The sequence below is a fragment of the Solanum verrucosum genome, unplaced genomic scaffold (assembly GCF_900185275.1).
Source record: "Solanum verrucosum unplaced genomic scaffold, falcon-dt-bn FXZP01000181.1, whole genome shotgun sequence".
Classification (NCBI taxonomy): Eukaryota; Viridiplantae; Streptophyta; class Magnoliopsida; order Solanales; family Solanaceae; genus Solanum; species Solanum verrucosum.
Window position 1 is genome coordinate 3131143 of NW_026020407.1, and position 71568 is coordinate 3202710.

The 71568-nt window shown below is 35.5% G+C and overlaps 3 pseudogenes; 2 read left to right on the top strand and 1 right to left on the bottom strand.

The window, feature by feature from the left end:
- Nucleotides 1–5997: 5997 nt before the first annotated feature.
- On the top strand, nucleotides 5998–8491 carry LOC125840504 (uncharacterized; annotated as a pseudogene).
- A 2784-nt stretch (nucleotides 8492–11275) lies between these two features.
- LOC125840505 (uncharacterized) lies at nucleotides 11276–40618 on the top strand (annotated as a pseudogene).
- Nucleotides 40619–50759: 10141 nt separating this feature from the next.
- LOC125840540 (probable arabinosyltransferase ARAD1) lies at nucleotides 50760–52325 on the bottom strand (annotated as a pseudogene).
- Between the last annotated feature and the right edge of the window lie 19243 nt (nucleotides 52326–71568).

The window sequence follows — 71568 nt, forward strand, 5'->3', positions numbered from 1 at the left end:
CACAATAATGAACTAGGCTACTTTCGAAGTATCTCACAAAATGTTTTAATATGATAAGCTTGCATTGACTATGATTATGACTTGTGTTTTCTAAACAACTTATCTTATTCTTTAGCTTGGTCATTGCATGTCATGAAAAGTACTTTTAATATGATTTCATATCTTTTGTGCATTGCTATCATATTTAGTACATTCCATATACTAATGCATACTTGTGCGTAAATTGTTTCACTAATGTAGGGTTTGACACTCCTAGCTCTCATACTTGTGGCTTGTTGATCTCCCTTGACGATACGAAGATTGATGAGTCCTCGTGTTTCGAGGACCAAGACACTTTTATAGCTTTTCTTCCTCTCAATTTTCAGACATTGTATGTGGTGTATGGGTTACTTTCCAACTCCTTCTTCCGATATATTAGATGGCTTGTTGAGAGTATGTTAGACTTCCGCTTTGTCAAACTCTTTTATGATATGAGAATGCTGCTTTTGAAATCTTTATTTCTATAATATTGTATGATGTATGTTAAATGACTTGTGTAGGCCCTTTCGGGGTTCTATATGCCATGTTACACCTAGGTATACTTTGAGTAGTGATACTGAAGAAAGGCAACGCTTGAGAAGACACTAGTAAGCAGGTCCCAGCTATGCGATAAATCTATCAGTGTGATATGGCCCTAAATGATAAGGGGAAAATGAAGCGAAGCATCCTAGAGGACCGCAAATCCACACCACCTGATTGTGTAACTTGCTCGATATTAAGGCATTATTTGACAAGTACTATCTAGATCGGATGGGCAAGCCACCTGGAAAAGTACACTATAAAGATAGTTAAAGAATTTTATGTCGCATATGCCACAACAATGCAAAGTAAAAGCCCGAAAGGGGAATGTAACACCCCTAAAATACTAGATCAACTCTTGCATGTCGATGCATCATTTCTTAATTACTACAATGTGTTTTACTCTTATTTTGGGAACTTGAAATTTTGTGATATATGCAACCTTGTTTAAAATAGATTGTGCTCGTAATTTAAGGTATTGTATGGGGGTATTTACGTAATTTTTTCTAATTAAAATTACATATAAATTGAAAGTGTTCATAACAATTATATACATATAGGTGTATATATATACATTTAGGGCATCACACAATAGAATTAGGCAGCACCCTTTAGGGACAGTTGTATATGTGACTAAGCATCACTCATTAGACTATATTATCACACCTCCTCTTGTGATTTTCGTTTGGAACTGAAGTCCAAGAACATAAGAACATTTTCTAACCAGATTTTCATCAAAATCACAAGAGAAAACCTTGGTCCTTCTAGCTGGAAGTTGAGACATCCTACCTTTTGGTGAGTAATCAAAACTTGTTTTTTTTAAAGCTGGGTAGTGTTTAGTAATTTTAGAATATCTCGTTCTGTATAGCTTCTTTTGAGGTGAATAAATATGTTTTGGAAAGCTGATTCCTATACCTACAACTCTTATGTTTATGGTAAACTCTAATTTAGCTATTAGGACTACGAAATAAGGGACGAATCCTATGACATGTTCTGTCCAGATTCTGGAATTTGAAATCATGTATGTTCAACTGTTAGTGTTTTGTTTATATCTTTTTGTACAAAGCGTATTTTGCGGTGATTCTTGATTATTTGCAAGCTTAAGAGATGTACCTACATCTTTTATGAAGGATATAAATTCCATTTTGGCCGTTTCCTGTTTCAAATCTAAGTTGCAACATGAAGTGCTTTTATTGGGCAGAATTTCTGTTTCGGGAATATAGTCGTATTTGTACAAGTTAGGCTTACTTGTGATGATAACCCTGTGTTACACCATCATTATTGAGCTACTAGAAAGTAAATAAGCAATTGAATTCATTTTTTAAAGGTTGTATTTCCTCGTGTACGAGTTGAAGACCTTGATACGCTGGTTGGTCTACGATTTGAACTCGTGAAGTTGTGTTGGACTGTTTTTTTGCTAAAGAACTAAGGTTTGTGTATAAACGTATACTTGTACTCTTTTTACCTACTGGTATATCTGAAAGTTATCTTGGTACCTTGGTTACCTCGTCACTTTGCATTGTCGTATTGGTATTCTTTAATACATTAAAGACGCTTATGTAACTCGCCCCCTTGTACGGACTGTTTGATCACTTGGCACTCTTGTTGGGACCTTGTCCTTCTTGTGGCTGTGACTTTGTCACTCTTGGCATGCCTCTTGGTTCGGATCATTTGTCATCTTAACTTTGGATTTTTAGTCCGTCTTAAGAATGGAAGTTGACCATTTTAAGTACGAACTAGAAAGCCATTTTTAATATGGTTCTTGGTTCTCTTGATTATTGGGTTTTGACCCTTCTTGACACCTGTTGGTGCCTGGTGTGACGACATGATGTATATATTAGGTGAGCCTTGTTATTGAATCTCTTGAAAAGTTGTGTTATGAGCTTTCTTAACATTTGGACCTTTAAATATTGAACTTGATACTCCTTGTATATTGGTTACTTGATTTACTGATTTTGTTCTGATCGTGCTGCCCTTGACTTGAGAATGATAACTTGGTGAATTTGAGGGCTCCAAATCTATAGTTTGCACACCACTAAGCTATATGCTTAGCGAAGGTTGTTTCTATCGTAGGCGCTGTTCGCGATGATGCTTGAAGCTGGCCATTGATGATGGAGATTTTGAAAGCCTTAAGGAAGATCACATTTGCATATAGGCATCTATATTTTGTATAAACATTGGGACTTGTACATGATCTTTGTACTGTATATTTACATGAGATTTTGGGGGCTGATTTGGTCATGTCACCATGGGTTGTAATATAAGTATGGTTATACATTTTTTATCTTTTTGGGGTGTGTAAACCCAAGTTTTGTAATATACTAATTTGCTATATGTCTTGAAAGTTGTGTGAAGCATGAGTTGGCTGATTTCGGTACTCGAAAGTGTAATATTCTTGTTATTTCACCTCGAGTGTTAGGTTAATATATGCATGAAGATCTGGTCGGTTAATTGCCTAGATTATTTTTTTCATTTATTTTATTTTATTTTTGAGTTCGTTATGAATCTAATCCCTCTACTAGATTAAAATCAGTATGCCTCATTAATTGGTTTTGAATGTCGCGAGTATTTTAATTAGATCTCTTGTTTAAGTAGGGGTACCGTTTTGAAAGGGTCGCTACAGGGAATGTACTAGAAATCAACTCGTACAGTCTAATGTACAAGTGCGGGGTCGCAATGTGGATATATCTAAGAGAACAATCCAACATTCTCTATATGGGGCTAATTTTGCTGCTCCTAAGTGTACCGACGAGTACAAATATAGAGCGGACACATGTAAGGATGTTAAGAGGTTGTCGTATCATGATAAGGTGTGACTATTCAAGTGGGTGCTTGCCTCTCATAGCCTTTAATTTATCGACTCTTTTTTCCTTTTCTACAACCAACTAGTTTGAGGTCATAGCTACCTTACCTTTCCTGGTAATTTTCTTTGGTGAATAAAGTAGGTTGGTGGGCTCAACAACACAATTCCACAATGACATATACGAGACACTCTTGCGTCAAGATAAGAAGCAGTAGAAGATTCAGACATTTGAATGGAGAGAAGATTTCCAAAACTAATACTCTAACTTGGATCTTTCAACTTCAATATAGTATTGCACTAGAAATTTGACCAGAAATAGATCTTGAAATCGTTGAAGAAGAAAAGAGACACTAGGGTCCAGGGAGAAAGAGAAACTGATCAATTATTTTTCATTTAAATAGGTCTTTAATTGGGTTTGGGCATGAGGTTATGGGTATGGGTCGGAGTGGACGAGGAAAAATCCAATGTGAATCGGAATTTAATTTTATCCAATAGAAAGATGTCATATAATATATAACAATAATAATAATTAAAAAAAGAAATGAATGTTAATTTTAAGGGTATAAATGAATCCAAAAGGTGGATTGAGCCAATAGGTGAATGATGGGTATATATAAATTTTTTCGAATAGTCCAAGATATTTTTGACCCTTTTCCAAAAAAAATTATAGGGGAAATGGCGTTTTTAGTCCCTGTGTTATTTCCTAATTCCACTTTTAGTCCCTGTGATATTTAATTGTGCACATTTAACCTTGAATTAACTAGACTAAGTGATTTTGATCTAATTACTGAGAAACGTTAACTTTGTTAACAAATCACTTATTAACGGAAAAGGCAATTCTAGTACTATTAGCTAAAATACTTCAAAAAACCTAATTGTACAAAAATTTAGAAGTATTTATGTCGCATCCTTTGCCTCATAACCATATGTTGTCTTCATCTCTTCTTCCACTTTGATGCAAATTAATGGTTTGATCATGAATAATTGAGAGACTTCGTATATCTTGATACTAACTTCTCTTTAGTTGTTTTTCTCTTGTGTGACAACAATTCTAGGGCATTCAAAGTTTGCTTTCTATACCTCCTGAAAAAGAAAAAGGATGACAATGAAATTGCATTGTAAAAATGGACTACAATTCACACCAACATGTAAGTACTCTATCAAGTAAATTAGACTATAACTTTGATATTGATTGATCAAAAAAAAGAGATTAAATATTGATGTGGCAAATCAAAGCATAAATACATACTAGATAAATATACATTATAACTTTTTAGAAAATGTTCCTGTGTTTATATTAATATATCTTGTACTGCTATTACTTAATCTATATAAATTAAAGCTATATTGGTCTTCAGTACTAGATTGATAACAAGCAATATCAAGAAACTAAAACGAAAAAACAAAATTACTAATCAACACACACGCAGTTGCATTATACTAGTAGTATCAGAAAGCATAAAAATAACATGTTTATAGTATATATTCTGAATTTGAATGATTACTCACATTTTTTATATTGATGCTATTTATTAGAGCTACACAATGAAATATTTTTATCTCACTATAGATAAAGTGAATACTATTATTGCTTATACTTTGGACAATGTCCAGTGATCAACTTGTAAAGGAAAAGGAGTCCTACAAACTCTTTCATTTTGATCTCAACTTTGCTACTTAGTTACAACATTCATTTCACCCCTCATATTGGACGCTAAAATATATGTCAATATTCAAGTCTTATTTTTTTATGAAATACACAAGTAAGGGTCAAGGCCTAATTCACTCCTAAGATTGTCCTACTTTCATGTTTTCTGAAAAAGTATATAAAAAGAAGCTTTCAAAAGTTGAATAGTAATAAAAAAAATGACAAGTTGACAGTTCCTTCTTTAAGGACATCAGTTGCACAATTACTTAATAATTCAAATTCAACAAATATTTGAACTTGCAAGGACTGGTTACATTTTGTTGTTGGATTTATATGTTTCTTTTTGTATTTTCTGTATTGGTGATGTTTGTTATACTGGCACTAAATATCATATTTTTTCTGATAATAGATGAAGATCCAAGAATGTACACTCTTAAATTGCACTATAATTGTCAGTGGGTGTTCGAACAGGAGATTAACTACGTTGGTGGACAAATAGCCTACTACGACTACTGTAAGGGAGGTGAAAATTCTATCATTCAAATGAGACAATGTATGAAAAAGTTGGAAGTCGATGATAGAAAAGTGAAATTTTGGTTTAAGTTTGAGCCTTATTTTGACATAAACTTACGACTTTTGTCAACTGATATAGATATATATAATCTTATCCACAAAATTCCTGACAGTAGAGAAGTGGAGATATTTGTGGAGCACACAGATGAAGATCAATGGACCTACGATGTGGTTAATATTTAAGGGGCTCGACTTCAAGGTGAAGAGAGCTTGGTAGATATTGATGTAATAGTGGAAAGTGACGCCACAAGTGAAAAATGTGAGTCATTTCATGACTCTGATTATTCCTTGGAATAAGATGACATGATTTTTGATAAAATTATCGACTCTACTGCTGAGTGGATTGGTGTTAATGAAAAAATAAGATATAACCAATTTAAAGAAAAAAACTATTGAGTTTGGCGTTGCCTCCGACATGGCTAAGATTCCCAGTAATAGTCAAGAAGAAGTTTGTGATGCATCAGATGATGAACTAATGAGTTTGCAACGAGGTTCAGATGATGATAATTCAAAAAGATACATTGTTTTTAATGCAAAAAGGGATCTGAAAGATCCAAAATTTGAGTTTACACTTAATATGATTTTCAGTAGTAGTAAAGAGTTCAAATAGGCAGTGGAAGTGCACGCTGTGATGATGAAAAAAGACATCAATTTTAAGAAAAATGAAAGTAGGAGGGCAAGGGCAATTTGTAACGTATCTAACTGCAAATGGTTCATATACGCATCAAAGGCTAATGAAGATGAACCTTTCATGATCAAAACAATAGGCCCTGATCATTCATGTGGAAATCAAAGAGAAAATATAACTATTGACTTTGGATTTTTGGCTAAGAAATATGTAGATGAGTTCAAAATTAATCCAAGTTGGGTGTGAAAGAATTTCAAGCTCATGTGATAAGAAAGCATAGTTGCACACTCAGTAGGCATTAATCTTATAGGGCAAAAAAGAAGGCCTTAGATCTGATTACAGGGACTAAAGAAGAACAATTTGATATGTTGTGGGACTATGGTGCAGAGTTAAAGAGGAGTAACCCAGGGACTACATGTATTTTGAAGTTGGATGATAATCCAAAAACAATGGTCAAAGATAGAAAGAGATTTTTAAGACTCTATGTGTGTTTTGCAGCTTGCAAACAAGGATTCTTAGCTGGATGTCTACCTATAATAGGGGTTGATGGATGTCATTTGAAAGGCTACCAAAAGGGAGGGCAACTATTAACTGCAGTAGGCATTGATGCCAACAACAACATGTATCATGTTCCATTCGCAATAGTGGAAGGTGAATTGAAGGAAACATGGAGTTGGTTTTTTACGATTCTTGATGAGGATCTAGGAATCTCCCAAAATTCTTTTTCTTGGACTTTCATTTCTGATAAACAAAAAGGTTTAATTCCAGCATTTGATGAGATAATTTCAGATGTCGCACACAGATTTTGTGTGAGGCATCTGCACAATAATTTTAAAACTGAAGGTTTTGGAGGATAAGCATTGAAAGAAGTCCTATGGAAAGCTGACAGGGCAACTACAAAACCTGAATTTTCCAAGCATATGGAAGAAATGTCAAAGATAGATATAGATGCCCCTAAGCGTGGTTCATGAATAAACCTCCCATTCACTGGTCAAGAGCTTTTTTCTCTTCATTCACAAAGTGTGATATGTTATTGAATAATATGTGTGAGTCATTTAATAGCGTACTTCTACCAGCAAGAGACCAACATATTTTGACGATGCTTGAATCAATAAGGATCTATATGATGCCAAGACTTCAGAAGAACAGAGATAAAATGAGTAACCATTGCCACATAATCTGTCCACGAATCTTATTGAAGCTAGCTAGAGAAAAATAAGGATAAGGCTGCTGAGTGTATTGCTATTAAATCTGATGAATTTCATTACCAAATTGAGGGCATTCATCTAAGATAATTCTTTGTTGATCTTAAGGAGAGGACATGTTCTTGTAAGAGATGGGACTTAACATGGATACCTTGTAATCATGCTATTGCAGCTATATGGGTTAAGAAGGATGAACTTGAAAAGTATGTTCATGAATGTTACACGGTTGAGCAATATATGAAGAGTTATTATCCATCTATTTTGCCAATTAATAGCTCTAAGCAATGGTCTAAGACTGGAGTAGAACCACCATTGCCACCCATATATAAAGCTCAGTCAGGTAGACCAAGAAAACTAAGAAAGAGAGGAAATGAAGAGACAACTAAAAAAGAATCAGATTCTGGAAATAATACCCTTTTAAAAGCGTCAAGAAAGGGCAAAAAAAATGCAAATTGTGTGGAAAAACAGGACATAATAGTAGAAAATGTCCTATTCTTATAAGAACCAATCAATTTGAGGTTCAACAACAACAAGTTAACCAGGAAGTCATCAAAGAAGGTTCATCTACACTTAATAATGAAATAGAAGTAAGTTTTCAAAATAAGTTGAGTCCCTTGAATATTTATTAAGAGTAGCACTACTAAAAATGTTATTTCAATGTAGGTTTCAAGCACTCTTACTGAGAGTGTGGCATCAGTACAATCCAACTCCTCATTTGTGACTAAACAAATCGTAATTACCATTCGTATTGTCTATTTATGTTGTCTGTATTGAACTTTACTAACTTAGTTTATTTTATTATGTATTGTAGGCCAGTCAACTTAACCAACCAAGGGCACAACCTCAAATCCAACTGAGGAGTTCTGCATTCATTTTAGAAGAAATTAATGAGCATTCTAGAGAAGGTACAAGGTCACATTTCATCCAGAGAATGGGAAAACAATATGACCCATTGTCTAGCTTACAGGAGGCGCTTTCTCAAACTAGCAAAAGAGTCGGAAATAGAGCATATGCTAAGAAGAAAAATGTTCCTTAAATACAAAGCCAAAAATTTTCTCATGACAATGGGTGCATGAGTTTAGATTGTTCTCTTTCCTATTGACTTTGAAGTTGTTTATGCTTTGGTGACATGTTTTTGTTTCCTCTTAAAACTAGATGTAACTTAAACAGTTTGATTTTATTCTTGATTTGAACTTTTTGCAGATGACTATAGTAAGATCACATGCATCAATCCACTGTTTTAACAATAAAGAGATTGTTATGTTTCTACATATCCAAAAATTGTATTGAAAGAGCACCGGAGGGAAATTCACAGCCTAAAACTCGACCCTTCTATCTCTGAATTTAATTTCCCGCATCTACACACCATTCAAGATAATGCAAAACCTATATAACAATCTTACATCAAACAATCCAATAAGTTAATATCTAGAATCAGTTCTTTCACTATCACACTTTACAAGTAAAATACATAATATCAACACTTTGAAATGCATATTGTCTCTTCACAATCAAGATAAATAATTTCACTCGAGCACTACAAAAACAGTGCAAACTTCACAATTAACCACATTTTACTGATTTTTAGTGAGAAAGGACATTTGAATGTTGATAACTATTAGTTTTACTATTAATCAATCTGCAATATTACAAAGTGAAAGATACCTTCGCAAACGACAAGGATCTCGTCGAAATCCGAGAGGTAAAGCAATTATTGGACCTGCAGGCTCAGACCTTCAAAACGGGTTACTACAATTTTAAAAGGGATACAAATAGATTTAGGCACCTTCAAAATGTTGATAACTATTACTCTATTAGTTTCACTATTAACCAATCTGCAATACTACAAAGTGAAAGATACCTCCGCAAACGACAAGGATCTCGTCGAAATCCGAGAGGTAAAGCAATTATTGAACCTGCAGGCTCAGACCTTTCATTTCCAGCACCTTCAAAAGGGGTTACTACAATTTTAAAAGGGATACAAATAGATTTAGGCAAAAGAAAAAGTGATTTCCCAAAAAGTAATTCATCACACCCATACTCATCAGACCAACTAAACTAGAGTTGTCATGCACACACCATTTATACTTTAGAAGAGAATAAAACCTTCAAGTATGTAAGTATATTACCTAAATTTGAAAGCTTAAGCAAATATCAGTGAAAATGTAGAGTTGAAGAACCAAAATCGCTTGGCCGAATCGGTAAGGCGAAATCGAAAAGACTTAGCTCATATCTCGAGTTGAAGAAGAACTGAGAAGAAATCTTAAAAATTGATTCAATTGAAACAAAATCACTTCAATATGAGCTCCATCGTATATTTTCCTTTAGTATTAAATTAATTTTTAGGGAGCTATACATTTGATTTTTAAGAGAGAGAAAGAGATAAGATAGGAGAGATGAAACACTGATGTATTTTCATGTGATTCTAAGAGAGAGAAAGAGATAAATAATTAAAAATGAAGGAGAAAATAAAAGTAAATGCAATGTATGCCATGGTAATTCTGACAGTATGCTAGCACATGAATCTGGAGTAAATTTAAATGATAAAAGAATTATTTTATTATACAATAAATAAAGTATGATAGCTAATACTGGATACGGCTCCCCTCCATTTCGTCAAGTGCACATCTAGATTGGACACATGTGTCATATTTAAAGTTTAAAGGTCAAGATTATATCATATGAACAAATATCATAACCATAGTTAAGTCAACTAATTTTAGAAAACTACTCTCCAAATTTGGTAAGAAGTACAATATATTCCATACAAAATTTGATATTTATTAATATCTTTAATTTCATCTTATATTTTTAATTTGCAATTTAATATTTAAATACACAAATATAATATGAAATTAATGATTATAACTCAAAAGTCACTCAACTATTGATATTTCACTTAAAAAGTCACCCAATTAATTTAAATGTTTTTTTTTTCATGAAATTTTGTTGAAATCTAATTTTATTTTAAACTATTTTTATAAGAAATAAGAAGATATCTATTTTATTTATCTTACTAATCCACTCCAATTATTTGATTATATTTATTTTTTTTTGAAAAACAATAGACAAAAAAAATCATTTTCCGTTCTGCAAATTGTTTAGTAGAAATAAATAAGCTGAAAAATAATTCAAAAAAAGGAGGATATTGAAATTGATCAGAAGTAATAAAGAAGTAATCAAAAGAACGCACAATAGCAATCTTTTATCATTTAAAAAAATGGTTTAAAACTAAAAATTTACAATTTAATATTTAAATACAAAAATATAATATAGAAATTAATGATATTAATAAATATCAAATTTTTTATAGAATATATTATAATCCTTACCAAATTTGGAGAGTAGTTTTCAAAAATTAGTTGACTTAATTATAGTTATGATATTTGTTAATATAATATAATATTGACATTTAAACTTTAAATATGACACATGTCTCTAATCTAGACGTGCACTTGACGAAATGGAGGGGAGCCGGATTCGGTAATACTTAATAGTACCAGAATTGCCCTTTCCGTTAATAAGTGATTTGTAACAAAGTTAACATTTCTTAGTAATTAGATCAAAATCGCTCAGTCTAGTTAATTCAAGGTTAAATGTGCACAGTCAAATATCACAAGAATTAAAAGTGGAATTAGGCAATAACACAGGGACTAAAAACGTCATTTTCCCTTTTATTATATAAAATATATACAGGCCAAAGTTTTTAATTAATCTCACGTCACCATCTCACTACTCTAGTTAGTAGTTACTATACTAGTTATATACTTTGGGTAGAGAGAAGCATTTTTGGGGTCGGTTATCTATAGACCTCAATTAACTTAATCGAAGGGAATCTTGTTCATAGTAGTTCTTTGTAATCCAATATATCTGGCAAAATAGTTGTTACAACTTCTCTTCAGTCTTGTTTGTGGAACGGTTGTACAAATTGAATCGCTTCTCGACTAGGCTTCAGAAAGCAAAACCCATTAACAACACCATATTCAGGTACCTCACCGATCGACATCATTTTGTTCTCTCATTTTTTGTTTTTGTTCTTCGTTCAAGATTATCTTTTTGGGTGATCAATTTGTTGGGATTTCTGAATTATTGCTTCTGTTTCATCGGACTAGGGAGATTGATGGTAGAAAATGTTTTCTTTCTTTTTCTGTTGTTAACATTGACTAAAATATATAGAAAGACAAATATGGAGAAGTTAGGAAATCAGTCTTTGTGGTATAAAGTTTACAACTTGCCGCTAATGCTTTAACCTGTAACCTATATGTTCTGTTCATCATAATGACTCAGTGTGAACTCTTGGACATTAGTTGGTTATGTTACCTATCCTAAAAATTAATTTTCAAGAGTTAGGTGGCCCTATTTGTAAAACCTGCAATTCTTGATTATCATTTATTCTTTTGTTGTTGTTTAGATGTGACATTTCTGTTTTTGGAAATCAAACTAGAACATTTTTGCCTACAATTGTGGCATTATAGTGTCATTAATAAAAAGAAAAAGTGCCCGAGAGGTCTTTAATGAAATCGTCACATGTCTAAATGTTTCCAGACAAAGGGGACGGCAGCAGCATGCAATACCATACAAAGGTAAAATAGATTACCCAACCGTAAATTCTCCCAAATATATTAGCTTTTCAATAGGCCTACTAGCCTTGAATTTGACGTTTGTCGTAATATGTTGTGACTGGTGCGTTTTTCATTCTATTTTTCCTTTTGTTATGTGTGTGAGATGGTTTTTGGTGATTTTAGGATACATCAGTGAACTTCTAATGGGAGGACACTCGGTTCTATGTGCTGATGGTCTCATCACACCTGAATCTTCACATTTGATGCAAGGTGCTGAGGATGCAGGATCCTCAGGGGGAAGTTCTTACTCTCACAGAGTTGTTCCGTCAATCTCTGGTGAGGAAGAAGAAGAACCAGAAGCTGGATTTGAAGAAGAGCCATTAGTTCAAACTGTGGAATGCCGAATTTGCCAGGAAGAAGATAGCATGGAAAATTTGGAGATTCCTTGTAGTTGTAGTGGTAGCTTGAAGGTATCATTGTAAAGTTGAGTACTTTTTGTTCTTATTGTTGAATTAGCCACTGAATATTGATATCAGTGGTGCTTGTGCATGTAAATGTCAATCATGTTGATCCTACTTTTGTCTAGTTAATTTTTCTAGTAACTCAATAATATTTTTTTAAAGAACTTGAGGTTGTCAGGTATTGACATTAACAGAAGCTTATAATATGTACTTTCCACCCAGCTAAGTCTTCTCTTTCTTACCTGCTAACCCCTAGGATGGGAAGTAGGTCCCTTGTTTTTCATCAGTATCTCTAGTTGTATTTATTTGTTGGTAAGGGTAATCTGCTTACATATTTTGTACCCCCGAAGCGACACTTTGTTCCACTCATTTCATTTATACTTTAAGCACGATTGCTATAGTATATACTTCCTCGACCACTTTATGTTGCTCCCTTTTGGTAATAGGCATAAATATCCCCACTCTACTTTTGTATTCCTGCTATGGACACTAAGCTCCTTTTTGTTGTTGTCCACCTAGGTTCTTTTACTTGGTTATTGAAGAACATTGTTATCCTTGAGCTAGTTGCTTTCTTTTTCTTTTTAATTTCTTTTGTTTGCATTCATTCTTGTTCTTTGGTTTGATTCAAAAACATCAAGCAAATATTAGTTAGGTTTGGTAATTGTTGCAATTGATACTTTGTTACCTCACTCTAAGACCTGTTAGTTATTCTGAAATAAAGTGACCACTTGTTTAGGAGTTAGCAAGCGGCTTCTATATAGGTCTCGCAGTGCAAAGAACATATTTAGGGGGTGTTTGGATTGGCTTTTTTTAAGTAGCTTATAAGCTAAAAGCTGAAAGCCATAAGTTGGTTGTATCCAACTTTTGGGTTTTAGCTTCTTTTTGTACTTTCTTAGCATAAAAAAATTGCTTATAAGTATTTTTTGTGTTTCCCAAACACCTCCAATAATAAAAAAGAGCTTAAAAGCCAAAATCTACCTAAAATAAGTCCATCCAAACACCCTCTTACTAACATTTCTACACCAAAACACATTCAACGCCATTGCTTTTGTGCAGGTTGCCATGTTCATGTTCCTGTTTGTCAACTGTTTTGAAGTCCCATGGGAGATTAACGGTCCTGTATAGATATAGTTGGGTGTTTGTGTGCTAAGCATAAGATAGAAGGCTTATTTACTCAAATGACCTACTAAAGCCGAAGAATGCTTTGCTTTGTCAAGTTGCAAAATGATTTTGTATACTAATTCATTAATTTATAATTAATAATATGGAGGATTCTCACATAGTTGACCTCGTATGATGTGGGGTCAAGGTGTATTTATTGATTAATTGGTTTTACTTCCCTTGAATTAGCCTTATTTCAAAGTTCTAAGAATTATAGATGAACATGTTTTATCTGCCATTTGTGTACTAATGGGCTTTCACCGAACGGCTGACTGTTTCTTTTCTTTCTCTTGTATACTGTCTGCAATTTTCCACATATCCAGTATGCTCATAGGAAATGTGTTCAGAGATGGTGCAATGAGAAGGGAGATATAATTTGTGAGATCTGTCATCAGGTAATATGTCGTATCCTTATTAATCACTTGATGGCATTTTAAATTTCGAGTAAGAGGATTTCTCCCATCCCAAAAGAATTTTGGACATAAGGTGACTGAGTGAGTTGAAGGATTGTTAGATAGAATAATAGGCTTCAAAATTATTTGATATGTGCCTGGGTGTCCCTTATCCAATGCACTTTCATTGCCGGTTTGGGAGGCCTCCCAGCCTATGCAGCACATGAATTGTGCCTTGCTTTTCCATTTTTTAACCATTCAGAAATTTGGGTACTTCAATTACAAATATGGATGTCAGGGGCCACTCCCTAAAAGACTTTCTTGTACTGTCACACTTAGTAATTTGTGCCAAGTGACATGTTCACTTAGATAATTCTCTCTAACCTGCAGCCCTACCAACCTGGATATACTGCTCCACCACCGCCTCCTCCCTCTGAAGAAACTGTCATTGACATCAGGTACTATCAGGTCATAGTTATTTCCTGACTTGGTATGTCAAAATTTTGAATCATTGTTCCAATCATCCCTTTTTAATCCTTATAGAGTGTTTCTTTGTGTGAGATTTTTGGTATTTACATAGGTATTTAGGAGTTTTTTTAAGCTCTTTAGAGACGTACATGCCACTAGAAAATACAGAGAACTTCTAGGACCTTTTTATTTTATTTTGTATAATGTTGGCCTGAGATTAAATTGATAAACAAGGTAGTGATGATTCATATTGCCTACCCAAATTTTGTTTGGAAATGAGGCATAGTAGTTGTTGTACTCTGAGATACAGATGTAGGTGTGCATAAAACCTTGGGAATATAAGTTTTCAGATTTTTGTATTTAGACCTTTCCCTTTATTCGATAATATGATATTCTAAGCTTCTGGTTGATTGTATAACATTTTTAATCATATTACAGTGGTGAACAGAAACTCTTCACTAACTAAAGTCCATCCATGTTATTCATTTTTGAATTTCCATCAGTTTATGAAGCTGATCGGCAATATTTACTATGTAAACGAATTTCCCTTCATTTTTATTATTGCATTGATTTTTCATTGTATTGAAAATGAAAGTGGGACTCAGGCATATTCAGACCTTTTTATAGGGAAAGAAAGATCTTCACTAACATGAACTAGTTTTATATTTGTTAACCAAGGAGAGCAGCTTTTTAAGAAGTTCATTATTGTTTTCAATAATCTATTCTAGTATGTTGTTTACTGTGTTTCGATTATCACATTATTTTATTGTTGTTTTCCGCTCCTTTTGGGTAGGCTTTGCACTGTTACCTTGTTACTCACCATATTCTCTTCATTGCCTCCTTATTTGTACCTGAATTTGTTGCACTTGAGCTGAAGATCTTTCGGAAACAACCTCTCTACCTCCACGAGGTAGTGGTAAGGTCTATGTACATTCTACCTTCCCCATACCTCACTTGTAGGATTTCACTGGGTATGTTGTTGTTGTTGTTGTAAGGGTTTTATGACATGTTGAGCTTTTTTATCTTTCAGTTTTCTTCAAAAATACACTATTAGTGCATAGTTTGGTTAATCTGGAGAATCCCTTTTTTTTTGTACCAGTTTTTGTTGTTAACACTACCTTTAAGCCTTTGCTTCTTCCACTGATTTAGTGGACCATAGTGGGTATATTTTTCCTTCTTTCTTCTATGGTGTTATTGGTTATTGATGCTTCTCCACTTGCAGCCTTGCAGTACTCTTGTGGTCCTAGACCTAGAGCATTCCAAACATGTTAGCATACCCTTTTGATGCGATTAGCTGAAAATCTTGTGTTCTATGTCACTAATGGCCTCATCCATGTGAAATTTTCTTTCAGTGGTGGCTGGACAGTGGCTGGCACTCAGCTCAATTTAAATGACCCTTGACTTCTTTCGATGGCTATCACAGAACGCCATCTTCAAGAGGCTAACCATGACGAATATGTTGATGCAAGTGCTAGTGGAGCTGCATTTTGTCGTTCCGCTGCTTTATTTGTGAGCTACTGTAACTATCTGATGTAATCAAAACTTGTTCTGTTGTTACTTGCTAATATAGGGTAGTGGGAATGTGGGAATATGCATTAGAAACCATTCATATGGCTGATATCAAGAAGATCAGGAATTTTTCCTTTGGGGAGGAGAATACCTTCTTAATTTTTTGAAAATTTGAAATTTCCTGCTAAGAAGTGACATAATGGTATGTAAGACGAGATCTGAGTGTAGTTGGAGGAACACGGTGATCAGATTTCATGGAAATTGCGTTCTTGTATTCTGTCCCTGATTTTAGAGAAGAAGACAAGGAAGATTTTCTTCACTGGAGTATCCAAAAAAAAATGAAGAAACTTAAACTGACTTATTCGCCCTTAACTAATAAAGAAGATTAAAAAATGTGTCCACCAGTGTCTGTGTGTATATTCATGTTCATTTTCTTTAAAGTGGAAATGTGCAAGAGGAAGGCGGAGGGTGAAGATCCTGTGCTGTAATTCATGCTTTTTCCTCTTTTCTCCTTCTGTGCTCAGTCTTTTTTCCTACTTACTACCCTTTTTTCCCTCTGGTTTTAAAAATATTCAGAGATGACATTCACTTTCTGCCTAAATGTGTTTAAAGGTCTTTAGTGTGTGTAGGGAACGTAGTCCTGCTCATTTAGGGATGTCAAAATTAGGAATACTAGGTAAATATCTTTTAATGTGTCAGAAAATTGGATGGGGTAATAAAAACATGCTTAAGTCTTTTGTTTTAGGTTGTTCCTTCGTTCTAAAGCTACCTTTACCCTATTTGAAGCTTGTGTCATGATCTTGGTAACCTTATTGAATGATGTGTTTTATCCTGCAGTTAATGGCCCTCCTCTTACTGAGGCATGCTTTTGAAAATGGCGAAGGTGATGATGAGGGTGTTTCTGCTTTTTTCTCTGTAAGTGGATGATAAAATGAAACTCTCTTTTCTGTGGTGACTATATGACACATCCATAGAAGTAAATAGTGTGTGACATTAATGATCTTGTTGATCCTTGACACAGCTTTTTTTGCTCCGTGCTGCTGGTTTTCTTTTACCTTGCTTCATCATGGCTTGGGGTATCAGTATATTGCAGCGTTGAAGACAAAGACAGGTTAGAGGATTTTCTGGTTTTCATAAATTCTCAGAAGGCTATTAACATGTGTATCTTCATTCTTGCAATTCTAGTGATATATGTTTATGCATAATGCAAAAGGCTTGTGCAAAATGATGTGTGTGTTTGAGTAATATTTATACATTAATGCCTTGCGAAGCGCTGGGCCCATGCATTTGTAATTTAAAAACTAGTCTAAAGTTGGAGTAGTTATCGCTTATTAATGCTCCATGGTAAACTAGCTATAGTGATAATGTTAGGGATGCATTGGAAGTCATTAATTTAAGTATTTAATTATATTTTTAGTTGCTTTATTTATTATTCTAGAATAGGGTTTAGTTTTAGAGTTTCATAAGGATTAGGTTAAGTTATAGTTATTAATTTGGAATAGGATTTAGGTCTCCTACTTTCATAAGAATTAGACTTCCTATTGATGTAATAAGACTCCTATTTAAAGGGGCTTTTGATGAATAAATCGGTAAGTCATAATTCAGCAAAAAGCAGGAGATTAGAGTTCTCTCTTCCATTGAACTCTAAGGTTTCAGTCTCCCTTTGAAGAGCTGAAGAGATCGGAGTTCTCTTTTAATGAATTCTAAGGTTTTAGCCTCCCTTTAACGAGCTGATTTATATATCGCCCTGTAAATCGATCCTTCCTAAAGATTCATAACAATTTGGTATCAGAGCCTAACACAATGGGCGATGAGATCAGTTCCAAATTTCGAGAAGAACGTGCCATTACGGGAACCCTAATAGACTCTAAAATTGCAGCAATGGAACAACGCCTCAGCGAAAAAATTGTCCAAGTCATTCAAGAACAATTATCTAGATTGGGAGTTGGCTCCACAAAACCAGCAACCCATAGACCTGAGTCATATAGCGCCCAGACAACTGGTAGATCAACAATTCCTGCTACTAAAGGCAATACACCACCTATTCAACTAGCCGATAAGAATCATACAACAAGTGGTTATTCACCTTTGATAGTGCCAAGCTATGCAATGATGAATTTTCCTACTTTAAACAACATCAACAACCCATTAATTTGGGCACATCATTGTGAGCAATATTTTGAGCAATTTGGACCTCATGAAGGTAGCAACCTAATGGATGAATTAGTCACGCTTCAGCAAACTGATAGAGTCGAAATTTATCAATGTTAACTTCAAGCTAGGGCTGGAATTGGATAAGTTGATATTGATCCAGATTTTCTGGATGATTGCCCCGAAACTTGAGCTTGAGGACAAGCTCTTTCAACGTATGGGGAGTAATGTTAGGGATGCGTTGGAAGTCATTAATTTAAGTATTTAATTATATTTTTAGTTGCTTTATTTATTATTCTAGAGTAGGGTTTAGTTTTAGAGTTTCATAAGGATTAGGTTAAGTTATAGTTATTAGTTTGGAATAGGATTTAGGTCTCCTACTTTCATAAGAATTAGACTTCCTATTGATGTAATAAAGACTCCTATTTAAAAGGGCTTTTGATGAATAAATCGGTAAGTCATAATTTAGCAAAAAGCAGGAGATTAGAGTTCTATCTTCCATTGAACTCTAAGGTTTCAGTCTCCCTTTGAAAAGCTGAAGAGATCGGAATTCTCTTTTAATGAGTTCTAAGGTTTCAGCCTTCCTTTAACGAGCTGATTTATATATCTCCCTGTGAATCGATCCTTCCCTAAAGATTCATAACAGATAACCATCTTTTGTTGTCTTATGGGTTTTGTATGAAATGGAAAACTTCTATTCTTTCTTTTACTAATAAGTAATGTTTTTTGAAAAGAGTTCAGTTTTAGTTTTGAACTTCCCTACTTCAAAAGAATTCAATCTAATTCCGCGATACATCTTTATTGTCACGGCCAAGATTCACACCTAGCTGTGTTGGCATCCAACACTCCTAAGTTAGGCAAACCAATGATTCGGTAATCAACTCAACATATTCCCAATGATTAGAAACATAGTCCAACTCATGAAATCATATAATATCTAAGTCTGATGGATAAAAACAACGCGAAAGCAATCCAAACATGTTCCAAAAACAGGTGATAGTAGTCATGAGCATCTAAGAGTAAAAATAATATAACATTGTCTAAAATAAGTACAAAATCTGTACAAAAGTGAATAAAACAAAAATGATACCCTAAGCTACCATGAACTATTTGATAACTCACCACAAGAATCACGCCTGGGGAACAGTGGTACAAGAATTCAAATCTGCACTGTATGCGAGAAAAGAAAGGGGTGAGTACGGGGAGTACTCAGTAAGTATCATTGACTGTCCCCAAGAGAGTAGTGAATAGACAAGCATTGAACAAAAACAGTCGTTTTACCATGATCCTGTGCAATAAAATAAAAAAGCAGCTAGAAATATACTCCAAACAGTATAATAACTCAACAGGTTCAATTTCACAAATGAAGCACAAAAGATATGCCTTAAAAACTCAAAAATAATAATCACATAACAGTTATCAATCATGAAATACGTTGAAGGCCCAAACTTTATTCAGTACGACACCCCACCAGGTACCTCAAATCACAAAAACACTTTCATTAACTAGCATGCATCTGCCTACATAAGACAACCACGATCTCAGCAAACCAGAACCAACATGCACACCACATGGGAGGTACCAAGTCACGGTGACTCAAGAGCAATGGATCCAAATCCACCCACACACAATTTGATCATATCAATGATTCCATGGACTCAACGGCCCCTATATCACGACGTCAACATCTGACTCGCAATAGTTCTCACAAATTCGTGTATCCACCGAACTCTCAAAAGTCCACATCACTGTCTCAAATCAAACTCTACTCTCACTGTCCTTAATGTCCACCCACAACTGTCCTCAATGAGAGAGAATGCTTGACAACCATGGGGTAAGGCACTGGCCCAGCCCCCACTTTTGACTACTTTGGGACGGGGCATCCCCGTCGATCTATCTGAGGCCACTATACGTCATTTTAATTACGACCCTTCACATGCTCAGCCGATTAACACTACTGAGTATGACTGCCAAATGGGGGTGGTGCAGAATAGAGTTGCCGTGCGAGATACTGATCAGAGAGAGACCTTGCTATGCTGGATGGCTAGGCACATTGTTGAGGAGGGGGTAAATGCTGAGTGGGTCCGTGACATGACCCAGCCTATAAAAAAGGCTACTCTCAACTTTGCAGCCAAGTTCTGGTGGTCTATCATCCGTGCCAGATTGTCCCCCACATTAGTTGTTAATATTGTGACTTGAGACCAAGCTGTGATGCTAGCTTCGTTGATGGTGGGGCACGAGATAGATTTCTCCTAGATTCTGATAGCCGAGATTCATGAGAGGGTTTTCCGAGAGAAGACCACTTTACCATTCCCTTGTCTAATCTTTCGCCTATGTAGAGAGGCTATTGGTCCTGTTTGGGGTTGTGATAGGATGATAGAGGTACCAAGACGGTCGATGTTGGTTTGATACGAGATGATGCAACCTCTGTAGTTCCACGGAGGGGTATCCCGTTTGATTTACCGCCTATAGGTGAGACACTTGCTCCTAACAAGACAGATGAGGGCACGATTCCTTCCCTTACCGAGGAGCATGATGTGACTGCTCCACCTTCCACTTTATCCGACCTGGCTGTGAGTACACCACGTGCTCCTACTCTACAGGGTTTGCCATGCTGCTACTAGCCAGAGTCTAGAAATTGGAGACTCAAATGGTGACTCTTGCAACATATTAGGCCATGGATGAGGAAATCCGTAGAGGAATCAGAGGCCCGAACTGAGAAGGGTGTTGAGGTGAAGATATAGGCAGTGCACTGGAGGATTGATGCTTTTGAGCTCTGGATATTGGAAAGGCCTCAACCTGGCCTATTGTGGATCTAGCTGCGTTCCAGGCGAGTTGGCCTAACTTCGGGCCGATATTGATGCTTTGGACACTGGTGATGCTGATGTCTCGGAGCCTGCCCGAAAGGAGGATGCTGGAGATGTAGTGCTTAATGCACTATTTGGTGAGGATGAGCCTACTATTAACCCTTCTCATGCGGCTGGAAAGCGCACACGGGCTTTGGATTGTACTATGGATACGGAGGAGGAGCAGAGAGCTAAGAAGGAGGAGAAGCAGTAGTTTTTAAGGCGGTGAATAGATAATTGCTACTTGATGAGGAGATGTGACAACTTAGAGAGAGGGAGTTGGCTGCTGGTGCATCAGCTTCGAGAGGCACTACTTATGGTGTTCCCCCGGTTATAGTTGAGGGCGTCGCTCATGTTGACCTAGCAGGTTTGAGGCTACCGGACCCACCCGCTTCTTGATTGGTCTTCGACGCTTATGCGCCACAGGTTCGTCTCATCCTATGTTTTATTTGTTTTGTGCATTGGTGGCATTGCACTATATTTTTTGTGAGAGTGGGGTGAATGGATTGTGAGTGTTAGGGTGAAGTCTGAATAACCCAACTCACAATCCTTCCTTGGGGTTTTCTAGCCCGTGTTATTTTTCCTCAAGGAACTGTTTAATTTCTATTGAATCGGCATGTCTAGGATAGTATTAAGTGTAGAAGTAGACTAGAATGAAAGCATGATGGCAAAAGAGCATGAAAAGTGATACCCCTCAAATTTTTGATATGTGTTGTACTTGTGTGCTTGATAAGTTGAATGTTTAGGATCTTTGTAAGACATGATAGAAATCGATTATAAAATATGGCTTAAGCTATAACATGAACCAAATACATTGATGATTTGATGTGAAACAAGGTGTCATGTGTGTGTGTGAGATTGTTTATATATTCATAGAGTACGTGCCAATCTAGAACTTGCCCCGTTGGTCTTGCTAAGATGATTTAAACTGGAAATTGGGACTTAAGCCTAAAAACAGCCAACCAAAAGAATAAATTTCTCCCTTCGATCCAAATACACCCAATTCATCTTCCCTAAAAATATTTTTTAACTCTGTTTTTTCCCTGGTCCCTCCTTGGACATTGTGTACCTCAACTCAAGCTAAAATCCTAAGTTAAGGTGGCTACCGCAAAGTTTTACCTTGATTTTGGCCCTGGTCCTTCCTAGGACATTGTGCAGCTCAACTCATGCTAATCATCTAAGTTGAGGGTGGCTATTATGAAGGAAAACAAGAAAGAAAGTGTGTGAAAAGAGTCGTGTGTAGAGAAAAGAAAGAAAAATGAGTAAAGATGTTGAGCGTGGTGTGAATGAACAAAAAGAAACAAAAGAATGAAAAACCTTAAATAAAAAGATAAATCAAACAAGAAAATCAAGTCAAAAATCACACTCAAGCTTCAATGAATCATAAGGAGAAGAGCATGGTGAAATAATGATTGAAATCCCTTCAATTGCAGTAGTTAACCAAGTGGTGAAGCTACGGAATCGCGTTCACCTCCGTGATTGCACAGAGGAAACCCAGATGGTCCCCTTCTTAATTGCGATAGGGAAGTACCAACTTCCATCCTTTTACTGCAATCTTGTATGACAACTGCATAACAAAAAGTCTGCATCATTACACTTCCCAAATGCACCAAGGCACCCCCAAGCCCCTCAGGTCCCAAAAATCACGTGGGGCGCTAAAACCTAAAATGATTGGGTTGTTACATTTATCCCTAGTCAATGTTAAGCATTTAAGCTTTTCAAATGGTGATGCAAAACACAATTGAAGAATTGTTATATTCATGGGGAAAGTCACTAGCTTTGTACATGGGAGGAATCATCATAGCTACTTTGAAGCTGCCCAAATTGAGGCTCTGGGATCGCACCCAAAGGGTAGCGGCTGCGGGTTTCCCTTGTCATAAAAAAAAAAAAAAAAGTTTGAGGCTCTGAGTGATATCCACATCTCATTTTCACAAAAAAATCTATAATTTGTCTCAGATCATTTGGGGTGTAGATTCAATCAGTTTGGTAAAAGTGAAATGCGATCAGTTTGCTAAAAGGGAACACCGAACTGTAATTAGTTCGGTTTGGGACATGATTTGGATTTCTCCGAGCAAAAAGAAAAAAAGAAAAATAATGGAGCTGCAAATGGACCCAAACCTCTTTTTTTCTCTCTTAATTTTTCAAAGTTTTGTACTCTATACATAATTTCTCTCCTATAAATGCAATACCTTCTTGTGCCTGCTTATTATTATTAATATTATTATTATTATTATTATTATTATTGTTATTGTTATTGTTATTGTTATTGTTATTTGTAATAAGAGAACCTTACTGTGTCTTGTATTCAACTTACATGAAATACAATGGACCGTCTCAAGGATGATTTTCACCCTCTAGTTTGTTGAAGAGCGTCATGGCATCCCTTCTTCCTGGATCTCTTCTGTCATTATCCTTTACTCCTCCCTCCAACCCTGCTCAATCATCATCCTTTCTCCTTCAAGCTTCTCCATTGGTGACTGCCATACCTGCACAAATAGTTCCTTTTATGAGTATGCTTATCCATTCTCTCCTTCCAGTGCAATCTTAACCCTCAGCTGCTACTGAAAGAATTCTTTAAGCATACTTTGATTATTATCAATAGTATTACGAGTGTTGTTAATACTTCCTAAGCTGGATGATCACAAAAGTTTGTCTGCGATCTTTGTTCTTGGCCACTTCTCTTTTTTCGGTCTTCCTTTGTGGAAGCAATATTTCTTTGCGCTACTTTATCTCTCCCATAGGCATAACCTTCTTCGTCTTCTGAGACTTCCTTTGAAGATTTATCCCTACTTGTTGTCTAAGGCCTCATCCTTTCCTGTTGGGATGGGAACCATCCTTGGTGTCGAGTTGTAGCAGATGTACATTATACTTTCTGTAAGTAGTGCATATATATGATAAAAAAAAGTCACAATTATCCGCCATCATCTGTGTCAGATGTTTCTTTACCCTTGCATGGACAAGATATATCATTGAACATTTCTCCTGATTCTCTCTCCATCTTAGCAGCTACCATCTCCCAAAGATACTTTCAATTGCTATGCTTAGCTGAATTGAACTCCCCCTCAAGCTCACCCCAAGTAGTTGTGAAATCCCTGGTCTTCTGATTACTCTACAGAACGTTCATCCCATTTAGGAAACTCATTCTCTTCTCAAACCACCAAGGTTGGAACCGCCGGTGGCTGAAGTGGAGATTTAGTCGGGAAGGAAGTGGAGGGAAGTTGAGGAAGCATCAAACGTTGGGTAAATGGTCTGTGTTCAATTTGGACTTTTGTCAAAACCTCCACAAATTAAAAATACTGCAAAGCATATGGGAAAATGATCAAGATGGTCCTTAATGTATGTAGGTTTATTATTTTAGTCCTTAATATATATTACTTGACAAAAGCAGTCCCTAATGTATATGGCTGTGCAAAATTCAGGTCAAACCAATAATCCGAATCAAAAATTGGGTTATTGGGCTAATGGGTCGGGATATTGGGTTAATGGTTCGGGTGTTGGTTTATCATATCATGATATTGGATAATCGGTTCGGGTGTCGGTTTGGCTAAGGTGAATTTCGGGCCACTCGATAACCCAATATGAAACCGTTAATATTTGAGGCCTTTTTAGAAATGTTAAATCTTAAGTCCAGTTTAAAATTAGGGCTCAGAGCCTAAAACCTCACTTCTTAGTTCTTACGCCTCCCTTTTCATTCTCAGTCCTCAATCGTTATAATTCTCACTTCTTAGAAGAACTCAAAAGTAGCTTCTCAATCCTCAGTCCTCACATCACTCCTCAGACCACATCGTCGTCTATTCAGGCCTGCTATCACGGTAGCACCTGGTGGTTGGTAAGTCTCAAATACTCACTTTCATAGTTTCATTAGCCGACTATTTGTAGTTCTTGTTTAGCCTTTATTTATGTTCTGCCTTTGTTTTTAGTTATTGTTCAAACTTCAGACCTTTTTTAGTTCCTTCAACAATCAACAGTTCATCCACCTTTAATATGAACCAGTTCAATCAATGATTATTTTATGTCTTTTCGCAGTCTTAAGTCTTTGGTGAAGTATCATGACTGAAAATATCTTAATTGATAAGGTTGTTGGTGAAAGTGGAGCTTCAAATTCAAATGTAATATATGAAACTCAAACTGTTGAGTCCAATGTAAAGAAAGAAAGGAAAAAAGGTCTCGTGCTTGGGATCATTTTACTCATAAAATTGATTTTGATGGAACTAGTAAGGGTGTTTGCAACTATTGTTAGAAAGAGTATTGTGCTGACTCAAAGGGACATGGTACGACATGGATGCTTACTCATCTGTCCAAATGCCAAAAGATGTCTTGTAATATTGATATTAAACAGGCAAAATTAGCATTTCAACCAGTTATAGGGGGTAACAAGGGTGATGTAGTTGTTGTTCCGTGGAATTTGATCAAGAAGAGTGTAGGAAGGCTTTGTGTCATATGGTAATTCTTGATGAACTTCCTTTCATATTTGTTGAAAAAGAAGGTTTTAAACAATATATGAAAGTAGCACAACCTTGTTTCCGCATTCCTTCTCGTACCACTGTGACTCGTGATTGCTTTGATCTTTTTGATGAAGAGAAACATAAAATGATAACTCTTTTTAAGGAAACACAACAAAGAGTGTGTTTAACCACGGATACTTGAACTTTCATTCAAAGAATCAATTATATGGTTATTACTACTCATTGGATTGATAAAAAATGGACTTTCCATAAAAGAATAATAAACTTTTGTCTAATTTCTAGTCATAGAGGTGAAGATCTAGCAAAGTCTATTGGTAAGTGTTTGCACGAGTGGGGATTACATCAGATTTAGACTGTTACAATTGATAATGCTAACTCAAATAATGTGACAGTTGTCTAAGCAATTGACTAAGTGGGGGACCAACATTATGGGTGGTAGTCACCTTCACGTGAGGTGTATGGCTCGTATTGTGAACCTTATTGTTCAAGATGACATAAAAGAAATAAATGTGTCTATTGAACGAGTTAGGCAAGCAGTGAGATACATTAGACAATCCCCGACTAGGTGGAAAAAGTTTCAAGAATGTTGTGAAGATGAAAATCTTGTTAAAAAATCTTTGTGCTTGGATGTTCCTACAAGCAAATTAATTGGTGTATTGTTTTTTTTTCCTATCATTCAAATACACATTAAGTCAAAGACATCTACCTTCCTCTTCTTTTAGTAGATTTAGTAAAGGAAGCCTTCAGCTGTACATGTCCTCAATTGAAGATTTTTTAACAAGTTTGGCCAAATCTAAAGAGAAAAACAATAACTAATCAAGGCTCAACTCCTAAGCAACAAAAATATTTAATAAACTATTCACAATTTTACATTGGTGGAAGTTTCTTTCCATACTTTGTTCAAGTTGCTCAAGAAATCTAAATCTTCCTCAATATTATAGGTTGTGGTTCACTTCGAAGCCAATCTTGAAGGCACACTAGAGCTTGTACCAATTTAGGAGTCAATGAACTCCTAAATGAATCAAGAATGCGTCCTCCAGTACTAAAAGCACATTCAGATGCCACACTTGAAATAAGAATAGCTAATACATCTCGAGCCATCTCAGAAAGGAAGGGGAATCTAGGTGAGTTGACTTTCCACCAAAGCAACACATCAAAGTGTGCTTTTCCAATTTCAATATCTTCTTCAAGATATTTATCCAATTCTGTCTTAGAATTTGTACATCCACTTCCCGATGTATGTTTATGTAATTCCTCAAAGAAATTCCCAAAATCTCCTATAGGTATAGACCCTACCTATAGACCCCGAACCAGATTCCTCAAAGACTTGACCACTTTTATCATTTGAAATAGGATTTTCGTACTCATTAAACAAAGATTTCATATATGTTCGTACACCACTCTCTATATTTTCCCCTTTGTCCCCAAACAATTTTTTAAGTGTAAAACTAAGAGTGCCAAATTTGTGGCGAGGATCCAAAACTCATGGTATGAAAAGCATCTTATTCATTTTGTCTGTATCACCCCAGTATTTATCAAATTTTTCCTTCATCGTTACTGCCATATCAACCAAAACTTTATCTTCAATTAATATCAATTGTCAAGTAAACACCAACTTGACAAATTTCAAGAAAATGAAGATTTGATGTCACATATCGTGATCCAGATATCTTCAAAGTAAGCTTAAAAAACATTTCAAGGAATTTTTCAATTCTCTTTACACTCTCCAAATCACTGCTCAAAAGTATACCTGTAGGAATTCCATCCTCATTATCAATATACTTAAGATGATGTACCAAGACAATATCCCGATCGGCATAATCTAAAATTGCACATTCATATTCAATAGCCCTGCTCAACATGATTTAGGTGGAACTCCACCTTGTAGGAATATCCAAGCACATATTTCTTAACAAGATTTTCATCTTCACAACATTCTTGAAACTTTTTCCACCTAGCCGGGGATTGTCTAATGTATCTCAATGCTTTCTTAACTCGTTCAATGAACACATTTATTTCTTTTATATCATCTTGAACAATAAGGTTCACAATACGAGCCATACACCTTACGTGAAGGTGACTACCACCCATAATGTTGGTCCCCCACTTGGTCAATTGCTTAGACAACTCAGTAACTGTCACATTATTTGGGCTAGCATTATCAACCGTAACAGTAAAAATTTGATGTAATCCCACTCGTGCAATACCAATAGACTTTGCTAGATCTTCACCTCTATGACTAGAAATTGGACAAAAGTTTGTTATTCTTTTATGGAAAGTCCATTTTTTATCAATCCAATGAGCTGTAATAACCATATAATTGATTCTTTGAATGGAAGTCCAAGTATCTGTGGTTAAACACACTCTTTGTTGTGTTTCCTTAAAAAGAGTTATAATTTTATGTTTCTCTTCATCAAAAAGATCAAAGCAATCACGAGTCACAGTGGTACGAGAAGGAATGCGGAAACAAGGTTGTGCTATTTTCATATATTGTTTAAAGGCAGAACGCATAAGCGGCCCCTTGAACTTGTAAGGATTTTTCGTATAGACACCTTAACAAGGACTCCTTCCTATTGAACGCTTAAACCACTCAAAAAGTGTACCTATCAAACACACCTGGCTGACTTGGCACTTATCGTGTGAGGCACTCCTTTTGAGCGCGTGAAGTGAGAAAAAAAAAGTTGATGTGTCTGATTGGCACACTTTAACATACAGTCAAAATCTTCCCCTTTTATTTATCCAACCCTAGATTCTTCCCCTTTATTTATTTCTCATCTCTTTCTTCTCCACATCTCACCATTGTTGCTGCTACAGTGGAGATAAAAAAAAGTTCTTCATTCGTCTTCTTCACAGCGAAGGAAATGTCCAATTTGTCAATTTCAACTTCTTCAGATGCAAATGTGTTCTGTCAATGTGGGGTCAATGCTGAATTGAAAATTTCATGGACACAACTTAATACAGGACGTCAATTTTTTGCTGCAAAAACACAAAGGTAAGCTTTTTATCATTATTCTAATCTGGTTAAACAAATCGTTGTCAATCGCTAATTATAGTTTAATTATTTTGATAATTTATGTAGAGAAGAGGTGGATGCGATTATTTTCGATGGTACGATGATGAAATACCACCTCAAGCAAAAAAGATCATATGGGGTCTATTGAAAAGAATCAAATCATATGAACAAGAGAGGAAGCAAGCAAGAAAAATCAGGATCATATGCGTTATTGCACTCGTGATTTTCGCTATATGGAAATATTTATGTTAGTAGTCTTAGAGTGATTGTATTAGTAGTCTTGTGTTTCTGTTGTACTGATTTTGGAAGAAGGAATGGAGATAAGTTGTTCATTAATCTATCATATTGCTCATCTCCGCGACGCGGAGGCATCTTTAAATTTCCATTCGCACACAATTGCTCATCTCAGCGACGTGGGCACTCCACGGAGTGTTCTGCCTCAAACTTGTTTTATTGAATCATTTAGGAATCCTTCGCGGAGAGGGAACGGAGTGCTCTGCCTGGAATTTGATTTCATGAGCCAAATTATAATTCCTCTCCACGTCGCAAAGAGGATACGGAGATGCCTTAAGTGACATTCAAGCTTCTTCCTTGCTTTCTTCACCTCCAAAGAACAGTAACCATACTAAGTGAACAACCAATAACATTAAGCTCCAAACAAGCATGAATGATTGACAAAAAATTCTTGGCATTTCCTTGTAAGAAAATCCACATTTAAACCACTAGTTATAGTGTACATCAAAAACATCACAAAACATATTAAAGCAGTCTCAGTATTGTTTCCTGCTTGCATTACAGATTCAAATAAAACAACCCCCAAGTGTACATCAAAAACACCCAAAACATATTAAAGTAGTCACACCCATCTGTTCTTGCTCTTGTTGCACTAAACGTTTGCAGATCCACCCCATTTGGACTTACTCATGCGTTGTAATTGTGGAGTGGTGACAGCATCTTTACCCTTCCATTTCAGTCCACGAGGCTTATAACCAATATCAATATTTGTTGGTGTTGCACACTTGAAAACAGCTGGAGTAACAACTCTTTCACCTGTTGTACCAGGCTGTATACAAGAAACTAAACTAAGTGCCTATTATAAAAGTGGATTATAAATAATTGAAGTTGGTTATACTCTTACATTTAATGTTTGTTTGCCACTTAGATCATCAGTGTAGATGCCAAATCCCACAGTCTTAGGCCTTTTGTTTCCTCGTGTTGATGTTGATGTTCCTTCTCTTCCCTTACCTCTTCCTGCTTGTTGCCCTCTTGTAACAGTTGAAGTATCATCACCTCCTCTCCCCCTGCCTTTTCCCCTGCCTTTTCCAGCTTTTTGAACTCTTCTAACAATTGAAGTATCATCACAGATAGAAGTTGATTGTTGGCCTGAGCTAACATGTTATGATGTTCTCCAGGATGGTGGCTGGCTAGAACCTACAGGTTGGCCTGAGCTTGGTGGTTGGCTACAGCTTCTTGGTTGCCTTGAGCTTGGTGGCTGGCTAGAACCTACACTTGAGCTTGGTGGTTGGCTATAACTTGTAGGTTGCCTTGAGCTTTGAGGTTGACTTGAGCTAGCAAGTTGGCTTGAGCTTCCAGGCTGACCCATTTCAGAAGATTTAATAGTGTAAATAAGAAGAAGAAAAATTGTATTGCATTTTATCTATTTAATTGAAGTAATTAAAGGTTTGCTTGAGTATTACCACATATTTGCAGGCTTTATTATTGTGGCCTCGTTGATGACACTTGGAGCAAGTCATTTTTACACCTCTCCTGGACAACTTTCCATACTTCTTTCTTGGCTCATCCTTTGACTTTCTTCTGCATTTTGGTGGTCTGCTAGGCATTTGCTTTGGTTCAGGAGGCTCAATCACTATATCACTAGTGTGAGGCCACATTTTCATGTTAGGTATTGGCTGGATAAAGTAATTATAAGCCTTCATGAAAGTATCTTTTCTATACCAATGTACAACATGATCTTCAGGGTCTTGGCTTGCATGCTGATAAGCCAAAACAACATGTTGACATGGTATGCCTCTCAACTGCCAGGTTCTACAAGTACATGTCTTCTTTCTGATATCAATAATATGCCTATAATGACCATCTAAAATTTCATATCCAAATTGGTCATTGAACCTAACTTGACAATCTCTAGCATAATCTTTGTTTTCTTCAAGTACTAAACTTGCCATAGGAGAAATGTCTGATATCCAAGTGTCCACAAATTTTCTCATCTCAACATTTCTATCCATTATCTTATGTCTAATTTCTTCTAACATGGTGATAATTGATTTATGTCTAGCAGCTAATATCCAAGAATTAAATGTCTCACACATATTATTCTCAACAACATCACACTTAGCATGCTCCTTAAAATATGCTTTACACCATGTCTTTTTTTCATAATGTAACAAGTCTCCACAAATCTTATTACCAAGTTTATCAAGTTTATCCATTTCATCTTGAAATTTTACCTCAAAACTTGATTTTGCACATCTCCAGAATTGTTTTCTTCTTTCTTCTCCTCTCCAATTCTCCTGCCAATTGGACCAGATGTGTCTAGCACACATCCTCTGCTCACAATCTGGCAGCAACTCCATTATGGCTGCTACAAGACCCTACATATCATAATAATTGAAATTTATGACTAATAATAATTAAATAAATAGGCAATGAGATCAAAATTAAATAAAATGAACATTAAACTAACCTTTTGCATATCAGACATCACAGTCAATCCATGTCCAGTGCCTAAGTTTAGATCTTGTATCAAGAAGTTGATGAAGAACCTCCAACTGTGCTTTGTTTCTTGATCAACAACTGCCCAAGCAATTGGAAACATTTGTTGATTTCCATTCCTACCAATTGCAACTAATAATTCACCCTTGCAAGCACCCTTCAGAAAGCATCCATCAAAACCAATGAGTTTTCTACATCCTTCCAACCAACCTCTCTTTAATGCATCAAAACAAACATAAAAGTAAACAAACATATTCTTTCCTGGAGTAGATTCCATGTCTGTCCTCACCCAACATGAACTATCAGGATTAGTCTGTTTTATCATGTCTGCATAATCACACAACCTTGCAAACTCCATCTTCCAATCACCCATAAACTCCTTGAGAATCATCAATTTTGCCCGATAACAAAGAGTTCTTCCAACATACAATCCTGTCGTCTTCCTTACCAACTCTTGAATTTCCCACAACTTTATATAAGGTTGAGAAACTATTCTGTCCCTAAACTTATTTGCAATAAAGTTAGATGTACACAACTTGTTTTTGGTTGTGGTAGGGCACTGATGAACAGGATAGTAATTCTTAACAATAAAGTCACCGGAGTCTTTGTCTAGACTAGCATACAACAACCATTTGCATTTCTTATGCTGACATTTAACTCTGACTCTATGTTTTTCATTAGGCCTCAATTTTAATCTGACTTTATATTCCACAGCATACTCTGCCACAGCCTTTCTAAATTCTATGGCATTTTCAAATACCATACCAAGCTCAAATATAGCAACTACACAATCAGGATCAAATCTAACCTTTTTACTTTTTCTTCTAGCTGGTAAATCAACACCTCCACAGCTTCAAGATCTAATTCATCCCTACTGTCATAACTATCCAGTTCTGAACTATCAATATATTGCTCATCTCCCCCCAATCTTCCTACATACCTAGCAGCCTTGTTCCTTCCAATGTCTTCAAATCCTCTATCAACACCAGCTACTCCAAGAATTATTTCCTCTGTAGAATCAGGTTTTTTCCTCTGCAATTTGGTTCTTCTTTCATTTCTAAGAGTTCTCAACTCTTCATCAATCTCTGAGTCATCATCATCTGGAATAGCAAACTCTTGTGAATCATCACTAATATCCCAATCTGTTTCAACACCTTCAAGATCTGATGCATCATCTACACCAACTTCAACATTAATATTCTCAGATTGGGTAGCTCCTTGTTGTAACCCTTCATCCACACCAACTTCAACACTAATATTCTCAGATTGGGCAGCTCCTTGTTGTAACCCTTCATCCACACCAACTTCAACACTAATATTCTCAGATTGGGCAGCTCCTTGTTGTAACCCTTCATCCACATTAATATTATGTGAGTTTTCTACCCCATCCTCATTAATAATTTCACCAACTGTTGGCCCACAAAGATAACCTGTAGGGACCCCATCTTTAATAATTTCTACCTCATCTATAACATGTTGAACATACAAGTCCAAAAAGTCACCATCACCTAGGTCTTTTATAAGGTTTAGTAAGCTGAAATCGTTATCCACTAAGACAAAGTTATTGGTTGTAGGGTCTTTAAAATAAAACCCACCCACAGTAACATACCCCAGATCTCTAGTATAAAAAAGCAATTCCATTAAAGAAAAGTGGTCTTTATCGATACCTACATATTCCACTTCACTTTCCCCTATGTAAGTGAGACCTCCACCAGATGTGTCTTCCACAAATTTACCACCATGGTGAAAGCGAGTTACTATAATAATATCCATAAGATTCCCTAGAAAAAAAGTCAAATAAACCCGACAAATTACTGACAAGGAAACCCTAAAAAATTCAAACTTTATTCACATATGTACAAAACATCATCACTGTAGTAATATACAAAAGAGACGCTATATTTAAAGGGGAAATTGATAGCAATAGTCATAAAGATTCGAAAATGAACTTACTTCACAAAATTTAACACAAAATCTCCTTGCTTTCTCGAATCAGCTCTAAAACACAACAACAAGAATTATTTTATTGAATCGACCACGCCGTAGGATGAAAACATGAAGATTATTGATTAACTTTCTTGAATCGACCACATATTGAGCGGGAATCTTGAAAGAATATCTAGGGTTTTTTGGAACACGTTTTGGGGATTTAGAGAAATGACTGATGGGTTGGGTGTTTTGTGATGTGTATTACCACGTAGGATTAGATTTTCCACATAGGAGATGTGTAATGTCACGCGCTCCACCTTAAAACAAATGCCTCACACGATAAGTGCCAAGTCAGCCAGGTGTGTTTGATAGGTACACTTTTTGAGTGGTTTAAGTGTTCAATAGGAAGGAGTCCTTGTTAAGGTGTCTATACAAAAAATCCTTACAAGTTCAAGGGGCCGCTTATGCGTTCTGCCTTGTTTAAAACCTTCTTTTTCAACAAATATGAAAGGAAGTTCATCAAGAATTACCATATGACACAAAGCCTTCCTACACTTTTCTTGATCAAATTCCACGAAACAACAGCTACATCACCCTTGTTATCCCCTATAACTGGTTGAAATGCTAATTTTTCCAATATTGCAAGGCATCTTTTGGCATTTGGACAAATGAGTAAGCATCTCTATCGTACCATATCCCTTTGAGTCAGCACAATACTCTTTCTTACAATAGTAGCAAGCACCCTTACTAGTTCCATCAATTTTACGAGTAAAATGATCCCAAGCACAAGACCTTATTTTTCCTTTCTTTCGGACTCAACAGTTTGAGTTTCATTTATTACTTGTGAATTTGAAGCTCTACTTTCACCAACAACCTTATCAATTAAGATATTTTCAGCCATGATATTTCACCAAAGACTTAAGACTGCGAAAAGATATAAAATAATCATTGATTGAACTGGTTCATATTAAAGGTGGATGAACTGCTGATTGTTAAAGGAATTTAAAAAAGCCTGAAGTTTGAACAATAACTAAAAACAAAGGCAGAACAGAAATAAAGGCTAAACAACAACTACAAATAGTCGGCTAATGAAAGTGAGTATTTGAGACTTACCAACCACCAGGTGCTAGCGGGCTTGAGCAGTCAATGATGTGGTCTGGGGAGTGATGTGAGGATTGAGAAGCAACATTTGAGTTCTTCTAAGAAGTGAGAATATAACGATTGAGGACTGAAAAGTGAGGCGTAAGAACTAAGAAGTAAGGTTTCAGGCTATGAGCCCTAATTTTAAATTGGGCCTAAAATTTAACATTTCTAAGAAGGCCTGAAATGTTAATGGTTTCATATCGAATTATCAGGTGGCCCGAAATCCAGCTTAGCCAAACTGACATCCGAATCGATTATCCAATATCCGGATATGATAAACCGACACCCGAATCCCGACCCATTAGCCCAATAACTCGATTTTCGGTTCGGGATATTGGTTTGACCCGAATTTTGCACAGCCCTAGTCAAGTGATATATATATCAAGGACCTAAATAATCTAACCCCTACACATTAAGAACTACTCTGAATATTTGATCATTTCCTCCAAGTCATACAAACTAAAATACTGCGAAACATATATTTTAAAAGATTTTTTGTTTCATCCTAAAACACTTTATCAAAAGCACCATACCTCCAAAACATGATCTTAGATTGAACCTTTTTCTTTTTATAGAGATGGTGTCCATGCTAGCTTGGCCCACCTCTTCTATTCCACCGTTACCTACCACCTCCCCCGGACACATACTAGACAACTCAACCCATCTGTGTGTGCTAGAATTCGAACCTTGACCTCCAAGATTTGCACTGGGTTCATTGGCCATGCTATAGGGTTCTTGTATTGTTATTAAAAGCGAAAAACACAAATAAAGGTAACAATGGCTTGAAGTGACAAATGAAATGTTAGGTGTGTGCTACTTTATAGTGAAATGCACAATTTATGGGGGAAAATTTCAATGCATTTATAAATTTAGTAATATGATAATGAAATTTCAACCGAAATATGCACTAATGTTGATATTACTCCAAATGCTCAAAGCGAAGAGGTAAAGAAATTATTCCTGGGGGAGAGGTAGAGAACATTCTTCATTAGCTTAGGTTCTGAATCGTAAGATTTGAGTCTTTCCCACTACCTGTCTCGGGCTGCCACTTGGTGCTTCTTATGAAGACCGAGTAGAGTGAAATCTGATTATCAGATGATTGAAAAGAGAATTGAACGAGGAGAGGAAAAATGTAGTCAAAAGAAGGAAAGGAAATGCTCATCAAGAGCATCCCCACTTATTTCATGTCTTCATTTTATGCTCGGGCTAGTGTCACGGACAAACTAGAAAAACTTCAAAAAGGAACTTCTTATGGGGTTTGATAGACGAGGCAAGGAAGTTTCACTTGGTGTTGTGGGAGATTGTAACGACTCCCTAGTGTTGGGTGGATTATGAGTCAAAGATCTAAGAGTGCTTAATAAATAGTCTAGACATTGAAATTTATTGGATTTGAAGTTGGGTTCTACAAGACGAGTTCAATCCATCTTCAAACTCCAAGGTGTGTTAGAGTTTCTTGGAGAATACTTTACCTTAAACCCCAACTCATGCCTATATAAAGGGGTACATATTCCCTTGAAAAGGAATCTTGAAATCCCATGAACTCTTGGGATATTCACAAAGAGATCAAAACATCAAATATTGCCTTTCTCAAAGTCGTTTCTCGGTGCTTCTATGATCAAATACATTGTAAGAAGGTCCAAAATCATCGCAGATTCGAGAAATATGCTACTAAGGACCCTTAAATTCTGAAGAATATTTAGGAGAGAAGAATAAAAGGATTTATAGAGTTATACTCACTAATATTCATCAATGAAATGACTGTTTGATGATATTATAATTTGTGATTATAGTAAATTTTCATCACTTCAAAATTTGTTGTAAACAAATTGGCACACCCAGTGGGACCAAATCTACCCTTCATATCTTCTCTCACAAATCAGATCTACGAAATGTGTGTTAGAATAGGAATAGGTTTATACAATCCTATTAGATTAGGAATATATTTATACAATCTTATTAGAATAGGAATAGGTTTATACAATCCTATTAGAATAGGAATAGGTTTATACAATCTTATTAAGAATAGGAATAGGTTTATGCAATCCTATTAGAATAGGAATAGGAATAACAATAGAAATAGGAATACTAAATAGTATCCTACTTGGTAAAGGATTGTATTCTAGGGTCTATAAATAGGGTCTCAATGTAATAATGTTAACAACAACAATTCAATAATATTCTTCTCCAATATTTCTCACATGGTATCAGAGCCTCTACGATCTCGGTAGAAATCAAAGAGCTTTCGCTGTCGGCGGGTGGCACCCATATATGCTGCCCGTCTGGCCAATGATTATGTAAGCAAAAGTTGGTCACCGTGTATCTTTCTGGTGACTATTTTCTCATATCTAATTTGTGTAGCACTGTGTCATCATTCTGGTGACTACTTTCTTATATCTAATTTGTGTAGCACCGTGCGATCTTTTCGGTGACTACTTTTTCATACTTGGTTTGCGTAGCACCGTGCCATCTTTCTGGTGACTACTTTTCATATTTAATTTGTACCACCTTGCCATCATTTCGGGAACTACCTTTTTTGCATATCTGATTTGCGTAGCACCATGCATCTCTTCGAACTACTTTTGATATTTAATTTGTGTAGTACCGTGGATTTTTTCGAACTATTTTCTCATATCTGAATTGCATAGCATCATGTGTCTTTTCAGTGATTCCTTGATTTGATTTGCATAGTTCCATTCGTCTTTCCGGTGTCTCCTCAAATCTGATTTGCGTAGGGTTGTGCCATCATTCCAACCCTACCCGTACAATTTTTCTTTTTCAGTAGGGTCGTGCCATCATTCCGACCCTACCCATATTATTTCTCTTTTTCAATGGGGTCGTTCCATCAATTCGAACTATCCTGTATAATTTCTATTTTCTAGTTGGGTCGTGACATCATTCCGACCCTACCCATATAATTTTATTTCTTACATTGTGACCACTTTTAGCCATCAAATCTAATACTCCGGCATATGAGCATGTTCCGACCAATTTTTCGGTGACTTTCTTATTTAATATTGACTCGTCTATTGATTCCAACATGATCCAGACACATAATACTATATTTTGAGCACTTCCGGCGATCGTTGCATTGTGAAGAAGACTATATGGAGCAACCATCTAATTTTGTTGCTCAAGGGGAGTTTAGTAGCCTTGTATGTTGATTACGTAAGTCACTCTATGGTCTGAAACAGTCTTTGCAAGCTTGGTTTCCGTTCAACATTGTAATTTTATCACTTTGTGTTTTATTGGCATTATGCATCAAATTCAGTATTTCATGAGAAGACCAAGCACATTGAGATTGATTGTCAATTTTGTGAAGTCGAGTGATCAACTTGCAAATATCTTACCAAGCCCCTCATCGGTCCTCGTATTAATTACATTTGTAACAAGCTAGGTACATGAATTGTATGCACTAGCTTGAGGGGGAGTGTTAGAATAGGAATAAGTTTATACAATCCTATTAGAATAGGAATAGGTTTATATAATCTTATTAGAATAGGAATAGGTTTATACAATCCTATTAAAATAGGAATAGGAATAGCAATAGAAATAGGAATACTAAATAGTATCCTACTGTTGGGTTATGAAGGTGAATAGGGCGTCATGCGGAAGCTTATAATTTGCAAATCATGATATGATTGATAAATTAGACGACAAATAAAAACATACTAAAGATATATTATTAATATGGTTTGATCAAACGACCTACATATTGAAAACTAATATTAAAAAAAGCATAAATATGTTTAGGAGAAAATCTCCCCTTAAACAAGACTGTCTAAATGACTACATTGTGGATTCTATTGTCTTCGTTATGAGAAGAGGGGTCTTCAATTTATATATCTCCAAACTTTTCCTCTAAGGAAAGAATAAACCAAATATGGAAGAAAATTATATTTTCCTTTCAGAAAAAGTTCAAGTATTTATGGTAATACTTTGACTTTTCTTTAAGTAAAAAAATAAACTTCAAATAAGGAAAGAAAATCAGGGCAAAACCCTAATACCTACTTGGTAAAGGATTGTATTCTAGGGTCTATAAATAGGGTCTAATAATGTTAACAACAATAATTCAATAATATTCTTCTCCAATATTTCTCACAATGTGGAGCCACAAAATCGCAAAGGTGGAAGCTCTATTTATATAGGTACTTCAAGTTTTGTCGTTGAGTTTCGGCAAGCCTACATTCCTTTAAGCCTTGAAGTAGGGGGCATCTATAGACATTGAAATTTAACGGATTGAAAATATGGTGGTGGGGCGACTTGTAGAGGGATTGTTTTGCTTCACAAAGAAAGTAAACCACATGAGAGGGGAAGGCAGGGAACGCTGGAGTGTTCTATGTTAAATCCTTTTACGACAATCTTTTGTCCTGGGAGGAGGTTGCATTCCCACACAATTCGATATAGATCCCTGAAGTTTCGAGGAATGTGTGTTTCTTCACTCGGTTAGAGGTTAGAAGCTATTGAGACAATTTTTTTGTTTGATAACCGAGAAATCCGTCTGTGACCTGGTTGAGAATTTGAGGAATAGGAAGGTCACTTATGGCAGTTGGTCCTATATGGGTAAGAGTTCGGGTGAAGACGACGATCATCCTCTCACTCCTGAGGTAAGGTTAAAAATCTTATTTGGTTTGGGCGTAATTTGGGTGATTACTGGTACAACAAAAGATGTTTTATTCCGTTGGAAGAACTAAAGAAGAAGAAATAAGGCGCGGAATGTGGCACCACTAACTCGTATTTGGGCTGTTTGCAAAGAGATATATAGGAGAGTGTTTAAGGGTGTAGCGAGGAATTTTGAACAATTAAGGATTAGTAGTATTTTGTCCCTTACTTTCTTTTGTTGTACTCGTAATGTTTTCTGTAGAGAAGATGAGTGTTGTACGTAGAAACCATATCCTTTAGTAGGTTTTTTACTTTTTTGTGTACTTCTTGGATACATATGCTTACTTTGCCCCGCACATTAACAAAGTTTGTTACTTTATTTTAAAAAGCTATAAAGAATTGACGTTTTCTTGTTGGAATCACTTTGTGTGAAGAATAGATTTATTTGAAGTGCATGGCTTCGCCCATGAATCGATGACCCCTTGCTTCTCAGTTCTCATCAATAAAGCGACAAAGTGATTGACTTTTATTAGCACAAGCCTATTTTGTCTTTTTTTTTATATAGTCCTGGTGTACAGTATGTTGCCCTTTTTTTTAATATTGAACATATAATAGTCCAGGGTGGATCTAGGGGGGGCTCAAGGGTGTTCTGCCGAATCCCCTTGGCAAAATATTATATTGTATGTATAAGTTAATGTTTTTAGTTTTAAGGTAGATATATAGAGCTTGAATCCCCAAACACAAGACTAGAGGTTCACTTTGTGGTTCTAGGAAGTTCAAAATTCACCTTCATGTTCCAAGTTCAAACCCCAAACACTACATTTTTATTTTTCGAAGCCCCTTAGTGAACATCTTTAATCTGCCACTGAATTAATAATCCCAAATTAAGTGGGAATCCTCTGTAGTATTCTATTCTATCTGGTCCTATTCATCATGAAACTTTTATATATGAAATTATGGATTGTGTTTATGTTTTGCTAGCATTTTTTGATTTTCTTGTTTATATTATGTATACGTATTTGATAGTACAGTTGGACATGTACAACTTTTTATATTTTAGAAATGCTCCCGCAAATATAAAATTGTAGTTTGATGGGGCCGTGTTGCCTCTATTTTCAAGATTTTGCATCTTCATGTCCAAACCTAACATCAGTATCCATGCCTACTCTAGAATATCCATTCGCTATGTATATACTTTGTCACTCTTCCTTCCAATGGAAGAGTCGGATTCAAAAAACTACTAAATTGTCATATTAGAAAATTTGAAATTGTGATCTAAAACAATTTTCGGACCCTTTTTGCCACTTCACTAGATTTTTTCTTATATCGAGAGGATTCATCTATTTATTTATTTATATATAACCAAGAAACCTGTTTTTGCTGTATTTGCGTACTAAAATCTTCAATGAAGGCGATCCGTTTGGATTGCCATCCCTCCACTTAGCTCTGCCGCTGTTTCTATTCTGTCAAATAAAGAAAAATCAGAATGGTGTACTTGTGAGTGTTTTAAGAAATATATAGCACAAGCAATCCAAGATTTTACTAATTTTCTTTTTCCTACTATGAATCTATTGTTCTCTAATATTTCTTAGTTTTCATTTAAAGCAGGAGGCAGCAGCTGAAGTTGCTTTCTTACTGCAGGCAGGGCAACGAAGGGGCTTGCATGTTACAATAGCACCAAGACCTGCTCCAGTAGCAACAGATCAGACAATGATTCATGTGTCAACACCGCCCAGGCAGGTGGAAGCTCCTCGTCCCCAGGAAGTATAAAATGGCTTTTCTTGGCTCGGAAAGTACCTTTTAAAAAAAAAAAAAAATAAACAGCTTTGCCCTGTTACCTTGCTAGAAGGTAGTTGCTGATGATTGAGTGTATTAACCGTCTGCTGGATTAGATGGGGTGAGGGATGAAAAAGAGGTGTAAAGGAAAGATAGGTTTCTTTGTTTTCTTTTCCAATTTTACAGCTTTGTTCTTTTTTTTTTTGCACTGTGACATTATATTTGTGAACTATATATAGGGAAAAAAAAAATGTAGCAAATCACTGGTTGGGCGTCCTTTGTCAGTTTTAACTTGTAAAGACCTTTGCTTGATACTTCACATTTTGTACATTGTTTGTATTTATAATATGGTCTACAGTCTATATATTATGGTACACTCAAAAAGTTTAATATAGCTTAATTGTACATGAAATATATGCTTAACCATACTTGAAGGATATATTGACTATTCAATTATAATCAACTCAAAATCTCCTCTAAACAGTTTCAAATTTTAGAAAAGAAATTCGTTTGAGTCTTTTGATATATAATTTGCTCAAATCAATGGTACGTCAAATTTTAAAGAAGAAAGAAGAAAGAGAAGAAGACGATGAAAACGAAGGAGGATGAAGAAGAAGAGAGACTGCGTTTGACTATTTTTTTGGTAAATAATATGATCTGAACGACTATTTATACTGTCAAAATTTTATAGTGAACAGTTTATTTGTTTTACTTTCATGATAGAAAGTTGTTAGCCTACAAAGCTATGAGAGAGTACGTTGTCCTCCCAAGCTACGGGTGGTAATTGGGTGGGTGAAGTTAAATTTGGGGAGGTCATAATGGGTCAATATAACAAACGAGTCAAGACGCAACTCAATCCATATTTGTTTGGATCAAAACGAGTTTGGTCAAAAATGAATTATAGGGGTCAAAACCCAACTAGACCAATTTTACTAAGTTCTAACTATGGGGTAATTACATCCAATGACCATTCAGTTAGTTTAATTACCAAAAACATGGCCAATTTTTTCTCCACCTTTGTTGTCGTCGTCATCTTCTACTGCCAGTTTCTTTTTCCAGTTTTTTCTGTCAGATTTTCTTCTTCTTCTTTTTAAAAATTCAATGTATCACGTGAATTGTTTCGAACGAATTATATATCAAAAGACTCAAAACATCAAAGATGATTTCATATCTAAATTTTTGGGACTTTTTAGAGGTGATTTTGAGTTGATTGAGATTGAATAATCAATATATTCAGTGTATTTCATGTATATCTCTATATCAGCTTTTTGAGTGTATCATAATGTATAGTGAGTGTATAACTCATGTATATATATGCTATATTGTATACTCAGTATATATTTTTTATGACTTTTGACAAGCTATATTGTATAGTCACTGTATATTTCCTCTGATTTTTGGCTATTTTTAAAATGTAAATAAAACAGAGCTATATTTGTTGTAAACTAATTACTTTATTATTATTATATATATGTATGTATAGTGTAAATTACATAAATCTCATAGTTTTAATATGAAATTACAATTTATCCCTAATAAGTTTCTAATTACATTAATCCCTTAGAATAAAAAAAACCAGATACAATAATTGAAGCTCAGATACATTAAATATTGTCTCGGATAAATTAAAAACTAGCTCGGATACATTAAATACTGGCTCGGATACATTAATATGTAGCTCGGATACATTAAAAACTAGCTCGGATACATTAAATACTGGTTCGGATACATTAATATGCAGCTTGGATACATTAAAGAAATAAGGGATATTTGAGATTTTTAAAAGTAATAGGGGATAATATAAATAAGTGAAACAAAAGGTATGTATTTCTGAAACTACCCCTTTAATTATTTTATTTATTATTTTACAATATACTAGGTAAATTACCCGCGCTTACCCCAATTAACTTACATCTTATTAAAGTCCAACTTTAAACATTATTATACTACTATTGCTCGATTTGGGGTAACCGAAATCCATGTTATTTTGCCAAAACTTCCATTCATACACTCATTCTGACGCATGATCCAATGGGGATAATCAGAAATTCTCTCCTAGCAAAATAGGCTAGGCATCCTAACAACTCGTATTTTTCAAATAATTCTTACAAGGATGTTACTTAACCCATCTTATTATCGTTCTAGAAAGAAGACGGTCAACATTAGCAGAGAGCTGTTAATTAATTTCCTCAATTGTTATGCGCATTTAACCCAGATTATCACGGTGTTTTCATGAACTTCTGTTAGAATGTCTGCGTCCACCAGTGATAACTGGACCAGGTCCCCTCACAGAATAATAGTGTGGAAAATAGATAACTCAAAGCAAATTAAGCACAAGGATTTTACGTGGAAACCTCATTGCTCAAGCAAAATGAAAACCACGACCTGTACTCACAGAATTTCAACCCAAACTCCATTTCACTCAAAACAGAGCAAAGCTTCAAATTACAAACTCTTGTAACCTAGGCATTAAACTCTTAATCCCTCCCCCTTATTATAACAACTTTACGACAAAGGAAACTAAGCAATAACTCGCCCACTAAACCAACTGACTCTAGTTGATGTAGACTTCAAGAACCCAACAAGGCTAACTCTAGCCACCAACTACATATCTCAAAGATAAGAGAAGAACTAAGCAACAACTCTGCTGCACCCACACATCAACTAAATCTAGTTGACACTCATAGGCAACTCTACCCAAGAGTACATCAAAACAATGATGTAAAAAGGCTTGACTAAAGCATAGATGATTCGACTAACTAACTCTAGTTAATCCGACTCAACCTAAAGACTTAGACAAGCAACCGATCTACTATCCTTTATAACTTAGGAGTAGATTTACAATATAAGAACACAAGACACAAAGTTCAAAATACAACAAAGACACTTCAGCACTCCATCAGGTCCCTTATTGAGTATGATCAATGTTCTTCCTTGAAGATGATTTTTTCTTTGTAAGCTTATGAATTTTCAGAATTCAAAACTTTTTTTGCCAAAACTTGAGTTGTGTTTTTGGAGAAGAGACTAATATAAAATGGACACAAACCCTTGGAGCTGCGACATTGGCTGGGAGCCTGCTGCTCTTAAAAAGACATGCACCAACCACATCAGATTTGACAACTTTTAGACATATGTCTTTTGTCGTTTTCATGTACGGAGTCTTTCCTCAACCAGGTCCCTTGTTAGAACCCGAAGTTTGTTAAATCATCAAAACTTCATATCAACTCCAAAATAATATTTCCCCCCTTTTTGATGATGAAAAACTTATTCAACTTTCCCCCTTTCACCAATTCCCCTTATCAGCATGGCTCTTCAAGTAACTGGCATTGTTCCCCTTTTTTCATCATTTCCGAAGTTTGTTAATCATCAAAACTTTAAATCAGTTCCAAAATAACATTTTCCCCCTTTTTGATGATGACAAACTTATTCAACTTTTCCCCTTTCACTAGTTGCCCTTATCAGCATGACTCGAGACCTCTTCAAGTAACTAACATTGATCTCATACCTTAACAATTTCCCCCTTTTGACATCATAAAAAATAGTTAAAGCAGTAAACCAAGTTGACAGAAATACAGTTCAAGAAAATTTATGGCCACTTGGAAAATACTGAGCATGAGTAAAAATGCATAAAGTAATGAGACAAATCAGTAGAAACAAGGCCTTTTACATTCATAAACAAAAGACCAGCAATCAAAACATTACAAATAATATTACGAATGAGAACCAGGACAATTCCCATTGAGTTTCAATAGAAGAGAAGGAACGGGGATTGGCACATGAATTTAGGAAGAAAGAGGGCTTAGGATAAAGGGATTGAAAGAGTAAGGTTAGTAGAGTGTCTTCCTAAGCATTGTTTTTCAGAAGCCTCTCTTGAAGTTCAACATTCTTTGTTGTCAAGGCATCATGTTGAACCTTTAGGACTGCCAATTCTTTTCAACTTGGTTCCTCTGATTGTGATTTTTAGAAGCTGAGCTTTTAGGCAAGTGATCTTATATGTGTTAGCAACTGTAACTAGCATAGCTTCCAACTCATGCTTGAGTTGATCATGTTCCACCAATGGCTTAAACATATTACTCTTTTCCCATAGTCTCCCCTTCCACACATTCAGATTCCACGTCCGAAGGTACCCATATCTCATGTCATATGTACCATCCTTAATAGATATGATCTTTTGCATGTGTTCTAGAATTGTGGCAGAAAGATTGATAAACTCAACCTTACTCAAGGCCTCCAAGATGAACAGTTCATTAGTTGAGGATCCAATTCATTTTTTTAATCTAAGTAACTATACCTTAATGACAAACTCAAAGATCCGTAGATAGTCCACTTTAAGATACTTCTTAGGAATACCTGCACCACTAAGATTTGGGAGTTCTCTAATTTCCATAACAAACTATTGTGAAACAGATCCTCCAACAGCCAACCTGATCCCTTCCCTGGGCATATTCAGAATGTCCCCCAAAATTTCCTAATTCTTTGTCTTTTCAATTGCTAACAATTTATTCCTTGTGGGATACGACTCTGACTCTCTTGTTGGTTATTTTTATTGCTTATGAATTTTTACTCTTTAACTTGTTTTGAGAGTAATTTGAGCATTGTCAAAACAGTTGTACGTGCCATGGAACAATTAGGCGTATTAAATTTACGTAGGATTTACAGTTTACTTATTTCTATCTAAATTGTGATAGTTGTCTTTACTTTCTTTTTTAGTTTGCTTCTATGGATTCTTGTGGTAACAATAAAATGCTTAGGGGTTGTAAGACCTATTAGGATATCCCATGGCCTTATTCTGAGGAAGAATGGGCTGATATGACCATTGAAGAGAAGTTTGGTGTATGTAACCGAACAAAGTCAATAACATTTCAAGATCCCGAAAACACTTATTTGGGGCCGATGATTACGAAAGTCAATGCTCAAATGTCCTAGTTAGCTTCTTTCTCTTGGGGGGAGGGGGGGTTAAATTTTTATGTGAGTTAGTTGAATCTTGTTTGATATTTGTTGATTGCATGAGTGTGGATTGATTTATCGTATTTGGGGAAGTTGAGTATCCATTTCATGATCAAATTGATAAGTAAATAGGTTGTTCACCACATGTTTCATAAATGCCCATGAGAACTCAAAAATAATTTCGGAAGTTTTTGTTGTGAATTGATTGAGTTTTTGAATTGCTTGCTTGATTATTGTTCGAATTGAACCTTTGAAACTGATTTTTGTGCGAAACATGGGTGAAATATTGGTTTTACATGTTGAGGAGGCCACGGGTCACAAAATCAGTCATAAAAATTTTGCTTAAGCCACCCCTCTTGGATTTTGCAATTTCTGTGTTAGCACCCTCTTGGTCACTTTCATGATGTTCGCTTAAGCGACCACCATCTCACTTTTGCGAGATATGTAACAATTTTTTGGCAGAGTTCAAATTTTCAGTAGTCTTATTTTTGGTCCTGGATTGGTTCTTAACCCTTTTCTTTGAATTATACCAACAGAATAACATTGTTTACCACATGTTTCTTACACGTTCATGCTATTGTGATTTTCAGATTTCCAAAAGTTAAGAATGGCACAACAAATTGATATTGTAGAGGAAGTTGTGGTCGACTATGACCAAAATCGATTTGTGTCTCTCCGAGCTCAAAAGAACTACTATGAGGATCTGATAAAAAGAAATTGTTCCTCAAGAGGGGCATGCACTTGAGAAGGTGGCCAAAATGCTTCCTACTTTCTACCAAAGGTCAGAAAACTCTGGATGGATTTTCTTTACTCCTAAACCATGCAAGGAAACTGAGCAATGGGTGAGGGAATTCTATACCAACCTCATGGAGATAGAGATGTCAACAATGTTGATAACTATTTGGGGAAGAGTTGTGAGTTATAAGTGTGAAGCAACAAATGCATTTTATGGATTGTTTTGATCATGACATTGCAACTTTCATTGCTAAAGATTGTGTGTGGGGTATTAGGTTTGGAACAAAACTAAGCTCAGGTAAAAATGTTCAATGGGCTATTGCAAATGTTGATATTATATCCTTCTATTTGATGGTCGAAGCTAGAACATGGATGTTTGTGTGCAGTCGAATCTCCTAATTCTCGCCAAGTTGGAACATTATCAACATTCTGGTATTGAGGGCACATATCATGGCTTGTGTACCTTATGAAATACTTTTGAATGTGGGCCACTTGATAGTGAATGAGTTATGGGAATTCATGCTCCATGATAGCCCATCCATCATCGTCCCATCCTTGATCACAAAGTTGTGCAAATAGGATGAAGTAGAAGAGTACCCTGGTGATACTTGGTTAAGCCTTGAAAATTCGATCTTTCCCATTAAATTGTGAGGTGAAGGCACTGTGGTGAAAAGTAAAAAAAGGAATATGGATTCGGGAAAGTATGTGAATGTGGAGTAGTATTCTTATGTACCTCATATTTTAGGGAATTCGATTCTTTGTCTAGTGAGTTGCAAATTATGAAAGATATGGTAATAAGGCTGCCACAAGGGCCAGGTGAGTCATCTTCGAGGCCTATGTCATTTGTGCCACAACATGAGTTTAATACCTACTAGAAGAACCAAAGGAAGCAGAAGGCTCAAGCTCAGCTAGATAATTTTGAGAAGGCATACGTCGGTTTGTCAAGTAACATGGTGAGTTGAGTCTCTCACATAGCCAGATGAAAAAGTGGGAGAAAAGTAGGGACAAGTTCTTCACCCAGATGTGGAAAGGTATAAAAGGACTTTGGAAGGTATTTAATAACAATGAGCTACTCCTGACTTTGAGGCCAAATGAGGTTGGAGATGCACCTGTGTGGACAGATGATGAGGAAGATAAGGACAGCTAGGCTACTACGAGTAGGGAGGATTGATGCAGCCCAGGAATTCCCTTCGTATTCTCTTTATGATTTTCATAGTTGTATTGTGAGACACAATACCATTTTTTGTTGGGAGTGCTCCCCTTTAGGTTGTTTTTACTGTTTTGGAATGATGTTTTTTATTGCCCTTGTCGGGCTTTTGTTTATATTGTGTAGATTGGTTGTTTTCATCATCTTTTTGTCTTATTCTAGTTCTACATTTCTTTTTTTAGTAATTTTGTGATAATAATTGTCATGGTTGTGTTTTCTTCTTGTATGAATTGGAGCAAGTGAAGTCTGAGTACTCGTAGCTAGTGATTGGAAGCCCTAGTGAAAATTAGACAAAAAGTCTTGAATTTTCCCAATATTATATGGGTGATATCATTCTTAAGGAAAATTGTTGTTTTGTTGAGTGTTGTTGGCCTTGTTTGTGCTTTGATGTCAGGTTTGACTTGTTTGCACTTGATGGGTGGATTATACTCGTCGCTCTCCAAAGAAGTTGGATCTTGATTTGAAGAATCAAGAAACTCTGCCTGCAAAACCATCTATTGATTAGCCTCCGAAGTTGAAGCTAAAGGCTCTCCCATATCATTTGTGGTATATGTTCTTGGGCCAAAGTAGTACTTTGTCGGTCATTATTGCAGTTGATTTGAACGAAGGTTTTGGACAGAGAAACACTTCCTATTGAGTGAAGAACACTTTTAGTTTTTTTTTTTTTTTGAATTGTTGATCTCGAATTTCATAAACTAGTGTTATGAGATCAAAAGAATATTAACATTATTGAAAATGGTCCAACCTATCCATGATTATTTAGTTTAATTGAGCAATTTGATACTACCCCTAGTGATATCAATGTCCAATCCCACACCCCTAGAGTCAAATAATTTTGTGAACTTTCGCTTGCTTTAGTATTGGTATAATTGTGCACCCGAATTTAGGTTGTTAAATTTAATGGAATCATCCACCCATTTACCATGTTTACTACATTGAGATTAGTTACGATTTAATTCACTATTTGGATCCTTAACCTCACACCATTCCTTGTGGGATTTGACCCCGACTCTTAGTTGGGTATATTTATTGACGAAGACAACCTACTATTTTGATTAGCTTTGGGGAGTAGTTTGAGCATTATCATCAAGATAATTTAAAAACCAGGAAGTCGTAGCCTACCTCAATGCAGACCACGCGCGCTCTAAAATCACAATTTTGAAGCTTTGCCATTCTGAACAACCTTTGATCACGGCCACACTATCAAAATCATGATCACAACATCAATATAGTCGTTTAGATATTAAAATCGCAAAAAATTGAGACGGGCCCAAAATCGAGTCAAAATGGAATTATGGGGCCCACACTGGAAATCCCAAAATTAACTCCGTCAGTGGGTCCAGAAGATCTTACTAAAATTGTGCCCCAAAGTTGGGCACAATTTAAGCTCAAAATCAGCCAAAATCATATCATGCGAAAACACACTCCCGACGTTCTTTTTATGACCCCAAAGTGAAGCCTCGCTTATTCCGGACAATTGGCAAAGAAAATCAGCCAATTTGGAGGTCTACAACTACCACAATCACACTTTGAAATGTGAAGTTGGAGCTGATTCATGACTGGTCTTTCTTAAAAAAGACTAGTCAAACTACTCATCACGTTCGCGAAGCTTAGGGCCGGGATTCGACCATAGAGAAAATGACCACCGTGATCACGCAGAGCAAAAATCAACATTCGGGAGCTAATGCAACTGTCAAAATTGCATTTTGAGGCAGTCTTCTTTAAGTTTTGACCGAAGTCCACCGTTCATGTTTCAAAAGCTCCAAACACAAAACTTGCACAAAAGCTAAACGAGCAACCAGGTGACCGAACTCTCAGTCCAAGCAACTGATAAATGACTTGAGGTCACTATAGGAAAGTTCTAAACACGAAAAAGAAAGCAATAGGTCACAATTATGCATGCTCTTTTGAATTAATTTATGATTATGGTAAATCCTAAGGACAGTCTCTATGGAATTTGACCCTGACTCTTGTTGGATAATTATTTTTCAGACGATCATAGTCACCTCCTTAATTGGAGAGTTGTTTTAGACGTTATCAAAAGGCAAGTTATTTCTTTTCACAAGTTCTAGAATTATATAGGCTATTGGCATGCACAAACAACTGAATTGCAACGACCTTTAGTCACAATCAATCAAACAAAAGAAATGTCAAAAAAGGAGCAGAGCCCATCCACAATAGGTGCTAAGAAACTATGTACTCATAGCTAATTACTTAGATACACTATAATTTGTAGTTTTACAAATTTTTCAAGATTTTAGTGCGTCTAGATACATCTGGATACATGAGGTCAAAATTAGGTATAATTTATTATCGATACACTATATTCAAATGGAAGAAAAAAGAGACGCATCTTTCTTTTCAACAAGAGGGATCACAACTGATTAGAGTGTTACGAAGTTTCGTTTTTGGTTGCAACCCGAATTTTCGGGAGAATGAAATTCAAAAAGTTATTCGAATGTATCTTGGATACATAACAAATCTCGTTCGCCTCCCTCCCATCTCGCTTGCCACTCTCCTATGTATCTTGTATCCAAATACATGTGAATCACACCAGATACATACATATACATTTATCTAGTGTTTATCTATAGTGATTCACATGTATCTAGGATCCATTACGAATCTCGTTCGCCTTCCTCCACATCTCGCTCGCCTCTCTCCTTATTTTAGTGTATTTGGGAGTAGAATTACACGTATTTAGGTGTATCTTTCTCAATATATGATAAGAAACTCTTAATTAGGGGTAAAATATGTAATATTTTGATAGTATAGATAATAATAATAATAATAATAATAATAATAATATGATATACAGTAGTAAAGTATGTCTAGTTATGTAGTTTCTCATATAATAAATTGTTTTGTGTTTGAATAGTTCCTTTATTCAAAAGAAGAAGATGAAAGTATGAAGAAGGTTATATGTTATGTCAATCTAGAGCCATAATCAAATAGATTAGGTTTTTATTAATCTTTTTAAACATTATTTCTGTACCGCAATGCTCTTCATCGTAGGGACACACTTATGCTATTAACATATTTGGGTTAATTCGCGTTCACATCAATGATAGTTTTATGGTGGTACATAAATTTTTGCCGGAGAACAGTCCACAATGCATAAACTTGTATATGTAACTTCATTATGAATTGAATTTACAAGGCACTCTCAAAAATATGAATAAAAATAGATAAATAGTTTCAGAGGTAGCTAATTTGCTTATAGAACTAGTGGGCATGGACGATGAGCTATGAAGTACGATATCTATTGTGGCGATGAGCCTTCAGTTGTATATACGACAACTTTCTTGCAATTGCCTGCCAAATCATATCGACTGAATCATTAGGTTGGGATGGATATTGGTACTCAAAATGTTTTGTGAACTCCTTCAACCTTTTCCACATTTTGATCCACTGATCCTCCTTGATTCCTCTAAGGAAATTCAGAAGATATCCCTTCCTTACAGCATACGAAGAAGGAATAAAAATGCAAAACTTGGAATAATCTAGAATATCTTCAAATGGTAGCTCAATATCATCACTAATAATTACAGGAATACAATGACTAGAAATAGCATCAAATAAGCGGTTGGATGAAGGGGTATCTCCAGCTATATTTAGGCAGAATTTGGAAGACATCATTCCTCGTCCAGCCTCCCTAACACCATTTGATTTTATGCTTCCAAAAGTGAAGTGTACATCTTTTTCATCCTTGAGAAGGTGGTATAATTCTTGACGGATTGTTCCACCCTGGTATTATATAAGCAAACAAAAGCTATCATCTACTTCAGTTCCATAACATGACTAGCAAACTGATCCTTTTTTTCAAGCATAAAAATGATAGAAACAAGGCAAAAACAGATTTGCAACTTACATTTTTCCTATAAATTTCCCCCTGGAAATAAACTAATATATGACGTTGCCCAAAAGAGGGTGAGTTGTTAGCATCTAATGTCTTGACGATATGTTTGTAAGGAGCAATCACATCCTTTTCAATATTTGCTATTTTCGTTCGATACCTTCCAAAATCTGCAAGCACAAACATTGCAGAGCTCAACTTTTTTCTTGCAACCAACATGCTATTGGGATGGTGAGCAACAATCACATGATCTACCCCACCATTTATCTTCCACTCATGTCTACTTCTTAAAAACTCTACCATTCTATCCTGTAGTATTCTATTTAGACTGACCTTTCCCTTTCCAGGAGGCCTAGAATGCCTATTGTAACTCAAAGACGAAAAGAATGGGACAAAGATTACATCGGCCTCACTTGAATGCTGCACTCTAATAGCAGTGCATGGTCTTGTAATATTAGACGATAGAAGATCAAGGGTAAGCCAGTATTCAATGCTATGTTGTAAATTTAAGCCACCGGGTATGAGGGTACTTGACCCTGCATATCAACATTAGGCCACATTTCCTTTCCGTTTCCTTTCCAACCTAATAGCCCAAAGTGAAATTCAGGGGGTAAGTCATACATATACACCCTAAGAAGAGCTTGTTTAGTGTCACATCCACTTGAATTGCTAATAGAACTGGATGCTTGATATGATGTTGTATTGTGGCTTTTCGCGTTTTTTTCAAATGATGTTTCAAGAGGCAAAAAAGGGGTTTTAGATTCTACACATGAGGTTGAGTATAGAGAAGAATTAGTATTAACAAGAATTAACCTATACACTGATCTTGGTATGAATGAATTATCAGCAAATTGGACAAGTGACAATGAAGAAACAATCAAGACGGAAATCGAAATGGCTATTAGACAAGATAGAAATCTGGATGCTAGCATGCTCTTTTCAATAAACAAAGACATCTTCTAATCTAAACAGATTTATGTCGATAAAAGAGAAAATTATTATTATCACATGCTTGCCTATACAACTAAACCTCTCAAAGTTAATTCTTTGATCAAATATTATAGATAAACCTGCAATACCAAAGAAAAATAGATTCATCAGACCTTCATTAGCTAAAAAAAATAAATGGGAAACAAAACTCTGTTGGCAGAGGATCAAAATACATTTATCTTTTTGTAATCTAAATTGGAAAAAATGAAAAAGAGGAAAAGATCAAAACAAAGAGGAATTTTTCTTTTTAAATCTTGATATTTTGAAACCCCAATATTCTAATTTGGTTTACTAAGATTCATGGATGTTAAAGAAAGTAATCAGAAATAGGAAACACAATCTAAAAGTTGAAAGAGGAGTATCTGCTGAAGTTGTTACTACTTCCATATCGTTACTTGACCGATTCTTGAGACTGTCAGGTACAAAGTACAATATATTTTTCTTAAACTTTCTTAAAATAGCTATTATTATTACTTTCTCTGTCCGCTCTTAACTGTCATGATTTCCTTTTTTTAAAGTCATATAATAAGAATTTGACTAACATTTTATTATGTATTTTTCATTATATTGATATGCAAAAAATTGAAATTTTGAATATCTAAATCTTTTGATTAAAACATCGAATTAATTGAATCTAATTTAACACTGAAAATTAGTCAATTTGACTTTCGAAAAATGCAACACAATAATTAAAAGTGTGTGAAGGAAGTAATACAATGTAATTTAATACTCTATCCAATTTAGTTAATATCCATATTAATCCTCTAAAAAATGTAACTTCTTTCCTACACTTGTGGAGGAAACTGAAAAAATGTTGCTATTATATATTAAGATAAAATTAGTATAAGTACCCATGCGCGGATCATCGAAAAAAAAAAGAATATAGAGATAATTATAATAATCTTGACTTTTAAGTCTTTATCATCTTGAATAGTGCTAACAAATAAAGAAATAATAGTAACACAACATTGTAAGAACATAAAAGAAGTTGAATCGCAATTAAATTGATTCATCTTAAAATTTTCTAATTTACATAATGTTAGCATCATCATGCAGTTTTTGAATGTATTCAATATTCAAGATCTAAAATCTACACTTTCAAGCACTTATATCTATAAAAATAGAAATTTCAAAAAAAAAAAAATTGTTCTACCTTTGAAAATATGCACTACAAAAAAAAACTAAATCAAGAACAAAAAATAATTGCTAGAAATACATTAAAAATCTTGCATTTGACACAATAACTTAGAGTATTTTATAATGCATCTGACTGGTCATTAAAATCATCACTATCTAATTTTTCATAGATCAACTCCACCCATAGCTACCTATATTCTAAGTCAAACCCTCAATATCGTAACTAAATTTATTTATATAATAAAAAATCAACATAATTTTTTTTTAAAAAGTTAAATATTTTATTTTTCAATGCATTTCTTCGGTATCTCTTTGTCCATCTCATTAACATAACTTTAAGAGACATGACTTGACAATTTAGTGGTGGTAAATGGGCGGGATGGGTTAAATTTGGGTGGGTTGAAAATTGGTCAACATAAAATGGATAATAATTCAATCCGTTCATATTTCATATGGGTAAAAATGGATTGAATAACAAATGGGTTGGGTAAAATACAAGTTTACCCATATTTTCATGAGTAAAGAGTACTTTACTTTAAACTAGTGAAACTATCCGCGCTTCGCCCGATTGTAACAGAAATTAATAAATTAATTTATTTTACTATTTATAAAAAATAATTTTATGAATTGATAATTTTTTTATTATAATGAAGTAGTATGAAATATTTATATTCAAGTCAATGACATAAAAGACAATATAAAACTTTGCCTTCATCTTGAACATGATATCTCTTTTCAAGTGTTTTCTCAATATGCTAAATAGATATTATATGTAAATGGTAGACCAAACAATTTAGAGTGCATAAATGGCGAAGTAAATGAAATAAGAGGTCATATTTTGAAACAACAACTTATGTATTAAGTTGAAAACAATTAAGGTTCAAAAATGTCCTCAACTTATTGGAAATGGTTCAAAAATGTCTTCCTTCCATCTATTAGTTTAAAGATGCCCTTAACGTTTTCTTTAGGTTCAAAAATGCCCTTTAGCTAACAGAAATATGACATGGAATTTAACTAAACAAATGGCCGATTTTCATTGGTCAACATAATTATTTTATCAAATATAAAAAAAAAACCCACCCAAACCCATTTCAAACCCAACACCCAACACCCATTTCAAACCCAACACCCATACCCATTTCAAACCCGACACCCCAAACCCATTTCAAATTAATATAACCCAACTTTTGTCTCTTTCTTTCTTTCTTACCCTTCCCCTTTTCCTCATCTACCCTTTTTATTTAATTTGTGTTTTCTTTCTTCCTATTTAATGTATAAAAGATTAGTTTCTTAGTCAAGGTTAATCGTGTAATAGTTATTGAAGATTGATTGTAAATCATTTCATAATGTGGATGCGAATGAATATTGTATGTAAATTCTCACCTTGCGGCATCAGTGATTAATATTACTATGCATTTTAGTCGCTATTTATTGGATTAAAATGTTGTTTTGGGGGTTTACAATCTACATTTAGCTGTTATTTTTTGGGTTTCAAGCTTTCATTTTAATTGTCGTTTGTTGGGTTGAAATTTACTCTTTTTTGGGCTTAAAAGCTGCAATTTAGTTATTTTTTTATCAAGTTAATTGATGCAACTTAGCTACTTTGGGGATGAAAGCTATTGTTTTTTAAAGAAAGAAAAGAGGATGAAGAAAGAACAGAGGTCGCACGAAGTGCCAGTTGAAAACGGGTTTGGGTGAGGTTTTTTTATTTGATAAAATAATTTTGTTGACCAATGAAAATTGGCCATTTGTTTAGTTAAATTCCATGTCATATTTCTGTTAGCTAAAGGGCATTTTTGAACCTAAAGAAAACGTTAAGGACATTTTTAAATCAATAGGTGGAAGGAGGGCATTTTTAAACCATATCTAATAGATTAAGGGCATTTTTAAGCCTATTCCCTTTATGAAAACATTAATTTTGTTATTTTAAAAAGATTTTGAACTTGTACGTTCAGTCTTTATTATCACATTTGTTTACTATTTACACATTAAAGAAATATTTTTAAAATAATAAAAATGAAACAAACATGAGTTATCAATAATATTTAAGAGCAAAAGTTATAATGAAGATAAGAGACATGAGTTATCATAACTTTAACATATTGTTTTTTCTCTTATTCATCATCGTCTACATAATTATTTTTCTCTATTTTTCATTATCATCTAAATAAACCTCTATTGCTATTTTTTCTTTATATCTTATATTATTCTGGTAATTCTTTAGAAGTAGAAGAAATGAACAAATGTAAATGGCTCTTCACCATAAAAAATACCTAAGAATTGCGTATTTCAATACTTAATATGCATTTCTTTTGAGTCATGAGTAATAAAATTTGAACGTTTGTTGGCGTAGTTAGTTATGTTCTGACAAAGTTACAAATAACTAATTTGAGCCTAAATGAAAATGTAATTTACTACAATTAAAAAAATCTATAAGAACCTAAATTTAAAAAAATAAATAGAGAGAACATATGAAAAAGTAAGTAAAAAGAGAAAAATAACAACACAAGTTTGTCAAGTCCTTAATCACAAAAACAAAGATGATAAAAAAATCAGATAAGCAATGCAATTATTTTTGAGCTTTTATCAGCCACCCCTTCCATTTATATCCAAGAGTCTTTTCATGGAATCAAACTAAAGTATAAATCTGATACTACAACAATAATATAGAATATCACTATTTTAAATATGGAATAAAAATAATAATTTTGAGTAGGAATCTAATGAAACAAAAAATATGAATTTATATAGACAAGATTGAAGATATCAATATCATAAGGTATCTTAAATTTTAAAATTCTATAGTTGGGAGTTATGAATATGAAAATTTAAAGAAACGAGTAATAATATTAATTAAAGTAAAAGTTCAATTAGGTATTAGTTATGGAGATAAGAATTTTATTATTAAAAAAAAAGAAGGAAAAAGTAAAATAATGAAGACCAAAAACAACTCATGTAGTATTCAACATTTGTTGGGTGTTTAAGTTTTAATAGGAAAGCAAGCAAATAAACTTCTTCTCTTTTTGTACTACTCCATTGTGTTTAACAAAATTGAAAGAGGAAAAAAAATACAATAAAAAAGAGACAAATATCTTGAATTATTAAAGTAGTAAATATTGAGACTTTTAATTTTTTGCAACAAAGAATAATAATGAGTGTATATAATTTTTCACTATTACGATCCAGACCGTCGTGATTGGCACCCAGACTAACCCTCCGGTGGGAGAATCATTACTACAACCAAAACGAACAAATTTTATGAAAACTAAGGCATTTAAAGATACGGAAGCAAGTTTAAATGACAATAAAAATAGAGTCCCCATAAACTCCAAGGTTTTAACAAACAACTAACCAAACTAATGTGGAAGAACAACCCCTAGAACCTGAAAGTCATTGTACCAAAAATCTACTAACGACAAGTCTAAGAACAAGGGGTACAACCCGAAACTAAAAAAAATAGTCCTCTCATGGAACCCAAGCCCAAACTGTTAGCATATCAGAATGTGGTACCCGATCCAATGTTTATGTTAGAACGTGGCAACCGATCCCATGTTTATGTCGGAACGTGGCAACCGATCTCATGTTAGTGTGTCGAAATGCAACACCCGATCCATTCAACAAACCACAAGCACAATCACAATGCATATTCTCACAATCATACATCAAGAGGTGATTCATGGCATACAATTATTCATCTATCCTCATCCACAAGTAGTGTGATCAATAGTGCAACATTCTCATACATACCCGTATTATAATGAAGCAAGAACAAACATATATCACACAATCATGAAATCACAACCATCACCTACCTCGAATCCAAGCTTGAATCCCCTAAGGCACTTGAATCTTCCTTTCCGGATTTTTCTCGCTTGTTCGTGGTCTAAAAATATACAATTAACGCAAGGATCAACGATCAAAGGCCTAATTATCCGGATTATAACAAACCCAATAACCCTAAACCAAACCTAAGATCCTAATACCCAATTTAGGGATTTTTCCACCATTAGTTTCAGATCAAAACCCTTCCCCCATAATAATTACCTACGAATTTACATTCTACCGATCAAAAATGGATTCGGAAAGTGAAAACCTTACCTTTAGCCTCAAGAATGGTGGAAAACTGTCACAAAAACCCCCAGGGTCGTTCCTTAGCTCTCAAAGTCAAAAAATGCAGAATAAAACATTTTTGGGATTTTATTTCCGACTTAAATTGCGTTTGTCCCGCTACGGCGGCATGCACAGAGACAGAATGCTCGAATTTGAATTCCAAGCCCCCATTTTACAACACACCTTCAACCCTTGACATTCAAAAAACCACTCGTTCACGCTAAGATCATTTTCGGGAGTTCTACTCGCCCGAATTCAATTCTGTAAAGTCGTACGGGCTCCTTAACGTCTTAGCTATCTATTAATGTAATCAAAATCATAATTAAATCACCCAATTGTTACCGAATTTCCCTAGACTTTACTGACTCCAATTCGGTCCAAATCTGGACTAGGTTAGGAAATTCCAAGTTACTACCAAAAGTTTTCTGACCCCAATTCTTTCTCCATTGGCTTTTCCCTAACGACATAATCCACTCGTTACAATAGATACCAATTTACCCATCACTCGTCCCCGAGTGATCAACTAGGAAAGACTGGCTAAAGTAAGGGTAAAGTAGTATCTGAAATGTCTAATTACTAGGGATACTTGTCTCACATGTTGATAAAGATTACGCTATCAAAGATACTTCATCCAATACTAAGCATCAATGATCATTCAGTAGTAATATAGCCCAACTAGTGAGTTGGTGTCGAGTCCCAAGGGAGTGGTTTGTACTCAAGAATCAATAGAAAAACATAAATATGTTCAAGTCAATCATATCTAAAAATATTTATGGTTTATAGGTGGCACAAGTGTCAAATATAAAGGGGGTTTGTTTGTACTATCAACTAAAACAACAAATAACACGAAAATACGAATATAAAGACGGAATTCTTGGGATGTGATTAGATTATGAGTCAAAGCAAACAATCGGGTAATTGAAATTAATAGTAAACAACTACAAATCAGTGAATAAGCTAGACTTTAGTGGGGGTAAACTTTCTCTCGAACAAATTACCCGGAATCAAATTGGTTTCTCTCGAACACCAATAAGCAGCAATGAAGCACAGTCTTCGCTTTAGTCCATTCACTCTCTTGAGCTAAATATGTGGAAAAGGGTTTAGGAACCCATGAAAACCCAATACCTTACAAACCATCGATTCAATAATTTTGGTTTTAAAACCTCTCTCTCGAGCAAGCCAAAAACACGAAGTTAAGATTGTATTTGCAACTACAACCCATTAAATTCAACCCCAACTACTGAACGAAATCACTTTTAAACAACAAATAAACTATCAATTAAGAATACCCAGCAGTTAAATCAACCCATAATCATATAATCACACCCCAAGAATTGAAGTTTTAGCTAGACATAGTAACAAGGTAAAAATCGTTACTGAGTTGTGTTTCCATCAACTGGGTAGGATTGATATAGTCTTTACAAAGGTCTAAGATGAAGAATCTTCAACACCCGGTTCCAATTTCTTCGAAATGGAAATCTTCATATCTTCAAACCTAAGGAAATATTGTCTCTTTATTCAGTTCTAAGCTCTAAACTTCAAAAACTGAATAATAATATGATTCCACACAAAATCAGATACTAAGCTAAAAATTTAAACAAGTATTTATAGTTGTCAAAAAGTGTGCTGCGAAGGTCAAGTCGGCGCAGTAAGTCGGGATCTCCGATCGACTCGGCGATCTACCCTTTGGTCAATTCCATCGCCTTTTTGCTTTGGCCTTCAGCATCTTTAAGTTATGTAACTTTGGGCGATATGGCACTGCATCACGGAACCGTTTGGCGACTCGTTGATTGCTCATTTCTATCACCGACTTGACTTTCTCCTTCAGGGATTGGCACACTGGAACATTAGGCGAGGCCAAGGCCGTTCGGCGACTCGCCTAACTTATTAGGCGATCCTCAGGCCTTCTTTTCTTCGTTCTTTTAGCTGCCTTGTTCCTTTTTGCTCAATAGTGTCCATGCTTTGTTCCGAAATCCAAATACCTAAAATTCAAGGATTTACATCAGTTATTGGTACAAAATATGCATTTGAGGACACTAAATCTATTCAAATAAAGCTCTATATGAGTCCAAATCGTGGACTCATTAACACCCCTAACTTAAACTTTTGATTGTCCTCAAGTAAAACTCAAGTTTAGCAGTTCAAAAAGAATGTTTCAAACAGTGCTACATAAGATTCAATCATGAATGCACACAAAAAGACTCAACTTACTCATGCAAAGATCAATTGTGCACTCAAAGAGTCAAGTTGTAACTCACCAATATCAAAGAATCTCAAGCTCACATTACTTGCTTCAAATGCAAGTTCAAGTTCAACAAAGGTGATCAAATGCCCTCACACAAAGAATGATTCCATATTCACACATAATGGTTAAACAATTTAAAGTTATGGAATCAAATGCAACGCTCACACTCACAAAGATGAACACAATGTATGATTTCACCCATAGGTTTGCCCGTATTTTGCAACCAACATTTGCTTCAGCTCACTCAAGATCATAAAGGTCTTTCCAAGGCTTGTAACGGGGCTGAGTGCAAAGGTATGGTCATTTAGGCTCAATGGCTATAGTCCTCATGAAATATGGTGTGAACAACACTTCCTTTCCTTTCCTTCATCATTTTTCATTCGTGCTTACAAGTCATCCCATTATTCACTTTCCATGGACTGTTGGAAACCCCATTTCTTTTTGTATTTTCACAACTTTATTCCATAAATTTTTCATTCCTTTTTTTAAATTCTTTTCTTCTTTTTCTCTCTTTTTTTTTTTGTATGGAGGGGTTCCATTTTTCTCAAAACATGGGTAAAAGGGGACATTTTTGCACGTCTTGATTTACCTTCTCTTTTCACCACACCCCCAACTTAGGCTTTTGGCCTAAGTTGGCTATTCAAACAAATCACAAATCATGAGGATTATGGGTATTGGATCAAGAAAAGGTCACAATGTTTTCATCAAGTTTCTTCCAAGAAAAGGTTAAGTCTTAAAGGGTACTCAAAGGGGGTTCACACACTTACAAGGTAGGCCACAAAAGAGGTATAATGTCAAATTGTTTCACACTCTTTAAAGTTGCCTAAGATCATATCAAGAGATTGCATCACTTAGTCAGCCAGACCAACAGGAAAAATTCTAGGTGTCATCATACATAGTTCACGGTAAGCTCATCACACAAGGCATTGACACCAAAGTCAAACAAGACTCCACAATTTTGCTAGTGTGCAATGTTTATCACAAGAGACTCAATTTGATACTTGGCTAGTCACAACAAGATGCAAAGAGTTCAAATATTGTCTATGCAACTTCATTTGGCCTCATCGTAGCAGCACATTCATTTTTGTTCGATTATGAGCACTATTCAAGTCATCGGTATTGATCAAAACCGATACTCAAATTTTCAAAAGAACAGCCACATTTAACACAAACAAGAGGTGGCAAAATATTTTGGAATGGGTCAAAACTCATGTACAATTAAAAACATGGAGCCACAAGCTCAAACATCCACAAAATCCAGTGTATAAAACACAATTTCAGCTCAAAATCCAATATATAAACAAAACCAGAGAGTCACAATATCACAAAAGGTGGGCCTCACCCCACTACAAATAAAATATTTGTCCTCAAATGCAAACAAAAATATCCAAAAGTGAAATAAAGTAATACAGAGAGGGAGGTAAAGAGGGGATCATGTCTACATAGTCGTTTCATCTGTCTGGGCATCAGTGCCCGATGAATCAGTCTGGACTTGGGCATCAATGCTCGGAGTCTCCTCAGAAGGATCAGCAGTACCAGACCTACTATGAGCTGCCAAGGGTGTATCCGCCAAAAAGGTCTACACAGCTGCATAGAATCCCCGAGCCCATGAAGGAATATACAAGCCTCGGGGAGTAGTCTCCTTATCAGAAATGAACCTCTTGTCCTTGCCTTTATCTCCAGGTGGAGGTTCTTGTCTTCCTTTCTTGGGGGGATTTGGCCCCCCTTCATTTATTGTGATACCCCATGCTCTTTTCCGGGGTGGCATGTTTCTCCCAACAACTTTTGGTCTAGCCATGTCTGCAAAACATTGTGAAAAAATTAGAAATATTTCAATTAAACTCATAGAGGAATAACTACAGACAAACTCGCCGAACAGATCAGTGAGTCGCCAAATCACTTTGGTGAGCTAGATCGGGCTCACCGAAAGGATTGGCTCAAAATTCTCAGAAAAATTGACAAGTCGGTGATGGGGAAGGCCTTTCGGTGAATTGCCAACATCCTTCGGCGACATCACGCTTCTCGCCGAAAGTTATAGAGTCAAACAACACATATAGCCTGAAATTAAAGGCGAGATGGGGACTTTTGGTTAACCACTGAGTGGTTCGGCGAGCGACCCAACGTGCCTACCTTTAACCCAACTTCTTGAATTCAACCTCGCAACCCTCGAACAAAATCAAAGCATGCACTAGTCAAATTAAAGCAAGACCCATAACACACATCACCCCGGGGTACTCAGACTTCTCTCGATTTAGCCAAATTTGGCCAATTGACCACTTTGTCACTTAAGAATGACATCACTCGCTCTATCATTGGGCAAATTACATCTTTTGGCAAAAATACAGGTTACTCAGACTTCACCCAACTAAAATAAACAATATACAAGCACAACCACACAAAATTTAATTCATTTAAAAGCACAAAATTTTGGGAATTCACAATCAAAACAATACGAGCAAAGATATCAAATTAAAAATAGGCAATCAAACATTCTAATCCTATCAGAGAGTCCCAGCACACGAAAACAAGATAATAATGTTGCAAATGAGTACAAAATTGATAAAAATAGATTTGGGGTTCGGAAAACCAACCTTTTATGCCGAATAAATAAAATTGAAATGTTAGGCGACAATGTAATCCAACTCCGAGCACCAATCTACAACTCAAATACAGTAAAAACACAAGAAATATAGAAAATACTAGAGTGCGGTTGTGAGTTTGGGAAGATAAAAAGTAAGGGAAAGTGAAAGAGTTGGACGTTTAAACCTTCGTCCTTTAAAAAATCGTCCAGTTCTCGCCCACTCGGCGACATAAGTCGTGCTCGCCGAACCACTTGGTGACATGGCGAGTGGTCACTTAGCTCGCTGAGTATTATAGGGCCCTCAGTTGATTTGGGGGTCCAAACAACGGTATAGATCGCGATTGTCGAACTGATCGGCGACTCGCTAATAATTTTCTGGGCTCGCCTAGTTTTAAAGACTCCACTTTAAAGTTGTCTATAGTCCAATGGCGATCTGAATCGGGGTCGCCAACCTCTTCGACGACGCATCGACTGGACTATTTGCTCGCCAACCTGCACTTTTCAAACACTTTCCACACTTTAACCTGCACAATCAACACACCATTATTTACCAAAACAAAAACAAAACAATAAAAGGGTCTTGGGTTACCTCCCAAGTAGCGCCTTAGTTAACGTCGTGGCACGATGCAAATCCACGCTCAAACCTCATTTTTGGGGTCGGCCATAGTATCACTAGGCAACCCCTCTTTATGTTGTAGGTAGAGACATGACAACACTTGGTTTATCTGGGCGTCTTGTAGCTGAATGATCATGGAACGGGAGGTTGTCGTCTGATTAAGCATTAAGATATCCTTTTTTATCTCATTCAACACTCTATCTTTTTCTTCGATTTTGTGTAGAATAAATGAGATGACCTCTTCTTTTTGTCCACCCTTTTGTTGCTTCATCTTTTGACACTCGTGAGGGGGAAGGTGTTACGACCTGATCTCAAAAACTAAGGTTTCGAAACCAATTTCGCAACTTTGGCAATTTTGTACATGTTTTGGAAAAATGAGTTATCTGGAAGTCGCCACTTAATTTTTTAGGAAAAAATAAGAAAACCATTTTAAAAGTGTAATTAATTTTTTTTTTAAAAAAGAAAATATTTAAATAAACCAGAGTCGGGTAAGGGTTCAAATAATTCTCTAAGGAAGGTTTAGGCATCTTAGAGAATCCGCTAACGCGCGGTTGACCGACGGATTTAAAAGTTGGCTAATTTTAAAAGAAAACTTAAATTGGTTGAAAAATCTTATGTTACTATTTCTTGATAAATGAGAAATCTTTTGATACTTGTATATTCGTATTATCCCAAATAATGAACTAATGCAAATATTGCAGTGCCAAAATAAAATTTTAATTTAACAATTTATCCGAGTCAAGTTTTTGTGTTGAATTATCAACACAATCACTTAGGCGTGGATTTGAAAACTAAATACTAACTATGAAAGAATATAGAAAATTCTCAAGTTAGTCTTGAAGCTTAGAATGCCTAACGTAAAAAAGTTAAATTTTTTTAAAAAAAAAAAAAAAAACTTGAACAAAAATATCTCCCCAAGGATTCATTTAAATTAATAAACGTTAGTAGTCGACAAATAAAATAATGAATAATAACACATCCAACATGGTAAAAATGACAAAATTTAAAAGAGTTTGGACTTTTGGTCCAAAAGCAATTAGTCGATGCTGCTATTGAATTCAAATTGGACTTTCTTTAGTCCAATTTTCAATTCGTTTAGCCATTTAGGCTAATGTTGCTGTTGTTGATGAGCTACTGCCACCTTGCCTCATTTCTTGGATTTTTAACTCAATAATAATAACTCCTTTTCAAGACTTGGTGGAGGCTAACTCGAACGGAAGAGAAGTATGCAAGAGGTGGAGTCCAATTGGACTCAATGGGAGAGTGTTCATACAAAGAAGATAAAGAAAAAGAATTAGCAAGTGATTTAATACGGCATAAGAGAACAACAAACCTTAACTACATATTCAACCTCATCGATAAAGATAACATGTAGGAATTAGATGATCTCCAACCAAATTACTCCCTAATAGGATACACTTCTTATTTTCACAATGATCAAACAAGTAACCAATCAATTAACCACATGGCTAGTTTTCTATGAATCACAACTCAACTCTACAATATAAAATATTAGCAACAGTGATTTACTTTGAACAGAAGCTAAAATGAAAGGATTTCTGGAAAATTATGAAGAGAATTAGGATATTGATTTAAAACAGGCAGGCAACAACTTTCGGTTGAACAATGATCCCAAGAAAAGTCTCAAGCATAAATGAATGTCCTAGGAAATCATATCTAACTCTCGGTAGCAAGTGGGGGAAAGCTATTACAACAAAAAATACTACGAATCATGAAGAAAACAGAGAATAATGACATTGCTACTGGGTAGAACAGTGAAGCAACTAACGACAGTGGGCAGCCGAGTATAGTAACAAATAAACGGGGGATTTCTAACCCATATGCTAACAAATAACATTCAACTAACTACTTCTGATCACACCAAGAAAAGGCTTGAAGTAGATTCATGCATAGCTATAAGCTTTGAGCAAATAAAAAGCTACTTTACTTTCATGTTTAGACTAAACTGATTGCTCAAAGAATTAGGAATTTGCCAACATGACACCGAAATTATAGGAAAAGTCGGACATGAATAAAGCTAATACTAGTCCAGCCAAAACTCGAACATCAATAATATTGTTTAATTTTTCCACAATATACAAATTCTAATGGCTGGTGAAGCAAGATATATAAAGAAATCACAGCTTAGGCAGAGTTACACATATATAATAAACTAATTATGAAAACAAAGAACTCAAAAATAATGAAAGGGGTATTACTAGCTAATACCCATCAACAAAATGCTAACATAAAGAGATTAAAACACAGCTAAAACACATACAGGACTAAGAATACATAAACCGAACAAAACTAGAAATTAACGGGAAACAAAGTTAATGAGAGAATTTACCTCTTTTCGGGCAGCGAACCGGACAATGAGTTTGACGGATGCGATTCCACCTCTTCAACTCGAACATCCGCAAAAAAAAATGTTTTAAAATTTTAAACTACGAAACCAAGAATTCCCAAAATTTCAAGATACTCTTTGGTCTCTAAAATCCCTCCCCTTTGAATAGTGAGAAGAAAGCCTATTTATAGGGCCTAGAATCTCTTAAATGTGGAAAGATTTTCGATGTGGGATTTTGCGAAATTTCAAAATCCCTGAGATGCAAACACCTGGCTTCGTACGAGAGTTCGTGTACGGAGATGGGCACGTCGCGAGGAGAGAGGGAAAAGGAATCGCGTCGCTGCTAGGCTCGGGCTAGCGTCTGGACTGCTGGCTCGTTTTCTGGGTTTTTGCAGCATTTTTGGGTGGGTTCGTGTAGCTGTACGCAAGGAACAAGAACGAAGAAAACGTGCAGGCGTTGTACGCATCGGTGTGTACTCTTGTATATTGGAGATTTGGGTCAATTTGGCTGGAATTTGGAGAAAAGAATGGGCCTCAGAGTTTTTGTTAAGAATAGGGGCTGCTGGAACGTGAATTGGGCTGAGGTAAGGGATAAAAAGGCCTAATATATGGTTGATTAAAAAAATAAAATAAAATAAAATGAGGTAAACAATGGGGTAGATTTGTAATATGAATTGAGAAATTAGGCAAATTGAGTTTAATTAGTGGATTCGGCTAAAACTTAAATAAGATGAATTCATTTCAATTAATTAGCAAGCTTTTTTAATCTTAACGAAATAAAATAATTAACTTAACTATAAACTAATTCACTCAAAAGATATAAACTATTAATTAACTAAACTAATTAACCAAGTATTTAACCAAAATTAAAATCTTTTAGGAGGATTTTCAGTTATTCATAAAAATTAATAATTATATAGAAACATATATATTATTTAATTTTTATAAAAGTGACAAAATAACTTTTAAGATACCTTGAAAAACATTTTGAATTTTATAAAGTCAATTATTCCAAATCATTCGAAATTTAAGAAGCTCGAAAGTTAATTCATATCGTGGAGGGTCAAAATTGGGTGTCAACAGAAGGTACTTGTCCTTCTTGTTGGACCTTGCCTTCAACTCCATGACCTTCTTGGACAAGACATCCAGCTGAGTCAACAATGAGCCCCATTCTTAGTCTTTTTTCGTTTCCTTATTGGCTTTAATCATGCCATCAAGGAGTTGGGCTAATACTTTGTAGGGTTGTTGTATCAAACAACCTACAAAAACTTGATCAACAACGCTTCTATTTTTAGGGCTATGACCTCTATAGAAGCATTCCAGTAGCAATTTATTTGGCATTTCATGAGCTGGGCACTGCTGCAGTAATGCCTTAAATCTCGGACACATCTCACGGATAGTCTAACCCCCCCCCCCCCAATTGCTTGAACGTTAGGAGGTTATTCCTAAGATTAAAAGATCTCAAAAGGGGAAGTCCATTTGGTCACCATTCACAGTCATTTTTCCTGTTTCAACACAAACAAGCAAAACAAAACTAAAAATTAAGTAAGTATCACTATAACTAACAAGAACAAAATTCAACTTAACTAAAAATTCTCAAGCAACACCACTCCCCGGCAGCGGCTCCATTTTGATAAAGATTACGCTATCAAAGATACTTCATCCAATACTAAGCATCAGCGATTGTTCAGTAGTAATATAACCCAACTAGTGAGTTGGGGTCGAGTCCCAAGGGAGTGGTTCGTACTCAAGAATCAATAGAAAAACATAAATATGCTCAAGTCAATCATAGATAAAAATATTTACGAAGAAAAACATGGTTTAAATTATAGGTGACACAAGTGTCAAATATAAAGGGGGTTTGTTTGTACTATCAACTAAAACAACAAATAACACGAAAATACGAATATAGAGATGGGATTCTTGGGATGTGATTGGATTATGAGTCAAGGTAAACAATCGGGTAATTGCAATTAATAGTAAACAGCTGCAAATCAGTGAATAAGCTAGACTTTAGTGGGGTAAACTTTCTCTCGAACAATTTACCCCGAATCAAACTGGTTTCTCTCGAACACCAATAAGCAGCAATGAAGCACAGTCTTCGCTTTAGTCCATTCACTCTCTCGAGCCGAATGTGTGGAAAAGGGTTTAGGATTCACTCTCTCGAGCTGAACCCATGCAACCCAATACCCACAGACCATCGATTCAGTAATTTTTGTTTTAAAACCTCTCTCTCAAGCAAGCCAAAAATACGAAGTTAAGATTGTATTTGCAACTACAACCCATTAAATTCAACCACAATTACTGAACGAAATCACTTTGAAACAGCAAATAAACAATCAATTAACAATACCCAACAGTTATATCAACCCATAATCACACCCAAAGAATTAGGGGTTTTAGCTAGATATAGTAAAAAGGTAAAAATCATTACCGATTTGTGTTTCCATCAATTGGATAGGATTGATATAGTCTTTACAAAGGTCTAAGATGAAGTATCTTCAACATCCACTTCTAATTTCTTCGAAATGGAAATCTTCAAATCTTCAAAGCCAAGGAAATATTGTCTCTCTATTTAGTTCTAAGCTCTAAACTTCAAGAACTGAATAATAATATGATTCCACACAAAATCAGCTACTAAGCTAAAAATTTAAACAAGTATTTATAGTTGTCAAAAAGTATGTTGCGAAGGTCCAGTCGACGCAGTAAGTCGGGATCACCGATCCACTCGGCGATCCGCCCTTTGGTTAATTCCATTGCCTTTTTGCTTTGGCCTTCAGCATCTTTAAGTTCTGTAACTTTGGGCAATATGGCACTGCATTGCGAAACCGTTCAGCAACTCACCGACTGCTCATTTCTATCGCCGACTTGATTTTCTCCTTCAGAGATTGTTACACTGGAACATTATGTGAGGCCAAGGTCATTCGACGACTCACCTAATGAGTTAGGCGATCCTCAGGCCTTCTTTTCTTCGTTCTTTCAGCTGCCTTGTTCCTCTTTGCTTAATAGTGTCCATGCTTTGTTCCGAAATCCAAATACCTAAAATTCAAGGATTTACATCAGTTATTGGTACAAAATATGCATTTGAGGACACTAAATCTATTCAAATAAAGCCCTAAATTAGTCCAAATCGTGGACTCATCACATGTCCTTAGCTTCCGGACATCGTGATCAAGAATTTCAATCGGTTCTTTCTCACACCGAAGGTCTTGTTTAACAACATTGCATCTCGTTTTATGATATAATTCTCGTCCCCAGCCAACCAATTGAATACCTATACATGCTCACAAACAATGCCTAAATGAAGTCATCACAATACTCGAGTGATAATTATTGTTGTAGGTACACTTAGCTTACCACAAAGCTATTCTCAATAACCACCAAAGTTGATCGTACACATGTCTGCAACATGTTATCAAGGCTTTGACACAAACATCAGGACAAATCCTTTCTCACATAACCATGATGAAATCCAAAATCAAAACTCGCCACAATTAGAGGTGAACCTGAACTAACCAACACACAATCATAATACCCAACCAATCATAGTTCTTATCAATATCTCCATCTCACAACCCAATTTTCCATGAGCTTAAGTTATAAACATTTGATCTTTAAACATCAGATATGCATCGAGGGATATGTCCAAGCATACAAGCCCTCTAACCCCACTATTGAATATTGGATTTAGCAATTGTAGATTACCTCTTAAGAACAGTAGAAGTGGACCCAATGATCCTCACATTCAACCACACATCATCGATATGTGACCTCGACGACAAGATGAATATTAAGATTGTCGGACAACCATAATTTCGCATAGTAGCTTTTCTATAATTCTCATAAGCAAGGTGGTACATGTAGAACCACTAAATAATTTAACAACTCCAATACAACACCAAATATGTCATTTGAAGTAACCCAATCTTCCCACTCCATCAAGGGAACATCGCAGGGTTGGTACCCATGATCCACCCACAAAAGTGAAAACACACGTAATTATAGCTAGTGAAACATACTCACTACCGTGTACAATGGTCACATAAGCATTTCACGGAATAACACTATAGATTTCCTATGAAGAGTCGATACCAGCCATTTCCATTCACTTGACTCTATATACTCTTCACATCCTTCCACTGAAGCTCACACTCTCAATACTAACAACCATCAGAACCACTCCGACCACTTACCTTACTCTAAACCAACATTTTTTAAATGAAAACCTTTCTTAGGTACTTAACAATCAATACTAATAAACTTTACGACTCAACCCAGGTGTAAGCCTTTTCAAATGCTCAATACTGGATACAATTGATCATTTCTCACCTTTCAAATTCATATCTTGACAAAATATATCACCATGAATGTTGATTTACAATGACAAATCTGAATTGTAAATTCAACCGTATAACACAATCCCCTTTATATTAATATTAGCTTATACCTTGAAGATTTTTATGAAATCCTGGATCTTCGCTTGTCATTGATCGCATCTTCATCGATCTTACAATATCTTTTCGCTAAAATTTCAATCGTATTCATTACTAAACTCAAACAAAACAAAGCACTTATCATCATACTCGAGCTAATGTCTATACACTCATTTCTCAAGTCCTTTCCAATAGTTTTTAACTAACCTGGCAGACTTGTAACACTACTACCTAGCCACAACAAAACAAATGAAATCACGCGTTTCTGAACCCAATTATCTACCCCTCTGAATATATCTCTTTTGCCTTTGCAATCAAATAAAATATTCCTGCTCTCGCCTCTCTCTAAAGGCCGTACTACATCCCACTATTTTTCTTCATAATGACTCTAGATCTTTAATTTCTATTCGAATGGTGTCCCACCATCTCTTAAAACTTTCCATACAGCCACGTTACTCACCAAATATTAGAAAACCATAACCTTAGATACTCGCAAGTCGTAATTACTATACAAAAAACTCGCTTAACCAACAATTCTATTATATAGTTGCATCCCATCACAATCTATCACGAACTCTTATTACCATTACATTCAGTCAGCCTTGACTATCACTACGAAGCCAACCTTTCATCAACACGACACCTAAAACTCAGGTATACTCATCCAATTCAAAGGACTAACCCAATTTATATGCATTTTCTTACTAAAATACTACAATTTCCTTCACCCAAGTATACTCATTGGGACATTTCTTATCCATAAGCATGTCATTTCAGTATCAATCCACTTATTTATGGCTTAAGATAAAATCACCAGTCCTCATACTACCTTCCTTCTTCTTAACAAACAAGACAGGAGCACCACACAAGAAAACACTAGGACGGATGAAACTTTTATCAAGAAGCTCTTGGTTTTGAGCCTTAAGCTCTCTTAATTCTGTTGGAGCCATACGATACAGAAGGATAGAAATAGGGCGAGTGCCAGTTTCCAAGTCAATGCAGAAATCTATATCTCTATCTGGAGGCATACCAGGCAAATCCGTAGGAAACACTTCCTTAAAACTCAAACACCACAGGAATAGACTCAATAGAGGGAGACTCAATCTCAACATCCCAAACATGAGCCAAATAAGCCAAACAATCCTGTTTTACTAGTTTCCTAGCCCGAATAGAGGATATGATCTTAGCTAGCTTAGGTTTGTACACACCTTACCACTCTAATATTTCCCTACCGGGGATCTCTAGAGTTACCGACTTAGTATTACAATTAAGCTCGGTATAATAGGGAGACAACCAAGTCATGCCTAAGATTATATCAAGTCAGTCATATCCAGCATAACCAAATCAACCCAAATCTAAAAATCCTAAACACAACAGGACAACATGATATACATGGGTGACTATGATTAACTCTTCAACTAGTGTAGAAACATGGATGGGGGCATCAAGTATATCACAAACCACAACAAATTCCAAGGCAATTGAACTGACACATACGAATAAGTAGAACCCGGATCAAACAAACCAATAGACATCCGGACACAGACAAGAGTGGCTCTTATGACCACTGCATCACACCCTCAAACTCCGTCTTACCCAGAAAAACATAAAACTGAGCTCTGTCCTCTTGATAGGCAACCTTCTTGCCTGGCTGCACTACTCCTCTACCTACATTACCATTTACCCGGCCTCCACGGCCTCGCCAATTTCTTCCTCATATGCCCAGGTTCTCCACAATTT